The 72,089-nt window shown below is 31.6% G+C and overlaps 2 protein-coding genes across 2 annotated transcripts; both read right to left on the minus strand.

Annotated features, from left to right (window-relative positions):
• Nucleotides 1-13,546: 13,546 nt before the first annotated feature.
• On the minus strand, nt 13,547-20,960 carry LOC130896359 (procathepsin L-like). The gene is made up of 5 exons (XM_057804383.1): nt 20,849-20,960; nt 19,545-19,644; nt 15,663-15,998; nt 14,858-15,137; nt 13,547-13,834 (listed from the first exon to the last, which is right to left on the minus strand). Exons 2-5 carry the CDS (start codon nt 19,632-19,634, stop codon nt 13,581-13,583), a joined length of 960 nt encoding a protein of 319 aa, XP_057660366.1. The 5' UTR covers nt 19,635-19,644; nt 20,849-20,960; the 3' UTR covers nt 13,547-13,580.
• Nucleotides 20,961-26,437: 5,477 nt separating this feature from the next.
• Nucleotides 26,438-45,532, minus strand: LOC130896873 (cysteine sulfinic acid decarboxylase). The gene is made up of 4 exons (XM_057805237.1): nt 44,882-45,532; nt 42,609-42,976; nt 34,892-35,052; nt 26,438-26,877 (listed from the first exon to the last, which is right to left on the minus strand). Exons 1-4 carry the CDS (start codon nt 45,530-45,532, stop codon nt 26,438-26,440), a joined length of 1,620 nt encoding a protein of 539 aa, XP_057661220.1.
• Between the last annotated feature and the right edge of the window lie 26,557 nt (nt 45,533-72,089).

Here is a 72,089-nt window from a genome sequence, read left to right on the forward strand (position 1 = left end):
ACACGCTTTCTGCGGAAGTCAGAGAAATCGTAACAAAAATATTTCCTATTAATAAAGATGACCTTGTCATGATAATAATGTCATGTATTAGATACATATGAGGATAATAAGAACGCTCATTATCGTCTAATTAAAAATATGATAAAATATAATCGTATATCGTAATATAATCGCTATCAGTAAAATCTATGGAGATTTTCCTCCTACAGTTAAAAGAATTTTTGGTGTCGCGAGATTGCTTACAGCGAAGATTATCTACTGCTGGAATTTAGCGAATATTTTTTACAGCCCGTTGAGTTTGACGAGGGTGAGACATGGCCTGGATTTTGACAGGCAAAAGAAGCGTACACCACCAAGAAACTAGCGTAGCTATCAACTAGAAAGATTTGACAAAAAATCAATTATTACTGATTATACAAAATTTACTAACTATATTTAGTAGTATAAATGACTAACAACGAATATCTACAGCAGTTATAACATTTAAACATACGTTGTCAAATGAAAAAGGTTAAGTTAGGTTTTCTTCGCCTGTCAAATTCCGCTGCCACGTCATGTCTCGCCCTCGTTTAACATCAGCCTGGCGAGCTGTACGCAATCTTCGAGAAATTCCAGCTCCACTCAATCCTGGCTGTAAGCAATATTCGATCTTCGGGGTAATAGTCGCAAGAAAATATAAAACGAGATGTTAACCAATGATTACGAACCAAATTTTGTAAAACATATTATAAAATGATGATTTCCTGAAAAATAAGTAAGTATTTGTATTTTAGTCATTATTTCATCGCTGTCATTGAAATCTATGAAGATTTCTCCTCCTACAGTTAAAAGATCTTTTGGTATAGCGAGATTCCCTACAGTGACAAGGGTGAAAGAAGGTCTGGATTTTAATAGGCAAAAGAAGCCTACCACCACCAAGAACCTCGCGTAGCTGTTAACTAGGAACATTTGACAAAAAAAAACAATTAGTACTGATTTTACAAAACATAAAACATTTCTCCTTACCATATGTATAAGGATTTTCTCAACATCTATCTAATTATTTCAATAAATAAGATAATTGGGTAAGTCATAAAGGACATCTAAATATTTCATTTAACTAAAATCTAAAATCTAAAACACACAAAAATGTGTGTGTGTTTACTTAAATTTTAGGTTCTGGGTAGTTAATTTCTTTAATAGGGGCCGACGAAGCAGCTTAATATAATCACTTATAAAACTTCTAGAAACTTTCAATCTAGGAACAGTTTTTGGCGATGGAATTTCGTTTTTTTTTTACTTACAAGTTGTAAAAATTTCCCACCTGGCTTCACAATATAATATCTTTGCAAATACCAATGAAGAATCTTGATTCCAAAGATTCTAGTTTCATTGGTTTTAATGTTGAAACCACTATTTTTTATTTTTTTTTTGGGCCAGAGATTCTTTATGAACCATACAATGGATCCAGAGCACCAACAATATATATTCCACCGTAATTCTTCCACTCAATGTTGCCTTTTTGTTACTTTGATCTCAGATATCGACAAATAGATATTCTGAAACAATTCGTCACGCAACTTTTAAAGAAACTGAAACCGTACATCTTCAGCTACATCAATTCGGCAAAAAACATTATGATTGGAAAGAGGTATGTACTGAAATTGTATGGTAAAATTATTTCGAAACATAGATATACAACTTTACCAAAGGTTATTCCGAAATTGGTCAGTTTAAAATCGTCGGTCATGTTTTTGGTAATCTTGAAAACCGCTATCAAATACTCACGTTAATGTGATGTCTGAATTATTTAAAATTAATAGGCTAGTAAACACACTCAACTTTCACTTCCTCACGCCCAATTTTGCTATACAATAACAAATTCTCTAATCAAGTAAATAACGTACTTGTCACTAAATGAACGATTATTGAAATTGAATTAATCATACTTCAACAAATTTCCACCCTATATAAGCCAACAATTTTGTGTATCTTAATGTGAATTTGGATTTTGACCTTTTTATCAACTTTTTTCTTCCGACTTCCCATTACAGTTTCCAAATTTGTAGAATATATTCCATGAATGTGTGTACTGAGCAGCTTTGTGGTTTGCTTTATCTGTCGGATCGGGTAATTGATGTTTGATAAAATTAAATTTCTGTGTGGTGGTGTTTCGTATTGTATAACAAATTACATCCGTTGTTCCATGATTTATATGAAATTCGGAAGAAGTGAGAAACAGTACTTACAGATGTGTTTTTTACCTTGGCAGGAAGTATCAGCAGAAATGATCAAATCAATTCTTGACAAACAAACAAATTTTATCCATTACTTGCGATTGAAACATCATTTTTAGTTATAGAAACTATGGTTTTTGAACCTACCTAAAAAATTAATTATGAGCTGAAGTTGCCGTGAATTTGCCGTTTATTTAAGTAAATATGGTTGAACTATATTTAATTTCAGTCTGCAGTTATCCTAATTGGATTGTATAAGGAATCTTTATTACCACTAAATGATCAATATTTATGAGCAAAGGCAAGACCAAGACCGGCTTAGTCTCGGTTCTGGTCTTTGTCTTGCATGCGATAGTCTTGCAGCCTCCTTTTTGTGATTTTGGTCTTGGTCTTCGTAGTACGATCTTGGTATTGGTCTTGCTGCAAGAGTTTTGCCGGTCTTGCATTTTATAATTAATCCTAAAGAGTATGAGTATACATAACCACATCATAAAAGTTATTAACATCTAAGAACGGGTATATATTATCAGCACCAAAGTTTAACTATTTGCAAAAAAATGTCGTTTGCTTCTTTTCGTACTTTTGTCCCAAAATACATACACTACTGAACTAAAAATATTGTATTTACCACATTTTGATACCTATTCAAATAATTTTTCATGACATATCAAAAACCCTGTTATTGTCATAACTAGGTACATTCTTAAAAGATCGGAACGCAACAATTATGAAATTTATTTATTGATAAAAAAATAAAAAGATATATGGTGAACAAATAATCTCTTAACTACTCTGCCCCCGTTAATCAAACGGAAACCCTCAATTTTAAATGGGTTTACAACAAGATAACAGGTAATATTGTGAGTGAAATAATTTGTTCGAAAACATATTTTTATTTCAATTAGCTATACTAATTCAAAATTTCAATTGCTTACATATTTTGAGGTAAAAATATCCAGTTTGAAAGAATTAATTTTTTAAATTATTGAATAAATGAAAAAAAGCCTTTGATGGAATTGTTAATTTTATAATATATAACAACCACACATAAACAAAACTATATTATTGAAGCCCATTTAATAAAAAAATACCAAGAAATTATTTAAAATTGTATCTGTGCTGCCACCTACAGTTTTATGCACTGAATTTAGGTAACATTATGACGAGGCAACAGCAGGATCATGTAGCTATGCGAAGTAACCTGTAATTTAATATATGGCAGAACATTTCTAATTTATAACTAAGGAGGGTAGAGGTAAGGAGGACCATCTCATATGGGGGCTTAGCTTAAAAACTGTCCGCTTGTGGACGGTAAATTATAATTCAAAATTTGACCAGAATGGCGCTCCCGTCGGACGAGATATCATATGAACTTAATTATTTTAGATAGAGTGAAGTATGCAGTGTTAAAAATTTTTAAATGACTAGAGTCGTTAGTTGAATATCTAAACTATTCACGTAATCCAAAATAATTTTGTAAATATAATCTAGAAAAGCTACTGTGAGATAACGCTGAATGTTAATTAGTTATTGTGAATTCGTATATTATTACAAAACTAAGATTTACACTCATGCGATAGTAGCGCCTCCCTAACGTAAAGGATTTGATGGACACTTTCTGTAGCACAGTACTTCTACCCTCCATATTTATAACTCTATGTTGTTATACTTAGTGTACAGCAATATTTCGGTATAAAATGATTATTGTTCAACCAGTAACTTATTAAACAAGATGGAGCATGTAAATTCATTTCACGTTGACGTTTTTTTTATCCAACTTTGGTTTTTAAATAAGAATCTGCCTTTTGTAAGTTCATTTACAAGTTCTATTTTCCCAGGACCGAGCTGTGCCAGGGGTGTAAGGGATGCATGGCACCCGGGCGGCACTAACACCGGGCGGCAAAAAATATTTAGTCGCATAGCGCAAAGTGTCTTTCTTTGATAGCAGCATTTCTCCAGAATATTGTTTTCTTATTATTATAACAATACCAAAATAGTGCGTTAAGCGTTTGGGTGAATCGGGCGGCGTAAAAAAGATAATATATAGGTAATAATAAAGAATAAGCCGCTTACCGCAAAAACGACAGAATATATTAATAGATTACTTGAATGAAGGGATCGCGGTTCGCAGCTTTTTTTGACTCTTAGACTCTTTACCGACTTTGAGAATATGGGATTTTTTTTATTTTTCTTTTCGTGTTTATCTGAGTTTGCGTTTGCATAGCCTTTTTTTACTGTTTTAATTTAAGCTGCCGCTTAGACTCGGCCGTGTTTTTAGCACACTTTATTCAACTTACTGTCTCAGAGTTGATTCATTTTTCATAAAAACTTATCAACTTTTCTCATGCTTCTTCACTCTTACTCACTGAAAAAATTTGTGGAATATTTAATACTATCGCCTAACTTGGTTTTTGACTTAATGGTCCTCGTGCTAAATGTGGAATCTCTATTTTTGGAATGATAGGTAACTGATTTTTTTAAAAAAATCTCTTTTTGAAATGAAAGAAAAACATTTTCATTCATGGTCGAATCTCGCTGAAATCCATGGTGAAATTAGTTTCTAATTTATTATTAAAAATAATAGTTATTACGCATTTTTCAAAAAATTAAGTTGTAGATCTACTAGTTAGCCATTTGGCTGTAAATATGTAATGTAGGAATCTAAAGTATAATGAAATCAAATATTCACAAAGTTCCGTTTAAAAGTTTAACTATTTGCAAAAAAATTACGTTTGCTTCTTTTCTTATTTTTGTCCCAAAATACATTTACTACAATACAAAAAATATACCTTATATTTACCATATTTAGATACCTATTCAAATAATTTTTTGTAACATACCAAAAACACTCTTATCGACATAACTAGATAATCTTAAAAAAGGTAACGCAACTATTTTGAAATTTTATTATTATCTAATCAAAAACTATGATATAATAATATAATACTCATTTTGCAAAATGGAAATATGAAAAATAAGAAACAAATAATGAAATTATCTGTTAAATACCCCCCTCATCCTCATTAATCAACCAGCAAGCCTTTATTTTAAATGGGTTTATAAAAAGATCCTCACTTTAGCACACTTTACACTTATTTTATTATTGTGATATAACAGGTAATATTCGAGTGGGGTAATTTGTTCAATAAACACATCAATTGAATCATCTATACTTTTCCAAAATACAAATTGCTTTCAGGATATTTTGAATAAGAATACACATTTTGTAAGAATTAATTTGGAACATTATTGAATAACTGGAACAAAATCAAGACTAAGAGTCTCGCAAGCCGGTCTTGGTCTTGCATAAATCTTGCACAACTCAGTCATGTTCGAGGTCTTGCAAGCCTGTAGCTGGTATTGGTCTTGGATTTTTTGCAATACCAAGACCAGTAATACTATATGGACAGTTGGTATTGGAAAAAACGTCCCTACGTTACGGTGCAGACAATATTCATTTTCTCTCTCGTTCGAGACACTTTATCCATACTGCGCATGCTTGAGAATGCTTAGAATCGAGCTGGAACCTCAGAGGATAAAGAAATCGTTGTCCATTCTGTCTTCCTTAGTCGGAATAGCTTCCTCTTATTGAAATCGACCATATATTACTATATGGTCTCTATGTGGATTTTTCGTTTGAAAAACCTATCTCTTTAACAAAAATTGATAGATACGATAATTCATTGAAATCATTATTTACTTTATAAAAAACAACAGAATAATTCAATAGAGAGAAATGAGTAAAAAGAATTTCTAAAAAATTCTATTTTACAAATGTATTAATAGAGAAAATATTCATACCCGCAAGTTAAAAATATCTTTGTACCTACTGCTCTCTGGTGAAGAATATATGAGTTTAACGTATTTGACTGGAGTTCAACGTACAGAGCTCTAGTCGACGGCATCTCATGCTAGCGCAAGATAAATTTAGTGTAGCAAATGGTCAATAGAGTACATTACTAGGTGGAATATGATTTTAATATTTTAAAAATAAGTTTCTCTGATATAATGTGAGAAAAAAAAGTGTTGATTGTTTGATAACAATAAATCAGCTTTAAAGATAATGTTTAGGTGATTACAAATAACAAGGGTTAGATATTTCACACCACTGAAAAGTAGATATTGTCCAAATGAAGAAAGATTTGTCATGCTAGTTGTTACAGAGATGCGCTCATTATTCTGCATAATATTCCACTTATTACTATAAAAAATATTTGAGTACTGAGCCAAGCTAGTACTTCATATAAATGGTTTACAGTATTGGAATCACAATAAACGTAACAAAATCAAAATATCCATTTCTGATCATCCTGCCCTCTGAAGGTAAATAAATGAATGTTATTTGTGTAACAAGAAGTACAATGTAGGAAACTTCAATCGATGGCTCGACTTACCTTGGTAGTTTGACATACGGTCAATAGAGTACAAAATTTATAGTACAGGAGATATGTAGATTTTTAGATCGTTGTATACATGCCAAGGAAACCGTTCGCCATAAAAAGATATACAGGAGGTATTAAAACACAATCAAACATTTCTAATTGAGCTGCATACTGTCGAACATCGTCTTACTTACATAAGGAAAAAATTGAAATGTGGAAAAATTTTATCAACTTATCAAATAAAAACAAAAAGAAACTATAAAAAATATTCGGTGGACACCTTGCACCTTGCACTTCTACACACTTCTGGAGTGTATAGAGGATATTTCTTTGAACTTGGAAGAGCATCATAAGATTCTGCCTTGAAGCGTCACAATCATTTCGTTCCTTGTGTTTACTGATGTTGCATATTTCAAGCTTTCAAGATATCCTCCCCCCAAAAAAATATTTAATTGTGTTTTAATACCTCCTGTAAATATTTTCAATATATAATCATAATTTATGATAATGTCTCTTTATGGCGAACGATTTCCTTGGCATATACAACGATCTAAAAATCTACATATCTCTTGAAATATAAATTTTATCGAGTTGAATAAAGAGTATCTTTATGTTAAAAAATCGATTGAAAAATTCATTTTTGCTATCTTTTGATTGTACAGGTTGTCCCTGTAAAAGATAGTAGTCATGGACACACGTAATCATCCCTTAAACATTCATAATGTTCGAATGTATAATTTAGAAAATATACCTAAATATAAGTTCTGATTTCGGAACTTTAAAGGCCTATAACTCAGAAACAATGGGTCGTATGAGAAATGTTTTATGTCACAGCATTATTTTCACGTTATTTTTTGCATCAAGTACCGGAACATTCTGTATTCAGTACATACTGTGCATTTGGCGATCTAAAGTCTTCAAATCCTCTTGGATATTCCTGTTCGCCCTTACTGAAACATCCTGCATCTCATTAACAGACAGACTTAAGCCGACTATTTTCAAAGGAAATGATATTTTTTATCAATCAATTATAAATAAGAAAAGTATCAAACAAGGCAAATTTTGTTATAAAACTAATACTCTAAATAGCTCAATATATAATAATAAAATTTTTCGATATACGAGTATGTAACGCGAACCAAAATATTGAGAAGTTAGAGTTAAGTATCAACTCGATGTACGTAATCTTCTGTAACAATTTATTAAAAATCATTATCCTTCACTATATTAATTAATATAATTAATTAATATATTTCCTCGTGGATTGAAGAGTTCTTAATTTCAAATCAGAAAAATAAACACTGTTCAATATTTGTATCGATAACTGATTAAATGAATAGTACTGATTTAGAGAATTTTTTTATGTCAGAGCATTATTGTCACGACTCGGAACATCCTGTATTTTACAATGATACATAATACAATAATTGCTAGAGGTTGATAACCATTTTAGAATCGCTGTAATGCGCATGTTTGATTCCGAACCGATTCGGGATGTTGATGTACCTTTAACGATGAGCAACCGAACCGATCTTTTAGTCATGTAAAAACAACACGGGAACTTCTATAAATGATTCATAATAAATCATTGACTGGATCTATTTAACATGTGAACACATACTTGTTACCCAAAATTAAGGACTGTGATAAGTGCAAGCTACAATTATTTTGGAAGTGTGCTTGTAATCGGTCCCTGAACTGTTTCGGAATCAGATCTGTGGATAAAACTATTATGCCAATAGTTGTTATCATGTTCATATTTTTTTAGTATTATGTGTATGTGTTTATAGGAGAAAATTCAATTTGGTTAATTTACCCTGCAAATTAACATTGGAGTTTATTATATTTTCAGAATTCCACCAACGTTACCTAACTTTACAAACAATGAGATTTGAATATTCGAATATTAATTAACATGTTGAATTGTTTTAGTTTAACGATGCATGTATCTAGCCCGAATTTCCAAATTAAGGTTCTATTATAGGTTATGTTTGAACTAATAATGAGAATTTTCGCCGCAATGATCATTTATATGATATAAAAATGCTGTTTCACAAAATTACCGTTAATGCCATAAACAATGCGTAGATACATGGTGTCCCAACGGAACATTGCCCACACTAAATTACCATAAACTGAATAACTTTTTAAAAATGTGGGAATAAAAGTCATCAGCCAGTTGAAGAAGGACACACTTATCATTTTACTTTTATATACGAAACTTGACGTCTCTATTTATAATTTTTCTATTATTAATAAATCATTTTAATTTTAGATCTCTTTCAATTAAAAATTGTTTAATAAAACAGATGAAAATATTAACCTTTCGACCTATTACGGTCTCTATCACAATATAATTTGACAGTTTGCATATTTATATTAATTAAAAGATTACCTACAATGTTTTTTTATTATAACATTCTTGTGAATAATAAAAACAAGAAGTTGTATAAATCTTTTGATTGACTTGGAAGCAGGATGTCTCATTTAGGTGTGGTGAGGTCTTCTCCAATGATGTGACTCCTTTAATTGTTCCTTACATCAACTGGTCAGATCTTTTAAGGTTTTCTATTGCCTTGTAGTTCCATCCTATTATAATGGATGAAGAAACGGACGACTCTAGTCTTTTGTGGTGTCTTGTAATTTGTTCTGTAATCTCATCCTGTGATGAAGTCCCCATGGAGCGTTAGGTTTGACACATACCAGGGAACATTAGCAATCATACGTTAGCTTACGTGCTATCGTTGAGATCGGCAATCTGCAACTTGGTCTAGAAGTCAGAAATGATAACACATCGTAGTGTCCTGTAATTTTCATTTCTAAATATTTTGATTTCCTCTTACTGTGAATAGATTTCATTTATATACATCGTAAGTGTAATTATTCTAGTAATATTTATGGCAGACAGCTGTCACTCAAGTGGTATAGTTTCTTATCAAAATATAATAATGGATTGCTTGAAGGGAATTGGGAGGCATTACCCCAGAGTCGGGACAAGACTTTATTCAGAATAATCTTTCCCGTCATTTCTCCCGCAAGAATATCTTTCATTTTATTCCTGATAATCATCCAAAACTTTCTTGGAGACATAAACAATAGAATAAAATTAGAAACAGAAGTAATTTAGACCTGTCAAAGATAATAAATCTGATACAGATATAAGAAAGTCTGTTAGAGTTTTTACTTTGGATTATAGATTGTCCGAAAATTATTCAAGAATTACGTTCAAATTGACAGAAACAAGTAAACATCAAACAACAACAATTTTAAATGGGATGGGATGATTTCACATTTTGGAAAGTTAAAGCAGCTGTTCTAGCTTATTGGCATATGAATATGCAGCAATCGAATTCAGACTTTCAATAACTGCACAAAGAAAGAGTGTCTCAGACAACTTATGTTGAACTCTGAACAAAGTTTGAGAATCCTAGAAGCAACCCGTTTATCAAATTAACTAGCCTTAATAGAAACAACTTTTATAATTAAAATAAGAAAATATCCACATACCATTACAGAAGGATGAATGACACGTACAAAGACTATACGTAAAAAAACCGCGAGTGAAAGCCCACAATCAGGACTTTGATATATTTCTTTTCCTTTGGTTATTGAAATGCTCTATAAAGTATCTCAGCACCTCCGAAGGTTTTTCTCAATTGGGAAACATAGGCAAACATAAAAAATCTTCACCACTTGCCAACTTGATTTCCTACCATCGAATATCCATTGAGTTTGGAGTTCATACTATGAAGAATATTAGATTCATCAATACAGGATACCAGTTAAACAGCCAAAAGTTACATTTTCAGCCAGGAAGCTCCACCCCCACAGAGTTGATATTGAAATAACAAAATATCTATATTCAGTTTGCAGTCTTTGACGATTGTAGGATCTGACCTCGAAGACATAAAGCAATTAACAGGATGTGTTTATATTCAGGCGAATACTTAATCATGAAATAAAATAGCTGAATAACTTGGGTCTTTTTCGAATTAGACAAATTTTCTTTTTCTTCTTCTTCTTCAACATATTGTAGGCGTTAGGCCTATAGTTTCTAACTTGTCATCCTTGAGATGTTGATGTCCATGAATCCATCCATCTTTTTGGAGGTCTTACTAGAGGTCATCGTGTCCCTGGTTTAAAGTCTCGAGAGATTTTTGCTTATCTTTCTTTGATCATCCCGTCCACGTGTTCGTTCCAAGCTCTTCTACGTTTACTTCCCTATCTGACTAAGTCTTCCACCTCACATTTGTGTCTTATGTCTGTGTTTGTCTTAGTGTGTACCCGCATATATTTCTGAGTATTTTCATTTCTGTTTTTCGAATGATGTTTTTAATTCTTTTGTTGTCCGCACTTGTTTCTATGGCATATGGGTATAATGGGTATAATGCAGGTTTTGTTTACTTTAACTTTTGCCTTTTGTTCATAGTGGTATTATTGCAGATAATGTCCCGGAGTGCGCCTAATATTCGGCTGGCTTTGTTTGCTTGTCCTTTTACTTCATTTATTCTGTTCTGTTGATTTGGTGATTTGTGTGCCTAGGTAGTCAAATGACATGTTCTACGGTTTCATTTTCTAGTGCGAGTTTGCACCTCATCGGTTCTTTAGATATGACAAGGGTTTTAGTTTTTGCGGTGGATACTTGCATGCTAAAGGTTTTAGCTTTTACGTGGAATGAATATAGGAGCTGTTGTAAGTCGTCTTCGCTCTCTGCCACAATTACAGCATCATCGGCATAACAGATTATTTTTATTGCGCCCCTTGTAAGTGAATATCCTCTTGCTGTATTCTTGACATGATTTATCATTTCATCCATTCCCTGTCGGATTTTATATTTCCTCTGTCAGGTTTTGGTTAACTGATATGTGAGTGGATGTGTTATAGTTTGAATGTCTTATGATGTATATTATGGTTTTCAGAACGTTTTTCTTTTAAAGGATGTCTACTACGTCACTTAGCCTTACCCTGTCGAACGCTTTGGTGAGATCTATGAAGCACACATACGCGGGCTTGCCGTATTCTATAGCTTTTTCAACTACTTGTTGCCCTTTTTCCATTCGTTAGGAACTTCTCTGTTTGATAGTTTTCTTTTGAAAAGCTTTGTAAGCTCTACCATTAGTTGTTATCTTCCGTATTTCAATAACTCATTTAGTATGCTATCTAATTTAATATCTCTAGGGGTTCAATGTTTTCTTCATCTTCTTCGTCTTCAATGAAGACAAATTTTGAACGTTGAAAAAGAAATAGGTGTAAATTGGTTATTGTGAGGGTCTACTCGAATAAAATCTCGGCAGAGAAATTGAAAGGGAATCCAATTACTTGGATAATATGTCAGGATTGAGAAAAGCTGAAATGTCGTTGAGAAATTAGAAACATAAGAGACCTCAACAATATATGAATTTTATTGGAAGTGAGCTTTGAGTGATGACTACCATATCGTATCTATGAGGAGAACATTTGAAAAAAATAGAGGAGAAACTACAATAGAAATCTGCAATCACAATAAATAATTTTATCGAAATGATTAAACATCACAGTTTATCAAATTATTATTGTTATTATTAGCACAGCTTGATTGTATGCAAAATGTATATTTTTGCATTTAGGCACTTGTAGATTTCCTTGCATTTTCTACTATGACTCGCATATTTGGATATAATGAATTGAAATTTTAGAAAACTTGTGATTACTTTGGCTGTTTCTTTTCACATATTTATGATATTCCTCAGTTTAAATTGTTAGTTGAAAGCCGATTTTTTTTAAATTCATTATTCGCATTACCTGCCGATCCTAATTCCTTTCTTTAGAAGAATGTGACCTTGTCAGGAGGGATAAAAGATTCTTGTTTCAAATGATTTTGAAAAAAGCTCATTCACATTTATACAGTGCCTGTCGAAAGTCCCCTCCTCCTTCTTTTCTTTTGAATGGTGATACTTGGAATGTTGAAATTTGGAGCGAAGTACCAGGCCACTGAAACCATTTATATTAAATGGCACCTTATGGAAAGTGACACTCATATTATTTTTTTCATGTTGTTTTTGAAGGTAATTAGAAATAAGCACAAGGACTTTCCCAACAAGTATCGGATTATTTCAATACATATGATATTAGTATAAGTTATAAAGGACATAATGCATTATTAAAATATTTGACTAAATCAAAATCTAAAACACCAAAAAACAAAAGAATTAATATTGTTTATCAAGTGCCTTGTACTAATTGTGACGCTGTCTACATAGGGTAAACATCTCATTATTTAGAAAATAGACTAAGAGGTCATCAATACAATACAAAAAACGATAATTTTTTAAAGAAAGATAAACTTTGACGTTTCGACTTTTCTTTAAGTCTTTATCAAAATATTTATAACGTCTGGTCGGAATATTGATTCATATTCGTTCCTTTTAGTGCTTTTGGTGATTTCTTTTCTTCCGAGAAAATTTCTGTTTCACTCATCATAGGGTTTGATTGCTACGTTCATTCTTTTATTCCCCTCTGCTGCTTGTTTTCCATCGCTTTGTATATCCTGGCCCGAATATTAGAAACTCTTCTCTTGTTCCAACTGTATTCCATTTTCTTAAATCGATACATAGAGTCTAATTTTTGAAATTGGAGATATTGACTATATATGTACTAAAAAGCCTGCGCAAGAAAAAACATTCCGCTCGAATTACGAAGTCTAAATAATTCGAGATACCGGATATTTTTTCGACTTACTGAAGATTGTGACTGAACAACGTTCGAGTTATCGAAATTCCAGTGTATTAGACAGTGCCGTTTTAACGACTACATTAAGTGCGTCTTTTTGTAACAATGGTATATCTGGAAAAATATGATTACGAGCATATCAATTGGTAAAATAAATTATTTCCATATTCCCTATTTCCTAGTACGTTCTTAGCTAGTTAGGAATTTAATATATATCCAATGGCATAATAAATGATAAACTTGTCTATAAATAATAGTTTTATTGATATTATATTCACAAAACAGGATAACTGGCTATATCAGAAACGTGGCATTCATTTCTTCCTTTGATTAATCTTATATATCCTTGCTCTCCCCAAGATGTACCCCATGAGTTTTTGATGATCCAATATTGGTCAGTATATCCGACAGCCAGAACTCCGTGGTTTACTTCTTCGAAGTTACACAGGAAAAGACTGAAAACACCTCCTCCATACAGTTGCCATTCAATAGAAGCAGAGACTGCGATGGAAACGGGACCAACAGTTCCTGAAAAAATGTAAAAATATTATGGTGCTATTTCGTAACAACGGATTAATGTTAAAAATTCATTTATTCATCCTTTTTTCATAAAATATAACAAGAAACATAATTTAAATTTTACTTGAAGGCCATTTTTTCCCATTAAGCGTAATTTTTGCTCAATTTAACAGATTTTTTGTAATATTCCACATCGAAGCTGTTGCTTATTTTCGGATTCCAAATATTTAGGTGATTATCTTCTTTCGGTCAAAATGATATGTCCTGAGCCTCTATCCATTCTCTGGTGATGATGTTTATTAATAAGATCAACCAATTTTGGGAGACATCTCCATGTATGAATATGTGTCCAGTTCCTCACAGCTCACATGTCCGACATGAGGACGTGAAATGCCTGCTTTGTATATGGTACACTAGACCAAAATTTTATCTCCAAATTTCTTTTTGGATTCATATTTCACATCATTGGGACACCACCTGAATTTTTCTCAGTCATGAGAAGAATTGTGGCAGAATGCCATTTGATTACATTAATAATATTGAGTAAAGCTAGAAAAACTTCTGACATCTGTCATTGTATAGAAATGGAAGGTAGGCATAATAGATCTGTTGAAATCGAATCATTAATTTAGAATTATTCTTGTTGTATTTTACAATAAATATAAAATAGATAGAGTAAATAAAGGGAGCAGTTCAAATTTGTGTGTTCTTCACCCCTCCTGATATTTCATATTTCTCAAGTTAGTGTGATGAAAAGAGAAATTCCAAACTACTGATTAATTGAGATTGGAATTCACATGTTTTGGGCATTTTCTCTATATCTGAACATACCTCCATTCATTATAAAGGAAATTTATCTTTCGAAGAGTGATCTATCACTATCAGTGATCAAATAGTGATTTAGCAGTGATTTGGTAGCTGAAGTGAATAAGAGAGAATGAAATCATAAGAAAATATGATACCTGAGTTTAATAAAAAAAAAATCATTACAGTAATTACAATTTAGATAAAGCCTCTCTTATTGATACATACCTACGGCTTCCTGAAGGGATTTTTCATTGGCATCGACATCTACATAACCTGAAATTGTAGAAAGAACAGTGTCGCATGATGTTTTACACCCTGAATCTACACCGAGATATGCGTAGCTATCTTCTGAGCAAATACCATGTTCTTTGACGTAATCAAATGCCCAGTCCATCCAACCACCATTGCATCCTCCGTTTTTAGTGGAGCAATCTACTAATTGTTGTTCACTAAGAGATTGTTGTTCACCATTCTTGATAGCTATTTGTCCTTCTAATGCACCAGTCTGCAGAAAATACATTGAAATGAGTTACCAAGATTCAAGTCTCATCTATTTCATATCAAAAAATTATTCATATATGTACACATATTCACGATCGACAGGACCAATTGTTAATTTGCGATTTTGTAAGAGATTTTCATCTGATTATTCTGATTCGTTGTTGTTAAACATATTGTATTATGATTTAAATTCAAAGTTGATGTATACAAAAATGTTATTTACAGATTTATTCTATATTTGAAAAATTATATTTTGAAGAGAAAAAGAATAATTATGTTAGTAGAAAATTAGAATTAGCACTCATACAATGTTAGATTAAAAAGTTTCATCGGAAACGATCGCCGGTTAATTGTTTTATTTGATAAATAGATAAAAACAGAATTGCTTCCAGAAAAAACAGAAAGAAACGGCTCTTGAACAAGAATGTAGAAATATCATACTTTTGATAATTCAATAATGGTCTTTTCGTTAGGATCTATAAGGTGTATTCAATATCCAAAGATATTTATAATATATTTTGTAACTCACCGCACTAAAAGCCCAGCAAGCTCCGCAGTTACCCTGATTTTTAACTGGCAAAACAGCACCTTTTTCTCTCCAGTCAATACTATCGGGTACATCGGCTTCAGGATCTACTACAAAACGATTCGTGTTGTTCATTTTTGGTTTTGTGGACATTTGGGAATTCAACATAGCTTTGAACTCTTCACTAGTTAAATCAGCGAAGCCAGTGACAGCGAAATAATATGAAACCTCTCCACTTTCATATTTTGCGTTATGTTCTTCGATTTTGCGAAGGTTTTCTTGGAAAATTGTGAAGCGTAGTTGTTCTTCTTTAGGATGATATTGCTTAGAATGAGTCGTCTAAACAGAAAGAGGAATTAAATAATAATAAATATAAATATCAATCAAAATTTATTTTATTGTCAAGATTATAATAAAGACATTTAAATTGGTTTACGTAAAATTTGTGTACAGTATACCAGACGACCTGAATGTGTACTAGCATTTTCAGAATCTAAGATGATCTTCAATGTAACTATTGAAACATCAAGTGCCTATAGGATTTCTGTGTCCTCGAGGAAAATTTTTCTTGTAATGAAAAGTCTCAAGTTACAAATTAACAGAAAATTATACGACCTATACTCGGAAATTGGAATTGAGTTTTCCTCTCTAGAAATCTTGGTAGCTAACTCATTTCGCTAACGTTTTTAGTTTTGGAAATGTCAATAATTGAAGTGAATTAGTGCGTTTTTTAATGTTTCCTTATCTTTTATTTTCTTTCCAATTTCTGAAAAAAATTACGACCTGCTATGAATTGCCACAACGTCAACTGCAGCATACCTGACGCCGTTTTTATGAGTAACATAGTAGATCAACATGAATTATAGTCAAAGTCGATACCTTTTTTAAAGACGGGTGTGATAATGAGATAAGAAACCTTCCGGTACGATTTTCGTTCTCAAAGCTCAAAAGTATATATCGAGCACACCGAGCATACCGAATTTCAATCTAGAATTAGATAGATGGATAGAATTCCAGTAAATATCACCTCAAATTATTGCGAAATGCGGGATAATTGATTTCAATTGGCAAATAATTGTGCATTTTTTGCATTGTGAAATATTGAGCCCTTACCTAATTATAAACATAGAGAAGGTAGGTAAAGGTCGTGCTTCGCTTTCCTAAGTGGATAGCCGTACAACGGCTCTGAAATTGGAGAAGCGTGCCTACGGATTATGCAAACGGATCGAAAGATGAAAAAGGAAGGAATTTTCAATATTTTAAACATGTCCGTGCAGTGAGCCCTGCTGTTTAGTCCGAGTAAATATCTAATAGTTCTCTTTTGTAGGAGAAACAGGAGAAACTTAATTTTTTATATAAGGCCGCAATATGTAACTCCCAATTCAAGGAACTGTCCACAACAAGCCCTAAGAATTTTACAGATTCAATGACGTCAATGGTGGAGTTATTCAATAAAAGAGGCTGCAATGTATTTTTATATGATAAAACTTTATTTTTAGAAATGTTGAGACACAGAAGATTAGAATCACAGCATGATTTAAGGGTGATTAGGTCACTAGATATGACTTAAACCATGCGAGAGTTGCTCCTCTGAAACCGTAGTACTGCAATTTGTTACTTCAAATATTATGATTATCAAATATTATGATTAACACAATTGAAATCCTCAGAAAAATCACAAAAAGTTGTTACAGTTGAGTGATGGCTGTTTAGGCTCAAGTAGACAATATTTAGGGGGGAGAAAATATCAAAATTTCTGCATTTGTTACTTAAAAACCCAAATTGATGGGTTGTAAGTATTTTGTATTTAAACACAAATGATAAAAGCCTGTTTTTGACCAATTTTTCTATGACCTTAGATAATGTGGGAAGGAGTTCAATCAATTGAGCGATAATTCGATGCTTAATTTTTATCTCATCCTTTATGCAGAGATATAATTATAGCCGTCTTAAGGTAATTAGAAAAAGTGCCATTTTGAAATGAAACGTTAATTGAAGTGGTAAAGTGATTCAATCTACAATCGGGCAGACTCGAAAACTTTTTTAACGAATGTTATTTATTTTTGAGGATATTAATTGTACTGGGAAGCTCTGCTAAAACAACGGACATAAAGAAGAAACTGTGTAAGCTAGCATAGCATCAGGCAGATATGAAAACGGATCATGAAAACGAGTTAAAGAATTTTATAAATTTTTGACTAAATTCAAAAAGTAATTATTAAGGTTATCAGGTGAAATAGAGATTCTACTCGATGAAGCAGCTTTATTTCTTAGATAATTCACAATGGAGCATGTTTCTTTAGAAAAATTCGAGAATTAGCAAGTCTCCTATTATAATAAATATCTTTGGCAGCTTTTATTGTCTTATATTAAATTATTCTGTATAGTTTCATGTAATTTTTAAAGGAGACACTATTCGAGTATTTACTTAGGTGAGATGAAGATCGCATATTCTTTGTGGTTGTGTTTATTTTTTAGTGTAAAATCTTTCATCGTTGGGGTGAATCGGGGTTGTCATGTGTAAGAAATCACTCTTCGAATTTTCTGAGTAATTTTTGTAATATTGTGAAAGCTAGTTATTCAGAACAAAATTGTTAATTTTAAAACATTCGAATGATGAAAACTGGAGCTCTCTATACATATAATGTTGCCAAAAAAATAACAGGGTATCTTGTTTGAGCAAGATAGTTGAGATCTTGTTTTGGAATAACAAGATGAAGTAGACTACTGGAAATATTAACTGAAATTTCGAATTTTTTTGTAAATAATTTCCGATATAATTTATAATTAATAACCTTGAACCTAATCTAAGCTCCGGACCTTTATATAAAAAAATGATACATGATCATGTTACATTGTAACTATCATACAGAGCCGGACTTAGAGTCATCGTGGCCCCCGGGCCAAAATACTTAAGGGGCCTATGTAAGGCCGGGCGTTTTACGTGAATTCTTACATCAAGTTGATTTTAATTATAGTCAATTTATTCATTATTTCTAACTAAAAATAGTACAAAATTACGTTCATAAATTAAAAACATTTTTTTCTTATTTTGCTACCTACAAATTCTTCAATAACACTAGTGCAGTCAATCGATTTCAGTAGCTCATTTTCAATACACAATACGCTATATTGATTTAGTTTTTTTTGAGTCATTTTGGTTCAGAGGTAATCTTTAATTAAGGAGAGCCTTGAAAACGATCTTTCCCCACTAGCATTTGATGGCATTTTACTTAAAAATATTCGCATAGCGATTTCAACATTTGAAAAAATAGCAAATAGTTTTTCTTCATACATGATTGCGCATAAAAAAATTTATGTTGATTCTGAACATTGGCTATGGATATGTATTTTTTCGCTTGCATTCATATGTTTAAAAATCAATCATATGGCTCGTCGCGAGGCCCCCCAGCAGCGGGGGCCCCCGGCGCACGCCCGGGTTGGCCCATGCCTAAGTCCGGTTCTGCTATCATATATGGATTTAAACTATTATGTAGGAACCAATATGTAGGAAAAAATAGAAATATCGAAGTTCGTATCCAAAAATATTCACCATTTAGCAGGAAAGATCATGTTAACCGTATTTTGGGAAACTGAATGTATAATTTCATGTAAAAGAAAGTTTATTTCAAAATTACGTGGGGCAATAAAAAAACGCTTGGATAAATTTGTAAAAAGTGTTCTCTCGCATTAAAATAATGCACCTAGTTATAGGCTCGCCATCGAAACAGTCACAACAGGCTTCGAATGAGTTAAGCATATACTATATTCTGCATATTTAACCCTCTAACGATTATCGGTTGCTTGCAAGACTTGAAGAAAAGCGCGGAAAACATTTGTGGATCGAAAGGAACAGCCCTTGTATAAATCTTGTTTATAACTAACCTTGAATACGTTCCATTTTTCTGTGGCTTCTTCAATTGTAACTGCGTTAACAGCGACTATTAGCGCAATTAGTGCAACGATGAATTTCATTCTGATCTATCTGAAAGGAAAGAAGTATTTTTACTTAATATTTTATGAATAATATCAAAGGCATTAAATGAAATAAACATATTAATTCATGAATAAATCCAGAAAAAGCCATCTGCTATGAAAATGATGATGTTTTACATTGGCAACCATGTCTCACTATAATCTTGATTTGATGTCTTTGTCTTTGTCCTTTATTCATTAAAAACCGATAATACTAGCCTGGAAGTCGATTGTTTTCACCAAGCAATGATGTTTACAATAAATAATGAATCTATCGTAAGATAATAGATATCTGACTCAAGCATTATCTTTTTCGGGTGAAAAATCGATCACGAATTAAGAGAGAAGCTATTGCAGAGAAGTAAGAACTGTCAAAACTGAATTGTTTCCGAGCACAGCCCTCCTAGCAAAACTGAGGTGAAAGTTTCAAAAAATGTTAAATGTTCTACAAACGGCAATTTTATGGAGATTAAATAACAGATGCGACTCCATCACTCTATAATAAAAACTATTTATATTTGACAACTATCATTTTGTTGTGAATATGAAGTAAAAAAGACATTTATGTTTTTCTCTCTATTGTTCTCAGATATTGAACTATTTATTTTATAGATTCCAGAGGAGGCTCCATTAGAATATTAAATAATATATACAGAGACACGCCATAGAAATTTTCAATTATGCCATAAGCCCTTTATTTACTGCGTTATGACCGGTATGACTACAAAAATACTAGTTAAGGTTAAATACATTTTTTATACTGAATATCATACTTTTCTATTAATTTGATGAGTATAAGTAATTATAATAAATATAGCTCAAATACCATTATGACTCTATAATGATCAAATAAAATAATATCCTTACTAAACCTGCTGATATATTTCAAAATATTGTTAAGCACTTTTAAAATTAGTTTGTTTCTGCTAGGGGGTTAATGTTATTTAGTTATGAGTTTTTGATTTTTCCATATAAACCGAAATATAAAAGGTGATACGTTTTCTAATCGACAGCTGGGTTTTTCTAATATCCTCCCTTAAACTGTTTCATAGGATTCGATTTGAAATATTTTCGATCGTCTTGTGTCAAAGATTAGAGTTTTCACTAGATCTTTTATATGATTATTTGACAATTTATATAAAAATGATGCCCTAAATGAAAAATTTGAGGTGAGAAATAACGAATGAAAGCTCAGTTTAATTGAAAAAACATACCTTATTTCAAAATCAACAGAAGAAACTCAGACAAATAGATTGATTTTGATCGCTTCCACGTATTTTTATAGGCGATTGATAACCGATGAGTACCAGATTATGCTTGAAAATCAGAAAATGAAGTATACATTTAATTTTACGATAATATCTTTAGGTAATATTTACTGATAAGGAACAAATGTGGTGATGATATTTTGCGTATTTGATTATGCAAGTCACTCTCCAAATAATAAATATGAAGAGTTGATTGTAATACAGTTTTTCACTGACCACTGATCAAAAACGATTATAGTAAATACCGCATTTTGAAGGTACGGCAGATTGATATTTAACATAAAAATCGAAAATGGAATAAATCACAAGTTAACGTAAAATTTTAAATAAATTTTCAGCTCAACTATTTAGCGTTAGTGTGAAAATTATGATATTCATTATGGATTTAAGTTAAGGTCAAGATGAACTGGTTTTGTAATTTATAGAAAAGAGTTTTTGAATAATTTTGCACCACCAACGATGCATTTCAAGACAGTACATGTGAGTTATTGAATACAGGAAATTTATTGAATTATAACTATTGTTGAAAATATTTAACTTATAATTCAATAAATTGTTGAAAATATTTAACTTGTTAGAAATATGTATTATCATCTGCAGAAGCACTGAAATGCTTCGTTAAATAAGCGAAAAAAATGAGACTTGTGAATTAATAACTACTTTATATAAAATATTATGAACGGACTCACCAAAAAAAAAAAAAAAAATCTCACCAAACAATCTCGAAATTGTTCTGAAATGACTTTCACCGACTTTTTGTTTCTACAAAATTTTGATACATACATAGATATATATGTAATATTTTTTTTGAAGATCAACCCCAAAATCATTAATTGATTCCGACGATAGGTTTGATTTCTCTTCAATAACATGCCTTTAACTTCTCTCTCAAATAATTGAAGGTAGGATTATAAAGCATAAAGAGAAATTCATGCGTTTTGATAATCTTGAAACACGAGAAGATCGGGAACGTTTCGAAAAAATGGCTCCGATCAGTAATGTGTTCGAAGATTTGGTTTCAAATTGTAAAACTGCTTTAAATGTCAGTACCTATCTTTGCATCTATAAACAACTAATAATATTTCGAGAAAAGGTTCCTTTAAGGATATATATTAAGAGCAAGATAGTCAAATACGCTCTGAACGTGTGGGTTTTGTATGTTGCGGTTCGTCTTACATATCTAACATGCAGCTGTACTTCTTTTACCTAAAAAGTCGCAATAAATGTATGAAGTGATATAAATATGAATATACTCTTTGTCTTCTCGAGTCAATAGAACATTTACCCAATAGGAAAATGACTGAATACCAACTCGTTGCTTACTCCATCAGCCATTTACTTAAGTTTTTTAGCTTAGCCTTACGAGGGTTAAATTATTGTGTTTACACTATACCATTATAAGTTCTGAATTTTCTAGTCGATTATCTACATTTTTTCAACATTTTGTGTAAGTCTCCCCATATAAATTGAGTTACTTTAATGTTACATCAAGATTGTTTTCTAAAATAGTACAGTAAACTTAAAATTATTCTAAAACCCTGTCTTGTTTGGTACCTTCTGTTAATATCTTGGGAGTCATAACTTTTAACAAGATAAAGATGAGTTATTGTTAGTTTATTTTAGCACTATAATAATGCTCTTGACAGCAAGAAGTCACCATTTTAGTGACAAAAGTACAAGACTTGCGTGGGAAGTCCCTAGAACTTCGGTAGTTTCAGACACAAGTCTCGGGGGAACCAGCTATATTTCTGATTTATGTATATAAACTGCTCCACAGTTTAGGAAGGTCTTGAATTCTAAGATACCATTTGAACAAATTACGACATTTGGTAATCACGAGGATATATATCATATTTAGAATGTTTTTCTTTATATGTTAGCGTTCGTGACACCGATTACGCGAATGTTTTGCACTTTGAAATTCCCAATACCTACAACAATTTAAGATTGAATATAATTCTAATTTCCTGTTAAATGAAATTTTTTTATTAATCAAAAACCATGTCGTAATGTAAAAGATAAACTTGTAAACTAGAAATATGAAAAATAAGAAGATATATTAAAACAGACGACGTGAACAGATTAGTACATTTGTGATGCTCAGATATATGGTGAACAAAAAATCAAATTTTCTCTTAACTACCCTCCTTAAATCAATCGGCAACCCTTAATTTTAAATTTTTTTACAACGAGATCCTTGTTTTAGCACGTTACACTTATTTTATATCATGATATTTTGACAAAATAGACATTTTGGAAATATTAATTTGGTATATTATTAAATAAAAGAAAAAAAGCAGAGTTGCGAGAGTCTTGCAGAAAGGACTTGGTCTTGCACACTCGGTCTTGAGTTGTTTTCGCACTCACTGTATACTTCATATCAAAGTGTTAGATATTTAGGATATTTTAAAATCTGAGAAACATGTTCTAAGGAAAAATATATGAATCGAATAAACAATTTATTGATGGAACAGAAGCTGAAGAAAAGCATACTATGAAATAATAGGAATGATTGATGAATAAAGCAAAATTTGGTCGAAGTTTTGTTTTTATACAATACACTCTAGAGCATCGGCATTACTTCAGTTTGTTTCAAAACATGAGATATTTTCTACTGATTATTTATCTTAAATTAATAAACAAACATTTTGCCATCGATACATATGTAAAGATATAAAATACGTACTGATAAGTAATTTTTTATCGATAAGTATCAGTATAAGTCCCAATTAGCATTGAGACGTTTAATCATAACAAGATATCAATTTATATTATATTTTACTGCGTATTTTTTTATTTTCTCAACTATTTTTGTTAAACAAATGATTATATCTTCGCAGAATATTTATATTCATGAATTATATACAATTTAACTGAAAAAGAAAAGATTTGATAATAGAAATGATGAGGATTCCTGATTTTGTATTACAATCATTGCATAACAAAGAGATTGAGAAAAGTAGTTAAACCGTTGCGAGTGCCCGTAATTAAAAACCCTTTACATGTGTCGTAGACTACCAGATAATTCACCAAGTAATGAAATTCAAATACCTAGGAATCGAAATTTCAGGATTTGGAGACATAGAGAACGAAGTTAGAGAACAAACAACTAAAGCTTTAAGAATAGCATGTTTGAACGAAACCATATGGCGAAATAAACATATCGGAATAGAAGCGAAATCGAGAATATACAAGGCCACGGTAAGACCCATAATGACCTACACCGCAGAGACATGGCTAGAAACTGCGAAAACCAAAAGAATGATGGAAACAGAAGAGAGTGCTAAGCAGCATAGCCGGAAAAACCCTACTGGACAGGGAAAGAAGTGAGAACATCAGAAGATTGTGCAAAATAGACGACGTCAACGAATGGATTTTATCAAGAAATAAAGAATGGAATGAGCACATAAGTCGTATGGATAACAATACACTGGTGAAGATAGCGCGAGTCATATAGAGACAGTTACATAATTCAATACAATATAGTGATGATAGTGCAGTTCATACACCTTATTTTCCTGATCATAATTTTCTAGCGTTCTGTTAACAAATATATACTATTTAAAATTTTGAACACCCTATACCTCAGCAACTAGGCCCCGTGAGGGTTCGTATTCCTATATCAAAATAAATCATCTCTCTGGTAGAGCGTTGTCAGTCGAATATACAAACACCCTGTATATAATGTTATTAACAGATTAACAGAGTTTCATATATTTAAGTGAATATGACTAAAGATGATATTACATCCTAATTGTAAAATACATAATACGATAATTCTGTCATCATGCAAATACTTTTAATTTATAATTGCTTGAACGTTACTTTCAAAATATAAACAAGAAGCAATGTTTGATTTATATGGTTCATAAATGCTTTTAATCTTATAATCTCTCTTATACAAGAGAATCTAAACTGATATTTATAGCTAACGTTTGAATTTTTAGGCATGTTTTCTCTATTTCATGGTCTATTGAATTTTGTTTATTGTAGTTAATCTTTTTTCCAAATATTAAGATGTTTGTCCTATGTAAACAGCATCACTATTATTACAAAAACTCTGTATAATATTACTCTTTGAATCCAGACATAAGAACAAAAGATAAGTAAAAAACTCTTGAATCAAAGGCTGCTTCTCAGTTTACTCCAGTTTATTTGGTCATATTCTATTCAGTAGCTATTGATCCACTTGCATTTTTATTTTTTTATCAAGTATTTGTATTATTAATACTGTGGAGACACCTAAACTCACTCACTTTTCGAGCTCTTCCTGTTTTTCACAAAAACCAACTTCTAACCAAATATTTTACATTGCCAGCTCACAATATTTGGAAAATTTACATCAAAAAGAAAACGACAGATAAACTTTCTTAACTCTAGATTTATTTCAGTTCAACCAATAGTAGCCGGTTAACTGTTGATCAAGTTAATTTATAACTTTTGCTCTCTTATGCTTTGTATAAACTTAGATACTAATCAAAATAATTTATCTCGATTGAGACATCATAAATATGAAATTAAGAAAAATTTTCATGATTCTAGCACATTATAAATCAGTTAATAACACGAATTATGAAATTTAAATAGACTAGTTATCTATCTTTGATAAGTACTTGAAACTTACTATTCTGAAGAATCAATCAATATTATTGACGGATTTTTATGTGAATTACCTTGTGATAACGTGATATTTTAAATCTACTTCACCTTTGTCCTTGAATATTCCACATACCTATCTCCCTATTCAATAGAATCTGAAATATTCACACACTCTGTTATATTGATGATACTATTTTAACTATTCTAATTTAGTGACCATTCTTTCATATACTCTTAACAGAGCTCACGAATCAGAAATGGTATGATTCCGTTCTGGAAATTTTTCCCCTCAAGGTACTAGCCTACTGGAGTTAATAATCAACGTCATAATTGAAGCACAACAATTAAAAAACACTTAAAATGTCTTGGACCGACCCTTTTTTCTAAATATTCATCACTGGTGATGAAAAATGGGTCCTATACAGTAACATAGTCCGAAAACAATCATGGAGCAAACACGATAACCATCATAAACCACATCGAAAGCTGAAAAACAAAAAAGCTTCATGCTCTCAGTTTGTTGGGATTATAAAAGTGTTGTGTTTTTTGAGCTGCTTCCAAAAAAACCAAACGATCAATTCTAATAGTTACTGTCAACAATTGATGAAACTGCATAAAGCAATCAAAGAAAAACTGCCAGAATTGTCAAATCTGAAATGTTTAGTGTTGCTCCATTATAATGCAAGGTATCACACGTATTTGGCAACTCGTGGGAGACTATTGGAGCTTGGCTGAGAAGTGATGCCATATCCCCCATACAGTCTTGATCTGGCATCATCTGATTACTATTTATACCTAAGTTTGCATAATTCTTTGAATGGTCAAATTTTCACAAACTAAAAGACTATGAATGAGAAATAATAGACCATTGACTTTCGAAATAAATCTATTTTAATGAAATAATAATATAATAAATATTGTAATATTGCATAAATCTTAAAGATTTTCGCCTAGTTTTTCTATTTGTTCAATAAAATAAGTCATATCAGTTTTTTCTAAGCCTGAATTTTGAAACACGATTCTAAAGAAATTCGGATGTTCTTTCTGCGCCTGGTAGGTTATCATCATGCTCCCTTCCTTCATCATTTTTTCCTTGATCTTTGGTGCAACTTTGTGTAGCTTCTCTTTGTACAATGGATCTGATTTATTAACGTTTCGTAAACTTGGTGGAATGTACCAGAAACATACATTCGTGCATTCTGGATCGTCAAGTACTAATTCGAAGCCTTCTCTGTTTCTTATACATTCCAAAAAATATTTTGAGTTCTCGAACACTTTGTCGATGTGTTTTTCGAAACCAGATGTTCCTTTTGCTTTCCACATGAACCAAAATTTCAATACATCTACTCTTCTTCCACATTGTATGTGCTTGTCACCTTGAAAGAAGAAAAAAAAATATTATTAATATTAAATCAATTAATTATTAAATTAATAATAAAGAAAAGGCAATTAGCCTAGAACATGTTCAAAGTTATGTATATTTTAGGGTAGTTATCAAAAATCTCCTGAAAGACGAAGCTACATCTTCACAAAACAATAATAAGACCAACAGTGATCTATGGAGGCGAAACGTTGATTCTTAACAAAGCAGAGGAAGAGAATTTAGATATATGGGAAAGAAAAATACTGAGAAGGATACTACATGATGAAAAGCTGGGAGATTTGTGGCTGATGAGAACAAATAATGAAATAAGGAATCTATTTGGAGAAGCAGAACAAAGCAAAACAATAATATCCAGAAAAATAGATTGGTTGGGTCACGTACAGAAAATGCCAGATTTCAGAGCAATGAAAAAATAAATATAGAACATAGAACAAGGAGGAACAAGAAAAAAAGGAAGACCAAGGAAAAGATGGTACGTATAGGTGAGGGAAGACCTAAGAAAGAGACGAATTCAGGACTGGAAATCGAAAGCAAAAAATAGGAGAGAGTGGAAGGGAATCACTTCCATATTATGGCCCTAAAAGGCCTGCGTAAAGCACTTTTGTGGTAAAAAAATTTTTTTCTTGGCCCAGAGGCAAACCAGAATATCTGAAGAAACCAAATTGAAGAAGATAACAGAATCCTAGAAATATTAGAATGGAAAGCCAGATGCAAAAACAGAAAAGAATGGAAGAATTTGACTTACGAAGCTATTACCAACAAAAAACTATAACAGAAGAACAAGTGGGGTAATTCACCCCAATAAAGGGATATGTGAGCGCCCCAAGCGCTACTCATAATCCAAGAGATTTTAGATTCTAAAAAATATATTAGTGCAGAATCAATAAACACACTGGTTTCCTTTTGTCTTTTTGCTAGTTTTTCTTAAAAAACGATACTTATGATCAGATAAACAATTAAGATAAAATTATTATAAACAATTGCATACAATTTTTGAACACAATTATTTAATGAATTCTGTCAAAACTATAATATTTAGTTAATCAACAGCGAATTCATAAACATCGAGTTATAACTACCAATGGTAACATTTTTGCTCTCAGTAGCATTCTAGGTAACAACAGCATCATCAAAATCCACTCAGGCTCTAACTATGTTGTGACAATTATCAGCGCTGCAGATTTTACAAAAATGTGAGCTTGGTGAAACTGTTTTTTCTATCAACTACCTATATCGGTGTAGTATACACTCTCCTAACAGTAACAAAATATCAGAAAAATCAATTCAACGTAAAAAATATAGAGGAATATTTTATGATTCAAATTTCTGTACTCAAGGATTCCAACGAAGTATTTGAAGGAGTTAAAATTCCATGTTCCAACATAAAAGGAAGGATAACGAATTGATAAATTGTTGAAGCTGATTTTTTGTCTTTAATAATCACATTCTTGAAGGAAATACTTTATCTTGATTGGGCAATCGTCGTTTGAGTGTCTAATTCGAACTATATAAAGCTTTCAATATTTTTTCAGCAACTGGACACTAATCAATTGATATCTTTCTAAAATAAAATATTGATTTTCATTTTGTTTTTTGAGCAACGTCATTAGATTTGACTTGATAAATAACGACAAGGAAAGGCATGAGAGAATAATATATACCTATGGTTGATAACTTGGTTGGTTGAATGTGTAAACGTTTTGTCACAGAGTGCTATTTGAGTTTATAGATATGTGAGATAGTCATCTTGGACAAAAAATGGAGTCAAATCGCGAACAATCAATATTGCGTGAACTTGCGACTTTCCCAAAGATTTGTTCGCATTGAATACCGCATAATTTGATAATCGCTCAAATAAAGCTTGTGTCGGTTGGTGCAGAGAAATGTTGAAAAAATTAAATCGCGGTGCTACAAAATTAACTGATTGAAATATCCACGTCAGATACCAAATACTTTCGTTTCCTTCGGCATATTTTATATGATTCGATGATCTTTATGTTCCCGCTAGAATACCCATCGCAAACAACTTTGCTCCCTAATTGTTGGTAAGATATTTGGAATAAATGCTGCCCAGCTGTTTCTACGTTGTAAAGCGATACCTCCACCTATTACTTTGAAATAATTCTATATTGGAGTACAATATGAATTGAAACTCCAACGTTGGATTAATTTTCTCGCCGCCAACAATGCTCGTAAACAGAGCAGTCAGTTCATTCATTTCTTGGAACAAATAAAATTACTGAAGCCAAAATAGAATTTTTTTTTTCAAATCAGCATTACACATAGTCATTATATATAGTCATTTCAAGTCATTAAATAGTCATTCTATATAGTCCAAACTTCTTCTCACCCAAAAAGCATATGACAACTTATAACAATAAAATTAGGGTTAAAGTCTTTGTTGTTTTGAAGGAACTTATTGCATGAACAAAACAATTTTCGTAAAAAAAGAGGTTGAGAAAAATTATTAATATATTATGTCCATATTTTTTTGTGAACAGTTATTAGCATGACAGTTTTTGAGTGCGTCAAGATACGTATCCCACTTCAATGGTATTTATTGGGGAATTTGGAAAACTAATCGTGATTCGATGTTGATGATGGTTTACTTCGGAGTATCAATGATTTGGGCTTAGATGATTTTATTTATAAAAAGTAAAATAATGTTATTGTTCAGTTCATGTATATTAAATATATATAAGTACTTTATTGAGACTTGATTTATTTCAAATTTCATTGGTGATCGATAGTTATATATTCAATTTATAACAAATATTATTTTGAATATCTATTGTAATTAATTTAGTAATGAAACCACAAACAATTTACTATTTAAATTATCAATTTTGTGCTAATAATTAAATATCTAAAATAATTAACTACGTAATTAAATATTTCAATGTTATTTAAACGTGATATCAGAAACTCCTCATCGTTTTAAAAATGCAATTCGCGACTTTTCCGAAAAAATGAACTAGACAACTTGAGTTTCTAGGGTCACGGTATACTTAACCGTTCAATTGCCAGCCTTTGGTATGAGTTGACTATGAATTCTGTTGCTTCGAGTTTTTATAGATTTACAGAAAAGTACTTTTTCTACTGATGATATGTTATGATGAAATCGAACATTAATATTTGTTGCACCGTTAAGCCTTTTGTCATGCAACATTTGAAGAAGCTGAAGCTTGATACCTTTCACTATATCGTCAATTCGGAAGTCTTATTTGGTTAAAAATATTTTTAAAAATGGTTTCAAAGTTCTGACAGAATAGGGTCTTCACCAACAGTTTTACATCTGGCTACATCCTACGATATTTTTTAGAAGAAGAGTCAAGCTCAGATGACTTCACTTTTCATTTAAAGAACTCTTGGGATAAGTCCTGGCCGCCGTTTGTACCAAAATTTAGAAAATAATGATGCATTTTGGTAACAATAAATCAAAAAAAATTCATGTTATTGAAAATATTTTCAATATTTTTATATTTCAAACCAACACTCGCTTATGCTCTATTAAAAATTCATCCGTACAGTTACACAAAATTTGACATTATTTCTCGACTAAAAAGATCGAGGACTCTTATAGCCGCAGCATTTATATACGTGCCTAGTAAATCTTTCATAATATTCCAAACAAATTGAAAGCAAGGCCGAAACTTGTCGCAGAGACGGTAAACCGCGAGAATATTCGATATCCATCGTAAATGACAAAGGGCAGACGAGAAACTTCCAATCTAGCTACACGCTTCATCTATAAATAGAATGTAGTAAAGTGTAATTGCCAATTTCCAATGAATTCAACTATTAATGATGATTTAGAGATTTGCAATTAAGTTCTTTATAAGATCTAGGGTACCAGCAACATGTAATATGGAGATTAGGCTTAAAATTTTGTATTCTTATTAAAAACTATTCTCCTAAAAATGAAATGTTGGGAAATGCTGATTTATAAAGCAAAAAGTCATGAAAATATTTTCTGTACTAATATATCTGCTAAACAAATGTTAGTTCAACATCACGTCAAGTTTTTATTGCGTAGCACATTATTTGTTACTCAAATTATTTATTTCATTTTTGTTTCGTGCATGTTTGTTCAAATGTTCGTCTATGACTGATGATAAATTATATATGGACATTGCGTATTGTGCTGAAAATTAATATCATTTTGCTTTATCACGAACTGTTTATTGACCTTTGATATTTAGGTTGAAAATATTAAGGATTTCAACAGCGACAGCTGATTCCGCATTTAATTATATTCCTCACCGAGTAAATTTAGCGAAACCTTCCATCTTATGTTTCAATTAAATCGCAATTTGGATAACGGTAGACAAGGAAAAGAAGAATATGAATATCTCAGCAAAATAAGCGAAATGTATGGTAATTGATAGGGAACCATGAAGGTGTAAACAATAGGTGAAATCAAAAATTTAGCAGTGCCGTATCTCTGAAATTGATGGCAACTAAATTGATTTAGAGTATTACTCACGCTGAGGGTTTGTTATATCTCAGTGGGAGGGAATCACCGACCAATATAAAGTTGTCATTAAGGTCATCACTCGATAACATGAAATCGTGTGGAGCAGATTGTCCGCGTGGATACAGTCTAACTCCTTCGATTAAAGTAGAGGTCTACAAACCTTATTTATTCATTTCGTTTCAGATTATGTTCAGCTCGACTCTTTAACAACAAACTTTTTATCAACTGGCCAGTATTTAAATAATATCTTTATTCATAACTGACATGCTACTAAGTCGTCTGAAATCTTTTTATCACATTTTGAATACCTATTATTCCTCGTGTTTTTCTGCATATGAAGTTTGAAACTTGTTTAGTCAAAATTTTTCGCCTCTAATTGGTAATTATTTAATGCATAAAACTAAACCTCATACACATTTTTATGAAGGATAAATTTGGTAGAGATACCCTTACGGTAGAGATGACCAGCAGTTTTAATCCAAAAGTATACATATTTTTAAGAACTCGTCTCCGACATATGCCGACTTTGTCAAATTATAATAAAAGTCTAAAATTTGACGAAAGCGGAATTCGTTTGAGGTTTGTTTTTATATATGTTTTTATCATAGCGGTGATTTGTTTACATTGTTTATTTTGAACTAATTTCTAGGAAGGTTTTTTTATTCATTCGTATTGTTTGTTTATTTTTTAGGATTTTTGAGAAATTCGTTTTGGATATATAAACGAGTTTGTTCAGCGAAGTTAGTTAGTTTATAAGAAATAGTCACAGTGAATGGAGCGACATAAGTTAGTTAAGTATTAGTAATTACTAATTTACTGTTAATGACTGAATGAGAGTGTTCACAAATTAATCCCACCCATAGAAATAGTATAAATAATTGAAAAAAACATGACAATATGTACGATCATGCATACAGTCCCAACCGAGTCAGTCGGTTATATTTTAAGTAGAGAGTGTGTTGTGTTTGAAAATACTTTATATTTTACAAGACTGATATTTTTTTGAGGTCTATACTACCTTTTTTTACCATAATAGTGTCTAATTTGTAGAAGCATCAATTACTAAGCGTTTGGTCAGTGTAGATCTTGGTAGGTATAGGCGGTACAATATCTGAAGCTCAAAAATTAATTATCTGTTGGTCTATTCAAACTGCACCTTCTGTCATCTGTTACAACTTTTTGGTAGAGACGCCCCAGTCTTAGTAGGTAGAGGTGGCCAATATATTTGTATTGTATATTTTTCTTAGGAAATCATGCCTTCTTTGAATAAAATAATATATATTCAAAGAGGTAACTGGCCACAGGAAAATTTATTGGCAGTAATTCAGGCAGTTGAAAAAAGCGAACTGGGCACCAATTTAGCAACTGGAATTTATAAAATACCATCAAAAATACTTTGCAGAAGAATGAAGATGAAAAATTATTAAAAGGGAAGAATGGGGCCAGGTAGCAGTCTAGTATACGATATATGCTGTTGATCTGCACCTCTTCATTTGGACGTACAGATTTGCAAATTCTCTACACAAATTTAAAAATGAAGCAGCGGGAAAAGATAAGTTACAATCTTTCCTTAGAATAAAACGGAACTCCATAAGGGTTATAACAAAAAGGAAAAAGTAAATCATAATTTCAAATTGAAACATATAGGCATCTTTTTCAACCCTAGAGGTAGATTGGCTAAATAAACGAATTTTGTTTCCAATTTTAAAGAATAGTATGTCTGCAATTTTGATTGCTTATCACACCAATAAATAAAGTTTGACGTACCCATACATGTCTTTGTTTTATTTGAATTGGCAACATTGGGATTGCTAGGTCATGCAAAAGAAATGTGGCGTATCTCTATCAACTTTACCCTACTACGAGGAATACATTTTCTTCAGTTCAATATCTATATAAGGTCCTTACGTATTTGTAAACTCTAAATGAATTTTTTTGTTTTTGTTTTGTTGAGTTTATACCTTTCACAGAGATTTTCTTTCTCTTCCATTTTCTTTCAAGTATCACAACAAGAGTGATATTCTAACTCATTTTTTAAGGTATAGTCAGTTATTGCGTAGCTAATGGTATAAACCCATTACCCTATAACTGAGCAGATTATGAGTATTGGAAACTATCCTTATCTTTTGTAGTACCATAGACATCTTCCGGTAAAAGAAAAGATCTGACATCAATGTAAATACCACCATAATACCGGCCGTATCACAAGACTCTTTCACAAAAAAACTCGTACAAGCAGTTTTCGAGATAATCGAGGCGTTCCATACATAAAACTCACTCTGTATGGTTTGTTACCAATATTTCAGTTCGAAATCCGTACTAGTATTCAGGATTTCTCCATATTCTTCTTTTCTTTGATCTAGACATGTCGCAATTATTTTTTACACTGTGACCAAAAGTGCAATTCCTCGGTAATTCGCACACTCAGCCTTTTTTTTGTATATTCTCTATATTATCAATTTTTGGATTTTGTTTCGTAGAGCTTCGCCTCCATACATAATAAGTTCCGAATAAATTATGATAATACACAAATGGTCCATATTTGTCACAATTTGAAAAACATCAACTTTATCAGTATAATAAATTAAATCAAATGATGGGCAGATAATCAAATTCAAGATTACCTGGAAATATCCTAAAAACTTATAAAGTATTGAATTAATAAATGAATGTTTAGTAATCGATCTCCCCTATTTAACTGTATTTTGTTCAAGTTTAAATTGAATTTCAGCGCATATTTGAATTGAATTTCGTTCATAATTCGAAACGATTCTGTTAAATCGCTAGAATAGTAACAGAAAATTGGATCATAATCAACCTTCCTTTGAAGTTGGGTTGAAAAACCTTAATGATAGCCTTCACGTAGCATACAATGAAAATCAATGAAATTTGAGTAAACTAGAGTGATATTTGGATTCTTCTGCCTTATGATTATCCAATTATCGATAGTTATTTATCAGTAGAATGATGTACGTACCTCTATCAGCACACTAACACTCACAATTAGAGGTGATTTCACCTTTACCAGACCACTCCAGACTGTGTAATTGTGATTGTTGGTGCGGAACAATAAAGAGTTTGCCCAGCATATACATTCTAAGCAGTTTAATAGGAGGAAGAAAATACTTTTCGTCCAATATGCAATTAGTATTTCGTAGAGGCAATACATTCTTCATATATCACGCATATTAGTATAAGAGAGAGGGGGTTTTTTGAAAATATGAATTGGAAATATTTGAGAAGAAGCTAAACTACACATTTGTTGTAAAAGTATTTTCAATATTTGATTAGAAGGAATGAAAGTTATTATAATTTCCAGTTAGTTAATTATATTTTTTAGTCGTGGATAAAGTATATTCTTCTTGCCTAAAATGACTACTATTGACTCTCAATTACAATTTCTAATCTTGTATTTATGAGTAATGGATACTATTAAAAGAGAAATATATTAAATGGCAAGATAAGCTGAAATTATAGTTCAGCTAGTTCAACTTAGAAGCTAGAAACAATTAGATTTTGTGGTACTCACCTGTATCGTATGAAGTATCGTAAAACTTATCTTTCTGGAATAAGTATGCGGCTTGAGTACCATTAACTTCTGCTAATATACCTTTGTGTCGTATCAACAACGTGGAGCATTGTTGAGGAGCGGCAAGCAGTTTATGAGGATTCCAGAGAACTGAATCAGATCTGCAACGATATGTAAAATAATTAACCTAACGATACAACTACCAGGGTTGCTATTTATATTGCTTTACTCAAATTTTCCTGACATGTCCTGTTTTGTACAGTAATCTATTTTGTTATTTTAATGATATTGGTGTTGTTTGTAGTTATTTAAAAAGTACAGTTACTAGTAAAATTGGTATACAACAGTTTCCTGCAGTCATTTTCATAGCTATCAACTTTTAATTGTCATTAAAAGCTTGTAACAATGAAATTAGTATATCATGAGACCCTACTTCAGAATACTGGAATAAACTGGTATAATAAATTCAAACAAGAACAGTTTTAAATCTTGGATACAATTCGTGAGGTATTCCAAAATCTATCATTGTGCCTGAAAACAATAACACTATGCTTAAATTTGATAAACAAGATCGTCATTTGATATACTGAGATAATGAGTTTTCTTTAGGCATTAGTGATACTACTCGTAGAATCAACAAGATACCGTCAGATTACGAATATATTATACTGCTTGGAAGAAGTTTAACGTCGACTGATATACTTAATGAAGAAAATTGACTATGTATAACATATGTACAAACGACCAATCATATAATAAGATGGCAATCTAGTTGGTCTTCAAAGACGTGCCAAATCATCTAAACTTAGTGAAGTTGTAAGTTATAAATTAACAATGGTGCTAAAGCAATGTGAAACGACTAATCCGAATGATACAAAAGTTTGTTTACCAAAATTCATAGAGCAATTTCTAAAAATTTTTCAAAATGCGAATGATGATTCATCATTCCAACACAAGCCCTGATTCTGCTCAAACAATCCGTTTTTAAGGCAAAAAAAAACAAAATATGGGTTAGGAAATGGTAACAGTACTAATTCTTCTTTACCAATTAAATTGATAATGACACTAGCTTACAAATTTCTTGCAGCCTTCAGATTGAAACACGTGATTATATGTTGGACATTAGTAGAGTTAATCATCATTGTCAGTTTGGAAAGCCCTCATAACTAAGTCTAATACCACAGACCAGTATTTTTGTTTCTATTTATGTCTAAACTTTTTGAGAAGACATTTATAAAAAGACTTAAGTCTATTTTCACAAAAAATAGATATCTTTTTAGCATCAGTTTGTACCAAAGTACACCAGGTACATAGTACTTACTTATATGATTAAAATCAGCACCAGAAAGAGAGAGGATATGTGCAGCAGTGCTCACGAACGTAGTCCAAGTATTTGATGTGTCGTCACGGACTCGAGCATAAGTTTAAGCAACTTATACCTGACCAATACAGCTCAGAACTCAAATCCTACATTAGTGAAGGAATATTTCGATTTGATTACTATGATTAATATTGCTGTATCTCCTCTGACATTTGATATACCAGTAACATAAAAAAATACAGGAGCTATATTTGCAGACAACACATATGTACTGGTAGTTAGTAGAATTGAACAAGAGACTAAATAATTCAAGAAGGATTAGATCAAGTCCATACTTGAACTAGAAACTACCACATTAGACTTAGTGAGAATAAATGAGTGCATGTAAATTCTGTAAATGTAAATGTAAATCTGAAGTATAGAAAACTATACTGGTTATTAGGTCTGACTATCAATTAGAAATCAAATAGAAATTTTTTTTATATACAAATAGGTCTTCAAGCCATTGCCGGCATACGGCATACAACTTTGTGGTTGTGCAAATTCCAGCAATATTAGAACTCCACAAAGATTCAAAAATAAGGTATTGAGAGGTATTTTCAACTCCCCTTGATATGTAGAAACAGCGACTTGAGAATTGTAGAGAAACTTCGAAAAAATTTAGTTGTGTGGCATAGTGAAGAACACAGCTTTTGAGCTAGTTTAGCGGCAGGGAAGGAGAATACAGTGTTGTGTAATATAAGAGACAAGACAAAAAACCCTTTAGGTGATCAAACTTAGTAAAATAGATTTCATAGGGAACATCGTTCGCTAGTCTTATAACAGGATAAGCTATAATCAAATTTTTAGAAGAAAATCAGCCAGAAGGTATCTCCATTATTTGGAGTGAAAATAGTATGGAGAAGTGCATTAGTGACAAACGTTTATTCATTGTTTGATCAGAGTAACAGCCCTCATATAATCGAGGAAGATTTTGAGTAATTGAGATATCTCTTCGAATCTACAAATGAATGCTTGACACTAAAAAAATTCAGTCGATTATTTTCAAGGAGGATGTGGGATGGGATACCTCTAATTTTTTTTATGTTCTTATATCTTCTTCTTTTTCCTTCTTTCTTCTTGTATGGTAGGTTTAAAACCTGTTTCTTTTTCAGATTCAGTCTCCTGGATGTTTTCACTTTTTTCTCTGTTTAAAAGTGTTTTCCCTGCTATTTTCCTGACCTCTTTCATTTCCGTTGTCTTTATTAGACTTTTTGTGTTAGTTGTATTGGGTCGTGTCTCTGCTGTGTATGTCACTATAGGTCTAATTGTTGTTTTATATATTCTGCTTTTTGTTTCTTTTGTAAGATGTTTATTTTTCCAAATATTGTGTTGAGGCATCCTGCTACTTTATTGTATGTATGTAATTGCGTTAATTTTGTTTGTTATTACTTTTGTGACTAGTTTCAAAGTTGTGTCTAATAAGTTTATGATCCTATAGTTATTTGGGCATTTTTTATTTCCCTTTTTAAACATTGGAATCATTGTTCATCATGTGTTCTTATATAAAATATTTAAATTATTCAAAAAATTATAAATGTTCTCAAGAGCTTAGAAAACGTATCCAAATTAATACATCACACCTAAGAATTGGCTTTTACCATGGTCAGTGAATGTTTGAAGAAACATGAAATTGTACTAAAGCAATTTACCGATATCTATACGATTTATAAAAAGCCAGGTAATATAATAAAAAAATCATCGCTGAAGTCATTCAATTAATATGATAATACAAATAGAACAAGGAAATAAATTTAGAAAATTGTTAACGAATGACTGGTTCAATGATGTTCCGATCGAAACTAAATTGCAATCTTATGGTCACACATTTCCTGTTTAATATAAAAAGGTCGTGTGAAAATCAATTTCCTCGAAAGAGCGACTAATTGCAACATTAAGTTACATGCCAACGAATTTCGAAGACAAAGCAAAATGTTGGAATAAACGGTTCGGCGTAGTTTTATTCGACCAATGACAGCAGAAGACCGTTGCAACGAACAATCAAGAGCTGCGCAGAATGAACTCATTTAGCTTGGCTAATTCGATTAATTCTCTTATCAATCAAGTTAATACATCGCGTCAATATTCAGCTTCAATCAATGCAAAATATTTTCTACGAATAAAAAATAATGTACGATAATAAAAGTGAGAACGGAGTTACATATTTTCTTGTCCTATACAAACATATTTATCACAAATTCAAAATAGATAGATATTTCGTACCAATCAATTTTTCATGGAATTATAACTAAGTGTTAACTAGTATCCTCTGAACATATTGAACATTTCAATATTCATATGTTTTAAAAGGAAATCTACTCTCAAAACTCCACTCACTCTCAGGCTGAAAAATAGATATAATTTTCTTTTATTTCTTATTTATTAGACCTTTTGATATGTTTATGTTCCTAATCCGTCTTGATTTTATGTCTCTTCTGATTGAAAAATAGTTTTTTTTAAAGACCAGTAAAAATTTGACCTTTCAACTTACTTCGGTATTTATCAAAATATGATAAGTTTGGCTGATAGATCTGTTCAACTATCAGATCCTGAATTTAGATGCTAAGTTAATCAAAAAGCAGAAACTGCATTAGAATAAAAAGACGATGGAAGAAGAAAAAAAATGATGAACAACGTATTCAAGAGAAGGATAAACAGTTACATAATCAATTAAGAAACAGAACAAAAACTAAACATGAAAATATAAAACGTTTTACATTACCATATGTACATACGAAAAGATTCCCAACAAATTATTTCAATAAATATGATTATTATAAGTCCTAAAGGATACAATACGAGTACATTACAAATATTTTACTAAGCAACCAATAAAAAATGTATTGTTGGATTTATAAATCAATTTGAAGTCCACTTTGCTAAATAGTCCTTCCAATCCTTTTGTATAAAGAGGATTGAAAGTTATCAGAGCAAATTTTTCTTGTTTTCTAATTTGGGTTTGAGAAAAAGTCGTTTCACATAGATATGTCTTGAATCTATGATGATTAATTAATATATTTCCAATTTTTTTGTCATAACCGTTGAGTACAGCCCCGTCCTCAATGAAAGTCTTTTCCTCATTGTATCTCTCGATGGTAAGTGTATTAATCGATGAACCAGGAATGGAGACTGGCTATCTTATGTTGGGTAGAATGAAAAGAATATGTAATGAAGTCATATTTTTAAAAAAATGTGTCCGATAATAAATTGTTGGATGCATTTGAAAGCATTGAAATTTCTAGACGTAAGAGTAGCTTAAATAGGGAGAAAGGCCCAATCCCTTACAATCCACTCTAAAGTTTAGTGGTCAAGGAATGAATGTGAAGATTCCCGCCAAGGAGTTCTTCAGCGGGAGAAGGTTTATTGATAGGAAAATTTACTATAAAACAGTCTCTGAAGACGATAACGCGCGACAGACAGTGTAATTGTGAGTGTTGGTGTAGTGGTGGTGTAAACAATGTAAACGGTTCCAGAAATTCCAACTTAAGTTACGACATGTGTAAATATTCATATTAAAACCGATAAAACTCATAATTATATCCAAGACAGTTTAGGAATTGAAATTAATTGTAAAATAAATATAACGAGATAGATAAGACGCATGAATCTTGATAAATACGCTATGTCACCTGTTTTTCACAGGACAGGACAGGATCTCGCCAAGAATTATCATCAATCAGGTTAAATTTAAAAAATTCCGATCTTTATCTCGAAAAAAAAAAAAATTATTTTCAATACATTCTGCCACTAAACCCGCTGCAAGTACAACGAAAGCTTCAAGATCATTCTACTTCAGTCACTAAATAAATGAGATTTAGTTTTGAAAAAAAAAAAAAATTACTCGTGCGATAAATAAATAATTGTCTGCCCTACGAGCTCCTGCCTCGTATATTATCTAATTATAATATTTTGTTTAGAGATGTACCTTACTCCGTATCAAGTGTACTGACAACAAAATGTAGTTATTTCTGTTAAATTATAAAACAATCGGCGTTTGGCTCGGGATAAAAATATTTCATTTTCGCCTAGGACAAATAGGTTTTCCAACATTATTTCAGCATCTAAGGGAAGCGGTATTCTTTGACGAAGGATTCGAAACGAGCAGATCACGAGGAATTTTATGGTGTATTGCACTTTAGGATTCTAGACATAAATGTGCTGCGGTCACGAAAGTAAAGAAAGGATAAAATTGTGCCAACGAACGTGCACGTAAAATTATTCATTATATTTATTATGCAAATTAATTCACCAGTAGCTGATATAAACAAAAGCAAAATGAGCTTTGATTGATGATCTGCTGTCACCTAAAAAGAAGCAAGAAACATGACTGAGCCGGAAGAAATGTAATACTCCAGTAGCGTAGAAATTAACTTCATACTGAAACATTTCATAAAATGCACACAAACTGTTGACCTTGGTAAGGAAAAATCACTGAAAATTGATTATTTACCTAATTCGATGGTACATGTGGATTTTTAATATATTGAAAGCATCTTGTTCCATCAATTTTGAGAGGTAGAGGTTGTTTCATGAGTCGTATGATGTTATAACGAATTTTTTAGGAAGTACAAGACATGGAAAAAAATTCCAAAGTATTTGAGAGAAAGCTTCAGCGGATGTTTATTTCTATTTTTATTATTTCCGTCCAAGGTGTTCAATATAATGAAAATAATAATCAGAAATAAAAACAATTTCTTATTTTTCATTGTTATATAGGTTTCGAATTGAATTATTAATATATTAAATACTTTTCTTTTGTTCCTATCACTTTACAAACGTTTTTGGTCGATTAGGCCCATAAATCATTTCTAATTGTATTTCTATTAAAATAACCGTTCTGTTTGTGAGATTGTCACAAAGAATGCAATAAACTTAGAAGAGGCTGAAAATTTTCTTTATTTATAGAGTTATCAAAGAAAGTGTGGTGATAGCTTTTCTACAAGGGGAAATACCAATTTGAATAAGATTGTTGAAAATGCCAGAGCATTTAATCGCCTACAGATTTATAATTCATACAAAAAAAAGAAAGTGTCACCTTTGAGAATTTCATAGGAAAAATTCTTGGAATTTCTTAAACATAATTATAAATCTAAGGATAGCTTAGAGGACATTTCAATTGACTGTGAATATAAATATAAAAAAGATATCCTTATTGCTTTAATGCGGATTGTGAGGTATAAATGAGATTATTAACGAAAAAATATGGTTGACAGAGAAAGTTTCACAGCTTCCAAATGTTTAGATATACATGCAAAGGTAAAAAGTGAACAGTTGATTGAACTTATAAAATGCTATTATTTCGAAAATCCACATATCATGAATGAGCTTTGGAAACAGCTGATTCAAATAATTTTTTGTTAAATAATCAAAAATAAAAAAATCAAATCAAAATACTGAAGCCTGACGTGATTCACCGGCTGCAGTGGACATGTTCCATCCATTGTTACATACACTTTTCTGCATCATCAACATGTTGTTGATTTTGATCGATTATGAAGGAAGGCGGCACCCCCTTTGAAAAAAGCTTTCACGCGATTTCAATTTACGATTAGCTATAACCAATTTGTGGACTTTTTGATATTTTCTGGAGTAACCACATCAATTGGACTACCAGAACGTTCTCCATCATCGATGTCTGTACGACCACGTTTAAATTCAATAAATTAATAACAAACGGTTATTTTCGATGGAGAGAGTCCGGATAACACTTTTAAAACCATTACTGAGGTTGTACAGTATCTTTTCAACAAGAAGCAATCACAATTTAACACACGAAATCGTTTTAAATCCATTATTTTGAAAGTAACAAAAAAATCTTCTCTTAAATGGCTGTCACTTTTTTCTGACTAATCGAAATGTCATGAAATTTCACTCATAGCCTTTTGTTAGTTGGTACTTCATAAATGTCATACGAATTTGACAATGGTAGCTCTATCTGTATGTTAGTCACTCTACTTATTGAGTAATGTAATATAAACTATAAAAAAAAATAGGGCAGCTATTGACACCTTGATATAGAAATTGTCACCCGTAATTTTAAACGCCAGAATTCTGTTTCTATTTTTGAGACACTTTGAATCGCATTCTGTATTTCTGGATCAGATTGTCTCGAAGAGTTTGAATAACTAGAAATTTAATATGTTTCTAGATATAGGGGCATACATGTCTGGAGACCTAACAACATTGATACAACATTGATACAACTACTAACCTATCGATGATAACTTCCACAATTCCAATCTCATTCATATCGAAAATTATTATTTTGTTGCACGGGGTATAACAAACTGAGATGAAAAGCAAATAATCGCTATTCAATGGTTGTTAAATCACAGTTTTATTAAAAACTGTACCAACCTTTCAATTCCTGTTAATAAATATCGATATTTATTTGACATCAATGCACCTCCTCCCCAAGCCGCATCAACGTGAAACCATAAATTATATTCTTCACAAAGGTCCGCTATTTTGTCTAGGGGATCGAAAGCTCCTAAGACTGTTGTGCCTGCTGTTGCACTAACCATAAAAGGAATTGCATTCTCGGATAAAGCTCTTTCGATTTCTTCACGTAAATGAATAACGTCTAGTTTTCCTTTTTCATCGGTATTGACGGTATATACGTTGTCTGATCCAATCCCGAGAAATGAAGCCAATTTTGATACCGAATAGTGGCATTGTTCCGATGCGAAGAGGACCAAACGAGACATTTGTGTTATTCCTTTCGTCTGCAAAATTAAGAAAATATTAATTAGAACACATTTACTACAACATATATTACCTATGAACTATATATACAGTTTACGTAATTCTGATTGGGCATCAACAGGAAAAATTATATTCATATACATACGAAGGTTTACAGTTTACTATTAGTCTCTGAAGACGATAACTTTGTCATAGAAATGCACGTTTTACAGTGTAATTGTGTGTTATTGTAGTGGTAGCGTCAACAGAGTGTTCAGTATCCTTATCGAATGATTTGTTGAATATAATAATGGTTACCACCTAAGCCTTTTATTCCTGTTATGATAATATCGTAAAATTTATATCGCCGTTAATCTTTGTTTTTACATAACTTTCACAATTTGTTCAGGTTATGTGTAAGATGGTTACGGCATCAATTTAGTTTATATTGCGAATGATTTATCTAAGGATCAAGGTTTCATGATCATTGCTACATCATTACTACTGAACATCGTTAAGAAAATTGATAAGATCTAAAGGCACCAAGGAAGTCGATTATTATAATGAATTAAAGTTGAAATAACTGATAAGCACGCTTCTTTAGTTGAGAAAAGTGAAAAAATGATTCCATTGTAAGAGTAAAGTAAAATTAAGGTCATTGTTCTAAAAACGTGGTTTGTTCAATTTTAGACGTTTCGCAATACAAGCATTCCTAAACAATGACATTCTTTTTCACTTTTTTCACAAAAAAGTGTATTGAACTATACGAAGATGCTCCTCAGTTTTTTTGTGAACTATAATTTATTCTTATCATCTTGAGAATATTGACATGTGGAGGCGTGCGTAGAGTCCCGTCTCACTATCAAAATGGTTGGTATCGAATAAGGTGGAGTGATGATTTGCTTGCGCTTGAAATAGTGGATCCCAATGCAAATTCACAACGTCCAAATTGACGTGAACTATATGATGAACGCGTTCGTATGAAATATTCAGTGCTTCAGATATCATCCGTTTTAGCCCAATTCGACGGTCTGATAAAATCATGTCATTAACTGCATCGATATTTTCGGGGACTGACACAGAAACTGGCCTTCCTGACCGGTCATCATCTTCAATGGAAAATTTACCTCTTTTGAAGCTTGCAGTCCAATTTTTCACGGTCGGATACGAAAAACATTCATCACCAAGGATATTAAGCATATCTTCGTAAATCTGCTTACCTCTTAACCTTTTTAAATACAGGTAATTGATGATGCTCGATATTCCAATCCAAGACCATACAAAATTCCTCTCATGAAAACACGTTTAATATTACCAAATGTTCAAATTTCAATGTAATATCAATATAGGCAAGAATTATAATGTAGGCATCAGAATAATTACATTTTATTCTATAAATTTAAACGACCGAAAACTGTTTTTTCGGTCTTCCAGACTTCCAAGACTCGCATGCGGCTTGCATAGAATTTTTTCTACTCGTTTGAAAAACAGTACTTTCCGGATTTTACATCAATTACTATCTCATAGTATAAAGATAATTAGTTCAATCTAGTGGAAAATAAGATCCAAGTGAAATTAATCCTTAACATATGTATTGAGTGTTAAATCTAGAAGACTAAAATATATAGTTTCATTTAAAAATCAAATTGCTTATTTTAATTGATTGTTGTCACTTTGCGACATTGTGATACAATAATAGAAACAAAAAATACATTAGTTTTAAGTGAATATTCCCATTTGGAAACGGATTTGATTTATTATAGTATCTCAAAATTAGAATTAAAATTGTTTCGTGAGATCTCAAATAAACAAACAACGAAACAAAGTGAAGGAAATAATCTAAAATATTTGTTTACATTTCAGCTACGTTTTGTTATGATAATCATAATAATTGGTATCATATTGAATTATTCATGTATCTAAATAGGTGAATACATTTATATTACCTTAATAGATGGCATACACTTGTATCTAGCACAATTTATGGCGTATCCGTTACCCATTGAACCACCTGGGCAAAATAAACCATCTCCTTCACCATCATCGTACCCGACAATTTTCCTCATTTCCTTCAAAACAGTTTCTTCCATCAATGTAAAAACAGGTGAAACTTCGTAGGTATAAACACTAGAATTCAGTGCATCTGTAAGCCATTGTCCAACAAGACCGTAAGGATCCAATGAAGAGAATAATTGATTAACAAAATAGGGATGACCCGTCTTAACCGAATAATGGATGACATCTTTCAATAATTTTAACAATTCAGGATGTGTCGATGGAGAGCTTTTCAAATTGAAGTCAAAAATTTCTCGAAGACGGTTGGGCTCTTCAAAATTGAGCACTTTATTCTTTCTGTCGGTCCCGTTGAAAACACAATAATTCAAAATTAGTTCCAAGCTATCACGAAAAAAATTCTCGTGATCCATTTTTGAACTATAACTTTGAAAAGTTGCAGTTTTTTCATGATTATTCGGACATACTTTCACATTAATTTCACAAAACTGATTTTCTTCATCTGAAGATGTTGCAATTGCATCACTGTAACTAGCTGGTTCATCATCAACGCAGACGACAGGTTCTCTTCTGTTAGCAGGCATAGCGACACTTCATGAAGAATAACAGTATTCAATTCGAAGAACCGAATATCAAATAGTTAATGTTGGTGAAATACTAGCCTTTTAACAAGAAAAAGGACGCGTAACCTTGTTCGTTCTACTTCCATCAGACATTGTAATTTATAGCTAGTTTGGAAATGTTTCCGACTGACTTAATTTAAATTAATTGGAGAGTTATAGGGTGATTGAGATAATGGTATAATGAAATATATGGAAGTGGATAAAATTCAACAAATACTGAGGTCAGTAATTGAAATTCACTTCCTATGCTCTAACGATTTCTATAATCTTACTTTTTATACTTCTAATAACTGTTCTAGAATAGTTCAAGCTAATTTGAATTTGTGAAGAAGATTTTCGCCACCGAAAATTGTGAATATTTCTAGAATACTTCACAAATCACTAATTTTTTATTAGTAAATAGATTTGATACCTCATTATTGGAATTTATAATATTATACAACAGCGAACGAAGAAATATGAGAAGATAAGAATCCGGAAGGGCAAATCTATCAATAAAAAAAAACGAGTAAGAATTAACAGCGTTATACTATGAAGGGAATACTTTAAAGAGCTTCTTAAGAAGAATCACTCGAACTTGCCGAAGACACCAAGTACCGTAGAACATTGTAAAAGAACTACCGAATCAAACAAACAGAAGTCAGACAACAATACAAAAGTTTGAGGTGATTAAGCTGGATCTTTCCTAGAATGTAAGGAAGTTTCGTGCAAAGAGGACTACATAATCAACTAAACTATCACAAAAAGATGTTGAGAAGAGAAAATTCGGAAAAAATGGTGTAATTTTTCTACTTCTAGAAGCCTAATTACAGAATCTTATAGTCGACTGAAGACTACGGAAGACTAAGAGGACAGAAGATTCTTCTGTCTCCTTAGTCCTGTTTTGACTTTTCTAAACGAAAAAATCTAGAACCATGTATTGAATTGAGATAAGTAACAGAAAAAAAACTGGAAAATAACCATGCACCTCCATTTTATACATGCACAGAAAGTAGTGTACTATGGAGAGTAGTTAAAGTTGAGCCGAGAAATAATTTTTGTTTATGAAACGACCACCAACTAGATAAGAAAATATATCTTTCAAACGACTTCATCCCAAAACAATATTTAATGGGTATTATGACTCCAAAGTTATTCACATTGATAAATGATTATATACTAGAAGTAATGATTGAAGTAAAACAAATAAGCGGATATCAAAATGAAAGTTGATGATAACTTTGATTGAGTTTGTTTGGACGATTTTGTATTATCAGCTGTGAATGGAATAGGTTTGAAACATAATATATGTACTAACATGGACGCGAATATTGAAACCAAGATCATGAATATAAATTACAAAAATACAAAAATAATAGTGGAGAACGAATAAAAAAAGCTTAGAACTGAAATAGTGAAGAGCTCTATACAAGTCCATACAAAGCAAGACAAAAGTAAGTAAGTAAGAAGTAAAATAATTTTATGTAGAAATTTTCGGGAAAGAAAAGATATCTTAATTGAAAAAAAATTAATTAATGTTTATAAAACAATATTAATGTAAAGAAATATAAAATTATGAACATCTAGAAACATTAATATATGAAAAGGCGGGGTTTGTTGAATAAACGATGTTTTTAAAGTACCTCCACAGGACATAGTCTAAAGGATTCATGTCGGGTGTCTTCTGGGAAATACTTGAATTTAGAAATATCCTAGCCAACTCAGGTATATTACTATTTTCCAATAAATACAAATACACCAGACCATTTAAGTTACTCTCAATGAAAAAAAAAACAATTATTTCGTCGCCTATTATTTCAGCTCATACATTCAGTTTTTCGGGATATTGGGTGTGGGATTTACGCATCCAACGAGGATTGTTACGAGACCAGTATCTACAATTATGCCAATCTACGTTTTCGTTGATAGAAAAAGTGGCCTCATGGCAAAAAATAACAATATTACTTTGTATGGATGGAATTTATTATCAAGTAAAATTTTCATTACGGATAATTGCGATATATCAAGATCCTTGGATATTTGTCTAGTGTGGATCGTCTACTAACAGGACACAAGTATCTAAAGATTTGTTTTTAGTTGATGCAGTTTTGCTGCGCCCTGATTTGAATAAGTATTTTACTGAGCCAGTTTCGTTAAACTTTTCTACTAATTTACTGACAGTAGATCTTCTTATGAGATTTCGGTTAGGATATAAATTATTAAAGATATTACTCGTTTCTTGTTGACTTCTACGCCTGTCACCCCCTAATATCATTAAAATATCAATTCATTTTTTTTCAGATATAATAAGTATTACTTGAGGATTTCGAAAAACGAAAAATATACAGGGTGATCCCTTCAAAATAACAAAGTTCATTAAGATCTGACATACAAGCCATTTTCGAGATAATTGAGACGTTCCATACATAAAACTCACTCTGTATATCAACCTGGTTCTCATATGTGAGGTCAATATACTGTAATTTTATGTTTACAAATTTATGAATATAATAACATTTATGTTGGACTTGTTGACATGCAGTTAAATACTTGCAGTAGCAATAAAATGTGTAACGGTGAACTATGTGATATTATATTCGTATCAATTTTCTACTTTTCAATTAGAAAAATATATTTAGTAAGGCTACGGATGCTATGAATGCGAATTAGGATGAAAATGTGTTCGAAAGAGTCCGAAATCGTCGTTAGGACAAGTCAATTCAACTGTTTTATATTCTTAAAATACTTTTTGACTGCACTCTGAAGATGGATGAATTTGACGAATTCTATTGTTTTCATAGTCCGTTAATACATTTCGTGTTGCTATATGGGTGTATAACAGAGCATGTCAAGTATTTCTATTTTCAGTAAAGATGACGAAGGAGAGTTTCAAATATTCTTTCAAGAATTGTCGGGCTAACCGGAAAAAACTTTAGAGTATTTCAGGAAATAATAGAAAATGGAAACCCCTAACAAAATGAACAATTATTCTTATAATGTTGAGTTCTGTAGCAACTTTCTCCCACTTTTGCCATACGATCTCTCTTTTATGATAGTTCCACAAACAACTGTTCTCGTATACAAGACTCATATTGTAATAATGGAATTTATCCATATTGAGTTTATGAAAACAGGAAATACAGATCAGGTCGCGTGAAACAAGCATGTCTATTTTTTGGTGGCTCAAAGGGTTCTGGGGAATTCGTGCGTGTTTTGACATGGTAGTTGCTGCGGAACGATTGGCTGCAACAGGCGGACGAATTCATCAGGGCTCATCCGAACACATTTTTGTCGGATTATGCTTCTATAGTAAACGTCTCCTTAAGCCAGTTATTAGTTATGAACCTGTTTTCTGGATAATGGTATAAGTCAAAATTAATATTTGATTTAGTTATTCAATTTATATGCAAAGATCCCATTATATGTGAACTAGTTGTAAACATCAACATGATACAACAAACAAAGGAATTCAATTTCCTTGGAGTAGTAATATTAAATGAGAGTGATGTGATAGAAAAAAACACGATTAGTGAAGGTGAACGAGGCTGGAGAAATCTCATAAAACAGATGGGCAAAATGGGCAAAGAACAAAACACAGGATCGTATTTAAATAAAAGGAAGAAGTAGACTAAATAGAGTTTGTGAGAGATAAAATTTCGAAGAGATCAGATGACAACGTTCCAGGTGTTGGGTTGGATGCAACGTATCTCAACCTTCGGGGAGCGTAATAAATCTAACATGGTCAGATTAAGTGATAGTTGAAGAGTATGGCGGATGCCCAACTTTATATGATGTAATGATTTCTGATCAAACAGCCCTGGTATAATACAATCATTTTAAAGACTAAAAATTTGGTATGACATTGTTAATTACAGAGGAGAGGTATCCACTGATACGTGTAACATACACAAGCACTAACAAAACGCTAATGTTTTTGATACTACATATGTGTGGGAATCCCACATTTGTTAGTATAATAGTAGTATTTGAAAATATAATAGTAGTATTATGATGTGCGATGGAGCTCGTTACTGGAGCCAGGAGTAGCTCCACAAACAGTTGCTTATAGTTGTCGAAAATGAGAAAACGAAAACGATGTGTATAGATCTTCCATCGCGAAAACGCTAGAGTGATGTGTCAAGAAAACCTAGACTAATAGGATCTTATAGGAATTAATAAATAAAGTATATTTGAAAAGTACTCTCACTTAAGTTACTCCAGTTAATCTGTATATTTATCTAAACGAAATGAGTGCAAATTGAAAGAATATTTTAAACATCCATTGCATAACATTGAATGCAATTTAACTAACTTTGATTAGAAAGCAGCGTTGAACCAAGGATTCCATAGTGGGACTGTATCCCATTATTAATTATTAGAATTTGAGAAAATAATATAACTTCATATTAAATCCACGAAAACTATAATTCATTGTTATAATTTTATACTCTGAAATGAAAATAATTATCTCGCTCTAAATGAAATTTGCACAACAAAATTGTGTTACAGAATATATCATTTATTTCCACTACTATCTGACGTTTACGAAAATTTTTGATACATTCATATTTTAAATGAGACACTCACCTGATTTAATGATCTTCATGGGTGCCATTGCATAATATAGTAGGTAAGGTAAAAGTTGAAATGTTTTGATGCAGATCTACAGTTTCATAGTTAATCATTAAAAAAATCCAAAAATATATACTCCAATTTTCAACTGTATAACATAATATGGATTCGCGATTTTTGTTGGATTTATGAATTTAATGCTTTTGAATCGAGTTCATTATTTGAATATTAATCAAATTATGGGGGGAGTACAGGAATCTGTTAAGCCCCGAACAATGAGAATTTCTACAACATAGATTCGCAAGATATAATTCAAGAGAACCTAGATCAAAAATGTTAGTCCAGTAAATAATGATATTTTTTTCTATTTCTGTAGATCTGTGAGTTCAATACGTTATATATTATTTATTACTAAAAATATTGAATTTTTATCAATAGTCATTTTCTACGTAGAGTGACAAATGTTACCCTTATGATTAAAAGGAGTAGCCGAGTAAAACTGGGGTAGAGGGTGGTTTTCAGATATAGCAACACTGATGTGAATATGTCAAATTTGACATTACCATCATAAAGTTTGACATTTTTAATAGTGAACGTACTTAGAACGAGTTATCATACGAGCCACCGTGTTTCGCTGGTTTTACGAATTCAATTATGGTTTCACTTTCACTTTCACGCTATAGGATTGATTTCGTGAATGTCATTCAAAATCGATTGTTGGACAAAAAATCGAAAATTCAATGGCGGTACTTGAAAAGACAATAATAAGATCATGACAGGCGGCGAATCATGATGGATCTATGCAAATGAATCCGAAATTGAACAACATTCAACTATATGGGTCTTTCAAGACAAACCAAATCCAACAACAGTTTTTTACGCACGAAGCAAATGGTCCCCCGTTTTTTAGAAAGAACAGTACATGTCGCCATCGTTCAAACAAAGCAACACAGAATGGTCAATTCTGAATGGTGCGCGTTTGCTGGCCAGAAGTCCGAAAAAATTAGGTAAACCAATCGCAGAAGACAAATCGTTCTCCACTATGACAATGCGAGCTCTCAGTTCAAACGAAAACATTTATGAAGATTTCTTTTTATTCCCGCAGGCAAAAATAATTTGCGAGATCAACGTTTTTCTATACCTGAAGAAACGAGTGATGCGTTAAATCACATGTTTCGGATGTATGAAAATCGGAATAAAAAAAATGCTTCGACAATGGGTTAAAACGTTTGCCAAAGTGTATTGATCTTGATGAAGAATATTTTGGAAAACAATAAAGCCTTATCCAATTATTAATATTAGTATTTTTTGTTTATCTCAAAACTTAAGTATCAACCCTCGTACTACAAAAGGCTTTCAGGTTATAGGCAAAAATAGTGTTAAAAGGGACACTCAATGTTAAATAAAATCTATATAAATTATTGAGTTATTACTGGGTATTGCGGGTGCTTTCTACCGTAGCAAATTCATTAAAAAGACGACCGATCCCATAGAACATAAAACCTTCATTCTAATTGCCAAAGTACAATTTACCAAACAGAATAAACAACAAATTTTCAAAGTTTTCTATCACGATAATATTCACACTTACTGAAAATATATGACTTCTCGTCCATGTTAAGCTACCAGTCGTCAATTCATATGGATATTCAAAAATTAGAGGTGATTGAATAAGTGCAATGGGGTATATATCTAGACTGAAGGAAAAGAATCTCAATCTACCAAATTCTGATATCTACATTAGTCATTATTTTCGGAGGACTTCTGCCACATAATATGTGTTTTAAAACCACGTGGAGTAAATTTACGACCGTGTCAGAAAGAAAGGTAGAGCTCAACTGTAGTTGCCTTACAAGATTTTATAGATAGTCTAAAAATCTCCAATATACAATATCACAAACTTAATTCTAATAATCTGGTTTAGCAATAGATATTAGTTTGTGTTCAAGATCCTCAATTATTTGTGAACATCTAAAAATGAGCGATTTCTTGGATTTCTGTTTGATTGAAGCCTCTCAAGGTCAAATTACAAAAATTTCTCACACACAGAGATGTGGTAAGTAAGTATCACCTTGAATTTTGTTTGTTATCAGTGCACAAACGTAGTAAAGCTTTGGACACTGATGGAAACATTCATTTATCTGTAAGTCAACTGTAAAATGTTCCTTATATAGCTAAGGATTAATATAAGTTATCTTTAGAAAATAAACAATGTTTTCGGGTTTAGTCAATGAGATTATGAAAGCGTCACACATCGTACTGATTGGTCAAAAAGAGGTTTTCATCATTTCTGTTTAAATATAAAATACTTACTACGCATCAATTTTAAGTAACAAATGCACTAATAATGCTATATTCCTCCTCCTAAATTATGTCTACACTAGTCTAAACATACATCATTCCACTTTTCTAAGGCTTTCAAATGTGTTAACCATAATATTTTAGACAACAAAATGCAGCACTACAGTTACCAAAATATGTCAGCTTGTAATGATTGATACAACGATATTCTTGCAAGCCAATAGAATGTGGAGTGCCACAAGGCTCTGTACTAGGTCCTATTTTGTTTCTTCTTTTTATAAACAATACCGCCTATCTAGACATCGCAGACGATACTAGTTTCTCTTGGAGCATCTCACGGCACACACATAGAACCATATTTAGTGACCTAATCACCCTAAAATATTGGAGCGATTCAAATCTTCTTTGTATCAACGTTTCTAAAACTAATGTTTCATCATATAAGAGTGCGTTGCCGCCTATTTTATTAAATAAAACCACCATTGACGTCGTCGAAACTGTGAAATTCCTAGGGATTGTTGTGGACAATTATTTGAAATGGGAGTAGCATATTGAAGCCTTATCTAAGAAATCTACTTTACTATGCCCTTATTATGTCCTTATTAAGTCGTATCTTCGATATGCCCTTCCCTTCTGAGTACGTCACTACCTTTACCTACCTTCTCCACTTTCAGGCTCAATATTTTACAATGCAAAAAAATGCACTATCACTTTCCAATTGAAATCAAATCGATATCATCTTTTCCCGCATTCCGCAATAATTTGAGGGCATATTTACTGGAAAGTTCCTTCTACTCTGTAAACGATTTTTATAAAAATAAAAATATTCAATTCCTGGCATGCATACTCCCGCTTGAGCTATCCACCATTATTTTAAATTGAAGTCATTAATTTTATTATGAATATTCAACATGGAAAGAACTATTCCCTTCATTTGTCATGATTCAGAAATACAACAAGACACAACCTAGGTGGAGTGCGCATATGCCAAACGCCAGATGTTATCATGAAACTTTTACGAATGCAGTTTCTTCACCTACTGTAAACAAACAACAAACAGTATAGTTTTCCCTTTCATTAGTTTCATCATTGAGGTTAACAAATAACCAAAAAAATTGTTCTAAAATTTTTCGCGAAAACATAACTTCTGAGCCTTCTCATAAGCGGTTCAAGGGTTTCCAAAACGTATAATAAGATGTTATAATAACTTCCGTATGGGTAAGTCTTCCACGTCAAAAACTGATGACATTATTGAGAAAATCAACAATCAACAATTACCCAAACTATAAGAATTGCTGAAACAATCATAGCACATAAGCACATAAAAATGTTCGTGTTCCATTCAAATATCGTATACTAATAAAATAAGATAATAACATGTGACGACTCATGGCGTTTCAGTCATGATTATGAATGAAATTGCTAACACCTGCAATGGATGAGCCGAAGGTCACAAAGCTAGAATAAGAAAGTTTGGATGTTTTTGGATTTTGATGTTATGTGTAGTTTTTGGGGGTTGGAATAGGAAAAATTCAATTGAAATCATAATCCGTATTATGAATCAATAGCATATCATTTTGAAAGATGAACCACAATCAATTGCATATTTCATGAAAATTATTTCTCTGTACAAACCACCGTTTCACATTTTTGTCTCTTTTCCTGAACTATACAAGAATCTTCGACGTAATAGACTGGTATGTTTGCATTCGTACCTATAAGGTATTAAAACAATTTTAAGCCGAAAGAAATTATTCAAAATTCCTGTGGAACCCTACAGAATTCAACAAATACTCGTGTTCCAAATAAGTGGAAATATACAACAGAACTAAGCAAGGTACTTAGAAGTAATGCCATAACATATTTATTAGATTTGTTGGGTCTTCGGTTGGGTCACAATGATGATATTGTGAGATTCCCCATGATATATAATATTTCCATGAGCCGAATGTATTATTTTGTGAAATTGAGGAATAAAGATATTTTAAATAACAAACGGTGATTCAAAGAGAAACAATTTTATAGAATACAAATTATGTTTCCCAATTTATTCATGCTTTATGCTAATGATTCCATTGCCGAGGTTATTTTTGAATGCCGATTTTTTATCTTGGGTGCTGTTGATATTTTGATGTTGGTATTTTCTACGATCATCTGTAGTCCATATCTTGTGTATTCTTCCTTTAGTTTGCGTGCCATGTATTCTAGGCACTGGTAGGACGTGAAAAAATTACGTTTTCTACGCGTAGAAAATTACGTTTACGACGAGAGCTATTTTCTACATTATACGAGTTTTCTACGTTGAACGCAGGCATAGTTCGCGATCCGGCGCAATAATAAGATAACCAAGACTCTAAAAAAACAAAACATCCAGTGTCCAAACGAGCCATATCAAGTATATTTTTAATATTTGTCACTCTATTTTTCCATCCGTCAATCAACAATACACCTAGGACGAGATCATCATTTTTTTATCTGCTTTTCGTACTCATTAAAACAGTTGTTTAAAATAGACCCAGTGATTCTAAGTCATCTCGGTTGCTTGCATTTATTACCTAATCATCTGCAAACTGAAGAGTGTCAGAATTCTCAAAACTTCAAGAAAATAAAGAAACAAAACTAATAAATAAATAGACCTTCCTAGAAATAATTCGAAAGAAACAATGTAAATGAACCGCCTGCTATAATAAAAAACAAGTATCAAACGGATTCCGCGGTTCATAAAAAGTATGTCAAAGGCGCCGTGCGCCTTCGCCGGATTTTAGAATTCCAATACATCTAGGCAGATGCGCTTTCGTAACTAACTTATTGCGTTGTAATAAATTTCGAAGTCACAGTTGTCTTTAGAATATTTAATAAATCAAAAATTATTCTAAGTGGTGCAAATTTCTGTAAGTATGTTAAAAGATAATGATTTTCTAATTTTTAATTTATATATTCTAATAATTTATAGAAAATGGGTAATTTTGAGCGTGAACAAGAACGGCTTATGGCCCTTATGGAGTTTGTTTTAAATGAGGATACACCTGCTGAAGACGATAACGAAGAGGGAGAGCCATCATAATAAAGAATCTACTTAGATAGTTAGATCGAGATACTACTTTTATTGCAATTAACGAATCAAAATTTACCCTAAAAATATTTCAAGAATGAAACTTCCATCTGTTAGAAGCCCCCTGAAACAAGAAACGGAGCCATTAGACATTTGGAGAAGATCATGATAGTTACTAGTACCAATTAGTATTTAGACATCACCGCAATATCACCGAAACATATACAAAACCAACTTCAAAAGTAGGCAGTAAACGCAGAATATTTATTCGAAAATTCATGGGTTATCGGCTGAAATATATCTATTAGTTATGTCTCTTCAACGATTTCTTATCTTTCTGTGTTATCTTGGACTCAGATGACTTAGAAACAAGAGCAGGGAGTTAGATTTTTGACAGTTAGATTAGATTAGAAGTTTGTTGACTTCTGTAAACAAAAATATAACCTATCACAAGTCACAGTTGATAGAAAACTGGAGGGTTTTCGAGGAAGCTCTCCTTTGTGGCAGGATGTACCAAAGAAGCTCAATAGAAATGGGATCGAGATTTTTGCAGTCTGCAACTCCAAAACATTTTACACGTCTAGTATTGTAGAGTGTATGCTGGTACTGAACGAGATGGTCCATTTACGTTTACACTTTCTTTGGTTCTCAGATTGTGCAGATCAATTTATGGATCTAGTCGCCATATAACAACCGATAATTTGTTCATCAGCATCCCTCTAGCTAAAAAGCTTATACAACGGAACGTGCCAATGATTGGTATCCTAAGAAAAAATAAAAAAGGGATACAGCTCGAATTTATTCAAGGTTTTCCAGTCTATTCTGGTTCAGAAAAGATTTAATACTCGTTTCCCATATACCAAAACAAAAAAAATGTTCTTTTTATCTCATCACCAACGGAAGAGCTGACGTAGTGGACAAATTATGTGCAATTTATATACAGCCAGAGACTCGAAAATGACGAATGGTAATTTTTTACAGCATGCTAAACATATCTGCGAAAAAACCCTAGGGCAATGTAATTAAGTGTCAATTTATTCCGTGCAGTGTCTCAAAATCTGCCGAGACCTCTAAGAATTGTTGATTAGGAGAAAAAAAGGCGAATCTTCATATTTCTTTATCGTGTGTAAATGTCTAATTCAGCTTGTAGATTCTCCAGGTATTGAAGGTTGTTACTCCCCTATAAACTTGCTCTTAGTTAAAAAAGTTTTTTTTGAATAATTATTTGATATAAATAAATGTAACAAACACAACAAAACGTAAAATGTTTTCGGAAGATTATTGTAGATTATTGTAGTTCAAAAAAGAATAGTAGAACAAAATCAGATGCCAAGACAGCAATAAATTTATAGAAAGACAGCAATCTTTTCTATGAAATGTTCCAGTTAAGGAGAGACCAAATATTAGTTTAGCAATCGATTGCAATTACATAGGAATGGTACTATCTGTTGTTCCTAGAGTTTTTTTTTAATACTTGATCATACATTTTACTGCTATTTTTCAATACTAATAAAAAAATTCTAGTTTTTAAAGTTAAATTTTATTTAAATCTTCTAGTTTGTATAGTTTATGAAGGGATACGGACTTTTAAATGAGATCGGTACCTATGTTAGACAGAAATCATCATTCGTGTACTACTACAACATGTCACTACCAAAAGGTTGATAAAAATAAAACTATAAAATAATGAAGTGAATTATATTGTAGAATCTTCACAGTTCCTTAATATTTATGATTTCTCTTCATAAATATACTTAAGTAGTTCACTATATCGATTACAAAAAAATATTAATTTCTATAAACAAAGTGATAAAGTGGATCACAAGTAAACTATATTAATGGTGTTCTGGGAGTTGATGCAGAAAATTTAGGGGTGAGTAGATGACGAGAAAATAATACTATGACAAAAAAATTTTTGTTGTAGGCACTTAAAGTTGCGAAATTAGAACTTATATTTAATTCTATTTTCTATATTATACATTCGAACATTATGATTTTTTGATGGATGATTACGTATGTCCATGTAGTGTGTTTTACGAAATAAATAATTGTAAACTACTATCTGGAGGCTAGGAGCGCCTCATGCCCATTGGTTAACAATCCCTAAATTTTACAGGGACAATCTAAAGATAGCAAAAATGAGTTTTTCAATCGAATTTTCAGTAAAAAGCTAGTCGCTGCTTAACTCGATGAAATTTATTGTTCAAGAGATTTGTTGATTTTTAGATTGTTGTACATTCTACGGAAAACGTTCGCCTTGAAGAGAGATTCTGAAAAAAATTATCATAAATTATAATTATTCATTGAAAGTACTTAAAACGTAAAACATTTCTAATTGATCTGCATTCTGCCGAACATCGAGTTAACTAGCATAAGGAAAAAAGTGGAATGCAGGAAAATTCATTTTGTTAGCCTACAACTTATCAAATAAAAACAAAAAAAAAACTATCATAAATGTTCGAAGGGGGCATTTTGAACTTCTATACACTTCTGAAGTTGTAGGCTAACCAACTAAAAACTAAATACGATGTTCGACATTTAGAAATTTTTGATTGTGGTTTGGTACCTGTTGTGATATTTTCAACAAATAACTACAATTTATGATATTTTTTTCAGAATGTCTCTTCATGACGAACGTTTTCCGTGGCATGTACAACAATCTAAAAATCTACATATCTCTTGAACAATAAATTTCATCGAGTTAAGCAAAGACTACATTTTCCGAGAAAATTCGATTGAAAAACACATTTTTACTATCTTAAGATTTTGTTAGGTATTGGATAAAGATAATTTCTAGCTTGAGAAATACTTAAAGTAGGTAATGCATAACAACATGTTGGTGAAATCGGGCATTAGACTACTAGGCATTTATTTAACAACTCTCAATGTTTAGCTGACCGAATTTTTTGCATCTATATTTGAATTATTACGATAGCATTCATCCTTACAAATTGAATTGACTTTCATTCATGTATTAAACGATATAGAATATTTCTTTGCTGATATCAATAAAAATTTCTAATCAATATGCAATATAGAACAAATTATATTCAAATACTAATTATGAATGTATATTAAGAAATAAATGTATTAGTTAATTTGTCCTAGACGCTGATTTATTAAAATATAATAATGATAGAATGTTTGAAGGCTGCTTCTGAAAAGGTTACTTTAATTAGCGAAGCACTGATCCAAAACCTCAATTCAGTTTCAAATGTCATTAGGTATGCTAAATAATTAGAAAATCATTCTTTTTTCAAATAGCGAAGTTATCAGGGTCAGTTATTCAAATAAAAAATCCGGAAGACAAAAATAATAATAAATTCATATCAATAGTTTGAATTTTAAAATTAATTAATGAATAAACGGTACCAATTCTAATACAAAGACACCGAATATTAACAAGACCAGAAGAGTCACTCTAGGATCCTCCCCTTGTTATGTCTATTTCACTTGAATATCGGAGGCTAGTCTTTTTAGATCGCTTGAAGTCACCATAATTGAACCGTTTGTCCGCCACGTCGTTTCGTAGAGAAAAGTGGATAAATATATCGATTGTCCTTTCTTGCCATAGTGATAGCAATTCTTTTTTAAATTAAACTAATCATTCACTCAGTGTCTTGAGTTTGCTACTGCAATAAATTGCCACAAATGTGTTGTTTTCATAAATGTTCTACCAAAGGAAGGACAAACTTAACTCTATTTAATTGTCCGAAAGATGGAATTAGGTAAACAATTGGATTAATTTTTTTTAGATGTGAGTATCGAATGATAAATCATGTAAATAATGATTCAATAATAATGTAATATTTTTGTTCTTATGACCATCTAGAGGTAAAGTTAGTTTTTAGACATCTATGCTAGAAAAAGGCCTGGGGATCGGTAAACAATCATATTTGTACCAATATGACTCCTGAATAGTTAAGAACAGTTACATTACCTGCAATCTGCAATATAAGGCTGACCCGTCTCCGAATTTAAAAGAGAACTGTAAATGTTCAAAAGCAACGCCTGCAAAATTCATAAGAACAATAATTTATAAGATTTATTTAATGATTGCCATCTTAACAATTTTAATGCATTCATGGAAACAGAGTAACAATTACAATTTTTTTGACGAAATAAGATGTTTGTTGAATCACTTAAAGGTAATTAAACACTTAAAATGTCTTGGTCTTGGAATCATCATTCACTGGTGATGAAAAATGGGTCCTGTACAGTAACATACTTCGGAAAAGATCATGGGGCGAACACGATGAACTAGCACAAACCACATCGAAAGCTGAAAGACAACAAAAAAAGATCATTATGTCAGTTTGGTGGGATTACAAAGCTGTTGTGTTTTCTGGCAACAATTAATGAAACTGGATGAAGAAATCAAAGGAAAACGACCAGACTTGCCAAATCGGAAAGCTTAGTATTTCACCATTATAATACAAGGACTCACACATCTTTGGGAACTCGTAGGAAACTATTGGAGCTTGGCTGGGAAGTGACGCCACATCCCCCATACAGCCTTGTGTGGCACCTTCTGATTACTATTTATTTCCAAGTTTGCAGAATTTGAATTTGAATGGTGAAATAGTATCGAGGTGAATAACACGTATTTTAAATGGAAAATATCAAATGCAAAACTTTGAAATGCTTAGATGAGAAATATGCCGGTTTGATTGCACAGTGCCAATATGTCAAAATGTAACTGGTTTTTTGTCACTTTGAATTTATATGGACCCAACTCTATTGTGCCAATGCGCTTTCTATACCTAGATAGGTTACTAGTAGGGTATGGAAACATGCTGGTGCGGGAGAGGAATATGAGCCGTAGCATACAGCGCTCTCTTTCGGTTCATTGGCACAACTAACACGTTTATAGATTTGACTGTAGGTCACACTAGGAGCTATGATGTGCAGCCGATTACAGAACAGCATTGACATAATCTAGTGATGCGTAGTTGATTTGGAGTGGATGCCTACCAACAACAACTTATTAATCTCATCGTAGCACGTTTCTAGTGTCATACTTTTCATTTTTAATTAGGGAAAAAATGGGGCTTCAGAAATGAAGCTAAATATGAGGCAAACGACAGTTTTTTATTATATTCGAAAAAATACTAATTAAACATATGGATAAATACATGAACGCAGGTTTCGTTCTCTGCGCGACAGGATCTGCTAAGTCTAACGTCTTCAGGTGTCCGTTGAGGCGACAGGTGCCCTAGATAAATACATGATCATTATAAATCTACCACTATACCTTCACTATCACTATCTTTTGATCTTTTATCTACAGCTTTCAAAATTCTATAAATTTTCCTTACATAATTGGATAAAATTATATTTATCATAATATTTGACAAGTCAGTTTGCTTTTCAAACGTATTATGGTTATCAAAAAAATAAGTGTTACTTGTTTTACTTTTTGATAAACCTGCAGGAAGGTCTGGTACTTCATCCACATCTTGAGAAATCGAGGGTTAAAGCATAAGTGCAGATTGTGTAAAACAAAAAAAAGAAAAATGCAGAATGCTTCGTACACAACAGTTACATGTGTGAAAAGGTTTACATTAAACTTATTTGAGTCTTTGAAAGACTGTCTACATACTCTTATAGGGCGTAATGGAATACTCGCAAGTATGTCTACAAATATTATTAAAGAGACCCTTATTGCTAACATCTTGTAAGTACACCTATTATACCCACCTTCAGTTTTTTCTGGTGTTTGAATGTTTTGTTGAAGGGGTTCTTGTAGTAGAAACCAAAAATTAACAGTGGAGTCTCCAGCAACTGCTTAGTCTATAAATTGTGTTTTTGTATTTCTAAACATTAACAAAAATAACAAAAAATATCTTACTAGGAATACGTACGGATGATGCCGCACCCTTTACTAACCCCAAACTTTTGCCATCTTGTTTTAAATTCAAAAAGCTGTCGTTTTCGGATATCATTTTAAATTGCCTGTTTTGTTGCCACGTTAGCATTGTTGTAGATAAGATATGTTGCATTGAATATTAGTTAGGCATTTTTATTCTCGGGTTTCCCAAGTGGTGCTTCAAACTAAACTATCGATACGCAATGGAAAAATAAGGGGCGCTACAGTGTCATTCGAAAACTCAACGCAACCTTCGACATTGATTCAGTCTGCTGATTCTAATTTTTCCTCAATCCACCAGTTCCTAAGACATAACAACAAATTTATTATTGTCCTTGAAGGACCCTCAAACAAAATAATCCAGCATCTACCGCTGCTAATTTTTTAGAATAATGAATAAAGATTTAGCTACTAGAAGTTATTGAATTGAAAACTAGCTCACTGTTGCCCTCATCAATATTTTTGATAGTTTAATAGGGGCCGAAAGATACAAAGTGCTACGTCTTTAAACTGATACCTTGTATAAAAAAATGTATTATGAATCGGTTTTATTATAAAACTTATACATCTAATGTTATGAACCATTGAAAATATATAGTTTTCATATGTTAGAAATTTCTATTTTTTGTGCATTTCCACCAAACAATCGTTTAAATTTCTCATTCACTGCCTCACTCTATAGAGAAGATATGAATCAAATAAAATAGAATAAGTTATTTCAGTGAAATTATGTATTTATGATATAAGTGTAATTAATAACCACAATATTTCAACTCAACGAGAAATGTAACATAAAATATTGGAACTAGTTATTTCCATTTTTATGTATTATGTGTCGGTAATAAAATTAACATCTTCTTCATGCTACTTGCATCGGCAGCTCAAGGTGTCTATCGAGATACGACCTAGATACGGAATACATTCGAGGTCTAAGCAAGCAGAGACATTGAAATAGATTTGAAACGCGAATCGACATCGAAAAGGAGGTATATGATTTCCCTGGGGAGTGGATTTGCCATCAATGGTTTACCTGCCGTGTCAATTACTTCCACATCCGCTATTATATATAAAAAAATGCTTATCTTTTTACACGACAACATGGAATTTTGTTTTGTTGATATTTGTGAAATATACAGTGAAATGCGTTTAATTAATTGATATACTTGTGTGATTGATTTCTCTTTGAAACACACATGTAATATCTGAGCTAATAACGGATTTCAAACGAATGTTTCTGAATGTCAAATGATCAAATATCTCCAATCGGATACAAAATTTTTAACTTTTATTCCAATTTGTAAAAGTATATTTTTATAGTCGATAGATCAGTAGTAGATAAAACAGTATCAGCGCTGTGTATATGAAAAATATCTACACTGCGGAATTCAGAATGCTTTCAAATAGCGATCATAAAAATTTTATTAAAACAATATTTATTAATTATCAAAAATAAATTTCAGAAAAAACTGCTATATCGAGAGAAAAATATTTAACGTAACATTAATATTTAACTCTGAACTATAAAAATTATTTTGTATGGTTGCCATGGATATATGAACAATTAGCAATTCAGTTCTAACTAATAAAGTTCGAAATTTAAAACTAAGGTAAACTCATAAGCGTTCCGCTCTGCTTTCATACTAAAAACACTAAACTAAGGGTTTGATCCTCTGGAGTCTCCTTTCTAACCCCAGTATTATCAAGGAGGTGAATAGCCTCGACATTGAAATGATGATGAAGTCTTTCTTCATGACTCTTGGCTGATTTTTCAATAGTCTGGTCAACATTATGAAGGTCACTTTTGCGAATGTAGCAAGGAGCATCTACTATGTTCCTCAGAGCTTTGTTTTGTAATCTTTGAATGATTGCTACCTTGCGGTGCAATACCAAAGGTCCATACAAGATTAAGTATATGCTTGTAAAGCATAAGCTTATTACGTAGAGATAGAATGGAGTTTCTTTAAATTTACAAGTACATTTCTCTATATTTCTAAGCTCTGCTCTTTTCTTTTTAACATGGACTTCCCCATCGAAGTTTGGAATCTCAGTTTGAGTGTGCAATCAGGTTATTACTTATTTCGCCTGGAATATGATCTATCTTTTTATTTGTGGAGTTAATTTAGTTTCATCAAATTTAATTTTTCATCTCTCCGTCCAGTCATAGATGCGGTGGATAAATTTTAGTAGCATTTGTAGCTCCTATTGCTAGAATGTCTTCTAGCTCTGGAATATCACATGTGTACAGTCAGTATAAGACAAGTGCTAGAACACTTTCTTGTGGTACTCCAGCCTTAATTTCTTCAGTATCGGAAAAGACTTCTTTTTGCTTGATTATAAAATATTTTTCTATATGTATGAATGGAGGATATCTGAGTATTATTCTAGAAGGAGAAGCTTGAGCTTATGTATTACGCCTCCATTCCAAACCTTATCAAATGCTTGTGCTACATACAGAAAGATAGTTGGTTTCTCTATAATAATGATTATTCTCTGGAGTTCTAAATTAAAATTGGTGATTAAGTGGTTTTAGACTATCAAGTAGGAGTTTCTACGTAACAGATAGTAATGAGATCGAGCTTCATGTGGTGGTTTTCCTGACTTGAGTATCATCACAACTTCCGCAAAGCTCCTAAGGCTTGGTACATACTTCAGCCTGAAGGCAGCATTTATTAGGTTGGTCAGTTTAGCTATTTGTATTTTGGGTAGGTGTTTTAAAATTTCTCCAGTAATTAGATCAAAACCTAGAGCTTTTCTTTAATTTCGGTAATAACTTCTTTTCTTGATCAATCTTTGGATGCTCTTTCAGATTGGTTCTTCATCTTGATGTTCCGTTTATAAGTGATAATATATTGGAACAGGTTTTAAAAACAATTAACCAAAAATTCTAGAATAAGGGAGACCAAAGTAAATTTTCTTACGAACTACAACGATTTTGTCAACTTAATTAAATTCAATCAAGAGAATTTTGATTAAAATCGAAACTACGCTATTAGAAAACGATTTAATCAAGGCAAAGAAAAAGTTATTAGAGCCTTATGCGATAATTAACTCGTGCACGAAACACATAGACTCTCTGTATCTTCCGTATTAATCGTTCTTCTCCGTATATATCCTACTTATAGTTTCTTGTGTCTATCTTCTTGTATATTGATTCAATTATACCCACTCGCCAGTTTCTGTCGCTGTCCCCATGTCATATATTTCGTTTAGTGTAATTCTTAATGTTTCTGTTATTTCCATTCCTGCTGTTTTATCATGTTTGTCGTTAATTGTCTATTCCGTATGTGAAATGCGGTGCAGGAAATACATCAACATTAATGGTAATGAAAAACAAACGCTACGTTGAATACAAATGATCGATTACTAATAGAAAAAAATTTTTAGAGAGTACACTATCTAAGCTAGAAAGTATGGCTAATAATGATTAATTGTTTAAATTTTATTATTGTATAATATCAATAGCACACGATATAAAATATTCCAGAAATGAACTCTGGTTGGTGAAAAATAAAACATAGAATTTTGTGTTTGTTTGATTATGATGAAAATTTTTCCAGAGCTGCTCTCAAAACCTGGTGAGTTAGTGTTAATGAGTAACGAAAACGTACATAAAGTTTGACTCTACATATGCTTGAGTTTAAAATTTGATATATATGTGGGTAGAGAATGTATACAATCACTGCACTCATTTTATTTTCGCACTCACATAAAAGTTTGTGATATATTTGAAAATAAAAATCCCATTAAAGTCATGGACTAATAAATTCGAATATACTTCACTACTGGCAAATTTGAGGTCAATTAAAAGAGGAAGGATGTAGTGCAATAGACCGTTCTATTTTTGATTTCATTAAAATTAGTTATTAACCTAATTATTGAGTATAACAAATTGTTATGTTCTTTTCAAGGCGAAGGTGTAATCTTGTCCTTGCTACGTCTATAAATTGTTTCCATTGCTACGCCTATGTAAATAATTGAAATAATTTCTTTTATTTAAATAAGTCAATATGCCTTTTATGCCAAATCAGTGTTCCTCACGAGATATATGGATCTAAGTACGATCATGTTTTGTGTGAGGATTGAAGTGTCAACGCAACTCATACGGCAAGTCAAGATATCGCTTATACTCATAGTATCAGATATCATAAATTACAACTATTGTTCAATTGTGTCATTAAAAATTGATAACTAGTAATTTGAAACGGCGTAAATAACAATATAAGTGGAGTAGTGAACCGCATTCTATCTGATTCATCTTCAAAAACGTGAAAAATAGTGATAAAGCTACTAAAAATATGAGCGATATGGGTGATTCCGTTCTAACTGTGATATTCAATGTCCTGTATTGTTTTTTTGTACTAGTCATTAATTAATAATCAATTAATAAAAATTTTGTGTTAATTGAATAATTCTTAAGATATTTAAACATTATTTTTATACAATATAACTTGCCACTTAAAGAAAACTTATACTACATCACTTGAATGTCAGTACCGTGTCATGTCCATTCCTAGAATTTACCGATAAATTATTAATTTTTTTTGTCGTAACAAATGATTTAAACTAATTACCTTATAAATTCTAATGTTTATGATCAAACTGAGGAAAATTGATGCACTTGTTGTTTAATATCTTAAGTTACCATGTCAGTACCGTGGATAAATGAGTCAGTACCGTGGAACTCAAAATCCGACATTTGTGTCTTGCTCGTGATACTTTGAAGTTGTAGTAAATTCCTCTTAGAGTTTTATTTTTACAGTAAAATAGATGAATAATATGCATAAAAAAGTTAGAAAAGTTAAATTTTAAAATCTTGAAATTTTGAATACAAAAAATCACAGTTAGAACGGAATCACCCATATATCATTCGATACAGAATGACAAAAAAGGTGTTTTGAAGATTTTACAGCTGGCAAAAAATTTCAATTGTTAATAACAAATTAAGTCGAAAAAAAAGGCATTTTGTTTTTTGTTTATAACTTGAGAAATATTAAGAGAAGAAAGTTTGGTGGAAAGGAGGAAATTTCCAATAAAAAGTCCTGGCTCCCGGAACTCTACCTCCATTAATAATAATTTTAATTTAACGTTGAAAATAGAGCTCTGTACACCCATCATGGCTTGAGCACGTCGCAATAAATAATTTTTTATGCATTAAATTTAAATTTAAAAATCTGAAAAAAGGTCAAGTTAGAATTAAACTTTTATCGTCATTTTTAAAAAAGCTATTGCTAACAATTTTTTTGCACTCTCTATTTGCATAGATGACGGTCTAAAAATTTAAATAATTGCTTTATACATTTTTTCTTGTGTTTAAAAAAATTCTTTATTCTATTTATAATAATTTTTTGAACTTAAAAATTTATAATTCATTACAAACATGATGTTGAAAAAAAATTTTTTAGCAATTACCAAGTTATTGCCGTTTTTGTATTATGTAATGGTATAAAACAACGCCAAGTACAATTTTTCTGAGATCAATAAATTCTTAATAAAAATGACTTGAATGTTCATTGTCGTATCTCTAATAGTTTAAAAGATATATCAGACAGTTGGTTAACAAATAGAGCTGCCACAGACGTATAATATTTTAAAAATCATATAAAAAATGGAAAAAAAATTCTTTTAACATTTTGACATACATAATCGTTTTTAGAATTTCAAAAGCATAAAAAAATATAATGTTTATCACAATTTATTGAGTATAACAGTATGAATGAGTAAATTGTTTATAATAAACAATGAATATATTAAAAAAAATTTTTTTTGCAGCTCAAAGAGAAATGTCACTTATGATTTAAATAAAATGTTTTTTCTCAACTAATTATTTAAATAGTATAAAAATGCAAAAAACTATTATAAATAATTTAAAATTGTTTCTAAGAAACAATTTTTTTAGAATCATGATTAATCGATGACAATAGAATAGAAAAACATTTTTTGTTAATTAGTGAATAATTTATAAAGAAATAGCGATTTGGCATTGTTTTATGCCACTACTTAATGTAAGAATTGTTCAAAAAAACTCTTTCAACATCACTTTTGTAATAATTTATAAATTTTTAAATATAAAAAATTGTTATAAACAAAATAATGGACTTTTCAAACTTTCATCACGTGATCTTCTTAAGTACATGTATAAGTGAGGGTTAAAAAAATTTTTAACAACAACAATTATTTAAACTTTTAGACCCTCATCTATGCAAATGAAGAATGTAAAAAAAATTTGTAAGTTAACAATTGCATAACTTTGTGAAAAATGTCTATAAAAGTTTGATTCCAACGGAATCTTATTGTTTGAAATGCTTAGAAGACAGCATAATACTTTCAGATTTTTAAATTTATTTTTAATGCATAAAAAAATTATTTATTCCGGTGTGCTGTCGGCGCTCATGCCGTAACGGGCTCACAGAGTGCTATTTTCGACGTTAAATTAAAATTATTATTAATGAAATAATGAACTTTTTTATTGGAAATTTCCTCCTCTTCTTTTTTCAAATTTCTTAACTCTTAATATTTCTGGAGTTATGAACAAAAAACAAAATGCCTTTTCATTAGTCTTAATTTGTTAATAACAATCGAAGTTTTTTGCGTGCTGTAACATCTTCAGAACACCTTTTTATAATTATCATTCTGGATCGAATGATCTATCGCTCATATTTTAGGAGCTTTATTACTATTTTTCACGTTTTTGAAGATGTTGACTAGACTATCAGGGAGAGATAATCAAATAAATATTGATTAGTTTAAGAGTCTCTTTTGATTTCATGTTTTTTCTATGTCTATGTGTAGGGTGATATTTTGCCGTGACGTCTTCATAATTAGTGTTTGATAATAGCAATTCTATTATCAAGACAAAATGAGGTTGAAATGATATTAATGTAAAATCAAAAAAATCTCTTTGTCTAATACCGCTATTGACTCAAGTTTTGTTTGTTTACCATTAATGCCAGCCTGAACTTGAGTATATGTTTTTGATGGTCTGGATTATATTGACATGTATGTATCTATTGTACAATAGATGAATAACATCTTCCACTTGAATACGGTCAAAGGCGTTTGGGAGATCAATGAAACATCGAAATGCTGGTTTCTTTTATTCTATGAATTTTTCAACCAGTTGTCGTAGGAGATATACTGCATCTACGCAGAATCTTTCTGAGCTGGATCCTTGCTGCTCGTCTTTTAGTGTTGTTTAGTTAATTTTGTTGATGATAATCTTTGTAACGAGTTTCAATGTTCTATCTAGCAAATTCACCCCCCTTTCTTAAACAAAAGTATAATGATACTGGTTCTCCATCTATCTGATATCTTACAAAATACCGGAATTTTCGGGAGAGATTTGTAAGTTCTTGTATGAGATGTTGGCCATCGTACTTTAGTAGTTCATTTTGGAATCCATCCTCTTTTGGAGATTTTCTGTTTCATAAGATTATCAGGTAGTCCATCCATTTATCTTCTGATATTTGACCCGATTCTCAAAGTTGAGTTATTTCTCTCCTTTGTTGTCTTATCACTCTCCATATTAGTTTTTGAGCGCTGTAGGAGCCTTCCTCCATTTTTTTCGAGAATTTTCCCCCATGTTCGCTTTTTATCCGCCTATCTAGTGAGTAAGCCTCGTTCCTTGAATCTGTTGAAACCTTCTGGTATTTGGAAAATTGTATACGCTAAATAAGCTATAATTTTTGCTCACATTTGTTTTTAACTTCTCGACGGAATAATGAAGTTGTGTTAATGTTCTTGTTGTCCTTTACGACTAAGTGTGTGCCTTTCGCCTCTTTAGCAGCATCTTGTATCTTCTTTCTGATTTTGTCTCAATTCTCGTTCATATCTTCTTCTGCGTTAATCGGTCTTCCATTGGTCTTTATATAGATGAAAGTCCAAAACAAATGTGTAATACATAATAGCTAGGTTGAATGATTCTGATATATAAATGAATATGTAACAGTTAATGAATAGGAAGAGGTCCACTGCGACAGCCCACAAATCAAATTGGTTACAGTAAAAATTCATGTTTATATACCTTATCGTCGAGGAAACGTTATCGCCTGCATTTTCCTTTAGCTGTATATTAGTACACCTTCAGCGTATATTATCTGTTCATCATTTCTTATGTCATCAGTAACATCAGGTCTGGGTCAATCACATGATCATGATGAATATAAGTGACCTGATCGCGAACAAGATTTTGATAAGGCTCTTCTACAGTGGTACAAAGAGTATGACGAAAAGACTAGTTATTTTTCAAAAATTTTTCATAAATTTAGAGACTTTGGGCTGGCAACCTTAATTCACATCTTGAAAAAACATTCATTTATCATATGTTAATGCTTTCAGAAGTTGTGGCAACTTCTCTAGCGCTATCTTTTTAACTATAATTTTTTAAGAATCGACCTCTTTTTTGACTCAAAGTTAATCCACTACCAAGAATTGCATTGTCAGTAACAAACTTAATATACCTCGAGAATAAATGCATTATGTCAGAATTGAAATAACATCAATACATGTACTAGTAATGTACAGATATTATACTATTACAGAATATTTTTAAATTTAGTCCGTGTTATTTCTAATACCGATGAGAGTGTAATAGTGCTAACGATATTGCTTCATTTTGGAAACATCCGAAATATACAAGCGATACTACGAACAAATGAACATTGAACATCCCCTTCATTAGGGAAATGTATTTTGGATCGATTCAAATGACAATCAAAATGGAAACTAAGCGTTGTAATATTTCAATTAAATATTAGCTTACAAACAAGTTCTTGTTTCTAAAGCTTACTTATATTTTACTCGAATAAATGATCTGGATTTGGGTCTGTTCCAATAGAGTTTTTTTATATTTTATATCAAGACCTTACTTCGGTTTTCATAACAATTTTATCTACGTGATGTAGACAATTTAGTTATATGATTTAAAAAGTAAGTGAAGTAAAAAATATCATGAAAGAATTGGATGTGCTGAATTTTTTTGGGCTCGGGGAGAATAGTAAATTATTCATCAGATACAAAAATATGCAGTTTTTGGAAGATAATTTAACATGCTTTAATGTAAATATGAATTCATGGAAACTCATTTCGAATTCCTATGTTTAACATATTGAAATCAAAAATTTAGCAGATCAACAGATCAAGCTTTTCTAATTTCTTAATAATGGGTATGACCTCCTCTTGTCCTAATAACATCTTTCATACGAACGAACGATAAGCTCTGAAATCGAGTTCGGGGTAGGAAGTATATTTTAAATTCTCCTTTTCAGCTCATTTCATCAATATTTTATCGAGTCGCCATTCCATCGATTGCTGCTTTGTTTTTGGATTGTAGAAATGTACCCAAGTACATACAGATCGAACGCGATGCTTCTACACTTGCACGCTTTTGGTCAACATTCAAACATTTGGGGATCCATTTTGCAGAAATTTTTCTCGAGTCCAAATTGACGTGAACTATATAATGAACGCGTTAGTATGAAATATTCAGTGCTTCAGATGTCCGTTTTAGCCCAATTCGACGGTCTGATGAAATCATGTCATGAACTGCATCGATATTTTCGGGGACTGACACAGAAACGTCACCATCTTCAATATAAAATTCACCTCTTTTGAAGCTCGCAGTTCAATTTTTCACGGTCGCATACGAAGGATGTTGATCACCAAGGGTTTTAAGCATATCTTCGTAAATTTGCTTAACCCTCTTAACCCTTTTAAATACAGGTACTTGATGATTGCTCGATACTCGGTGGATATCTTTTTTCTTTTAATTTATTGCTGCGTAACTCTGGTTTACTTTTTTGGCGTCAAACTTTACACCGACACTACTAATAAATTATTGTTCGTTGCTATGGTAACGCAATATTTTGTTTATGCATGGAACTGGTCTAGGCTAACTATATATCAATACATCTCCGTTTGTTCTATGAAAACCAGTTCAAAATAACTTTTAAAAATTTACACTTCGATCTACTTCTATCTATATCAAAATATGACTTAATAATGACAATTTGCAAGCTCTTGTACATATGTTGACGAAAAATGTTTTATATTCTGAAGATTAGTTTCTGTTTTGTTTCTCAATTAATATTTATTTCTTGAAAATGTTATTTATCATTTTTCCCGGTTAATTATTTTCTTTCAATGCAATTTTTACTTCTGTTAATTGGAGAGATCTATCAGCGAAACTTATTTATTTATCACTGATCTTTTTTGTGCTATATTATGAAATAAATTCAAGTTCAAATATCTTTAAGACCAAGTTGGTTTTAATGTTATTGTTAATATCGTTTGGAAAAAAATTTTTCTATTTTTGAGATTGTGGTTGGATTCATACATTTATAATTGTTACAAGTTTTTTGACGTATATTGTGTATACCAATGACCTTTTCAAGAATTTTGGGCCGAATTTCGGGAAATAAAAACGTATATTTTTAAGTAAATAATTCAAATAAACGAACATAAAAGTAAACATTTATCCACCCCCTTAAAAAACATGGACTTTCTTTTTCTTCTACCTAGGATCATCTGAAATAATTAAGTACTAATTTCAAAAAAAAAACAGTCCCAAAAATTTTAAAAATAGTTTTAAGAAATTCCCAGATTAACAAACTTATAAATAATTTGAGACCAAAAATTTATTTAGCATGTTTATAAGCTTTTTCTTATAGTACATCTTGTATATATTTTTCATAATCTACTGTCTTGGAAACAAATTTTATCGCTCAACAAATGTAAATTCTTCCGTCCTT

The sequence above is a fragment of the Diorhabda carinulata genome, chromosome 7 (assembly GCF_026250575.1).
Source record: "Diorhabda carinulata isolate Delta chromosome 7, icDioCari1.1, whole genome shotgun sequence".
Taxonomy (NCBI): Eukaryota; Metazoa; Arthropoda; class Insecta; order Coleoptera; family Chrysomelidae; genus Diorhabda; species Diorhabda carinulata.

Coding starts and splice junctions, on each gene's coding strand:
- LOC130896359 (XM_057804383.1), bottom strand. CDS start 19,634: ATGAAATTCATCGTTGCACTAATTGCGCTAATAGTCGCTGTTAACGCA. Junction 15,999..19,544: donor AAAAATGGAACGTATTCAAG/GTTAGTTATAAA, acceptor CTTTCTGTTTAG/ACGACTCATTCTAAGCAATA. Junction 15,138..15,662: donor CTTGCTGGGCTTTTAGTGCG/GTGAGTTACAAA, acceptor TATTTTCTGCAG/ACTGGTGCATTAGAAGGACA.
- LOC130896873 (XM_057805237.1), bottom strand. CDS start 45,532: ATGCCTGCTAACAGAAGAGAACCTGTCGTCTGCGTTGATGATGAACCA. Junction 42,977..44,881: donor AGTGTATGCCATCTATTAAG/GTAATATAAATG, acceptor TTAATTTTGCAG/ACGAAAGGAATAACACAAAT. Junction 35,053..42,608: donor TTATTAACAGGAATTGAAAG/GTTGGTACAGTT, acceptor ATATCGTTGCAG/ATCTGATTCAGTTCTCTGGA.